We start from the raw sequence: 72089 nt of genomic DNA on the forward strand, positions 1-72089 counted from the left end.
TTGTTCTATGGATAGGAATCAACGGCTGTGCCTCTTGATGGGGAAAAAAGCGTTGATCCCAATGATCCAAGTGCAAGTTTCTTCCCTGATCTGACCGAGTACCTTTATAGGTGCAGTCGGATCAGTTTGATCAGTAATGGTCTTGACTACGTTAGAGTAAAAAGTTATCCTAGTGGAATCGCCCGTGCTTTCCGGATAAAGGAAGTTTTTTCGGGTTCGGTTTTGGAAAAACCGACGGATTAGTCTCTTGTCTAGATATCCATGGACGAGGCCCCGAGTGTGGGACCCTGCCCCGCGCAAGTAGTGCTACTTCCACTGCTAGCACCCCGAATCCGTTGCGCGGTGGGGATAGGGATCTTACAGTTGGTATCAGAGCAAAATTGGCTAATGAGGATCAACCGAGAAGCCAAATATGTCAAAAATTTATCAAGAATCACAAAAAGGTTGTAATTGTGTGATATAATTCATACAATTTGATATTCAAACTAAAAATTCGTAAATTAGTAATTGGGTCTTCAAATGGAAGTACCGCAATTATATAGAATCTCGGACTTGCTTGAGGCCTAGACATGATGGTATTTACCTTATAGTTCCAAGTATCGTGACTACCCATATATACCGAGAGTATAACTGCAGCTCTTTATCGGCAGTATATACGAGTAAATCTAAGACTTGAAATTATAAGCATTAATGCTATCCAGATGATGAATTCGAATGTGGTTGATATGAATTTTTAATTCTGTTTGAGAACTGATGAATTGGTTTGGATTCTGATTGAAAAATGATGATCCCTGAAAATTGGTTGAAATGTAATAAGCTGAGCGAAACCACAATGAGGATGAATGGGACGAGTCCCTGTGATGATATTCATAACTAGAATGATGATAATGATTTCAGCAAATCACTATGAGATTAGTGGATTGTGCTGTCAAATTACTACTGTTAACACTTGACACGGTAGATCAAGTTAAGGGATGACAAATTGAGAACTTGCTTGACTGAAATTCCCGTGGAGGAATGTTCAGAAGGAAATTTTTCGGTCTAATGGACCATTATCATGTTAAAGATATGAATGATATGATCTGAATGAATTGTTATTTAATGATGAGTTCTATATAAGGGATATTTATCCCAGTATTCTATTGGGTTGACCAGAATATAAGGAACCCCAGAATAAATTGGATCTTAAGAAAAAGAGTTGTCCTCTACTTTGCGAGATGAGGACATCTCACACTTTTTTAAGTGGGGTAGAATGTAAGATTCCTCCCCTAGCCTTCGAGGTATGCAGAAGTAAGAACCTCCCTTTCTGATCTTATAATTATTCCCTCTCTAAAATAAAAGAAAGATTCCTGTTTAAAAAAGGAAGACCCTTTCCCCAGAATACTTCTCAGGAGCCCCACCTGTTTCAAGGATTCAGAACGATGAGTTCAGAAGTGAGAACCGGTGTTTTGGATGCCAAGGTTTTGGTCATCAGTTAAAAGACTACCCGACTCCTGCCATGACAAGGGCATAGGGAAGTCAAGAACCCAAATTCAGAAACCAATTCCTTCATACCAATCTAATCAGGGTCCGTCTCTTGGACAAGATTGCTTAACTCCATTAATTAGGTCCGACCCATTGATTAGGGGTCGAGATGACCAGTCAAATGCTTGACGTCATGGAGCAACAGATGCAAGCAATTCATAAAGATATAAAAGCTGCCCAGGATCGACAGAAACAGTATGCAGATAAGAATAGGATAGTCAGAGAATTTAAAGAAGTAGATATGGTCTTCATTCGAGTACGGCCCAAAAGAAGTTCTTTATCTCTTGGGAAGTATAAGAAGTTATCCCCCAGATATTTGTGGGCCTTATCTGATTTCAAAGAAAGTAGGTGACTTAGCCTATGAGCTTCTTTTACCTCCTCATCTCAAAGTTCATAATGTAATTCATGTAAACCTTCTATAGAAATATGTGCCAAACCCAAATCATGGAAAGACGGTAAAACTTCAGTGGCAAGATACCCCGTTGGCTTCTAGGTTACGCTAGTTCCTTCTTTTATATAAGTCGAAACTCTTACTTGTCGCTCGCAGTAATCTTACTTCTATCGATCTCCTTTCTTTCTTAATCTCCTTCATGGCTTGGCAGCAAGACTTGGTTTTATCCATGATGATTTTTCACCTTCAAGATGCAAGCGAGTCTGTGAAGAAGGATTTTATAGAACTGTATGAGCGCTCACTTTTCCCTCACTTGGGAACTTCTGTAGCTCAGACCAAATGGCGGACCTGTCAAGACATAACTAGGGTAACACCGTGGGATCGGCAGCACTTTCGTAACAATGTTTGCTTGGCTATGTTTATTGAAGCTTTGGGTTTGGGTCCCCGATACTACTGCGTGATGAGATCAAGGCATCGTGGATTTGCTGAGTGGGTCTTCTTACTTGCGTGTTTTCTTCCTCACCAGAAGATATGCCTTTATCCCATTTTTGGCTTACCTCTTAGAGGTCCTTTTGTTAGATCACCTCATACCAATGAGATAGGTGCTGCAATAACCGGCCGAATTATTCCCATATACGAGTTACCTTACACGTGAGCAGCTTGTGAGTGCTGCTTTTGTGACCATATGATGGACGGGCTTATGGAATTGTAAACAGTTCTTCTATCTTTACTGTATATGTTCCAAGAGTGAATAAAGTTGAAATCTTTGTTCTTGTCTTGAGTCTTGCTCTCTTTGAGATTTTTCTTCGTGGTTAATCTTAATTAAATTTTCTCTCAGTCTCATATTCGTGCACCTTGCGAAATTACCCCCAGTTTGCGAGATGAGGACATCTCACGTTTTTCAAGTGGGAGAGAATGTAAGATTCCTCCCCAGCCTCTCAAGATATCCAGCATCTTCTCCTGTAATCAATTCTCTCTTCAGAAATATAAAAGATCTTATTTCTAACTGTTTTAACTTAGAGAGAGAAAATATTCTAGAGAGAGAATATTCAGATTTTGAATATTTTTAGATAGAAAAATTTCTCATATTATTAAAATGAATTCCCCTAAAACAGAAATTCAAAAAGAACTTTCCAATGTGCAATTGGAATAAATTGGAAATGGGTATAAAGGACCTTAGCCTAAGGGTCTAGATTTTCAGAAATTTTTGGATTATGGTCCAATTAAGGTTCCTTTGGGCCAATAAGATCAATCCATGTGTGGGGAGGAGATAAATCCAATTTTGTAAAAGAAAATATCCAAAAATGAGTAAATGCTCACATAAGATGAAGAGTTGACTATGTACAAAGTTTATTAGTAAGAAACTATGAGTGATATCAAAAACATGAGATATTTTGAGTATAATGATTCCATTTTGACACATATGTAAGGAAGGGGAGTCCCTTCAATGCTCACATAAGATGAAGAGTTGAATATGTACAAGGTTTATTAGTAAGAAACTATGAGCAATATTAAAAATAGGAGATATTTTGGGTATAATGATTCCATTTTGACACATATGTAAGGAAGGGGGAGAACCTTTAATGAGGCGCCTACTTCACATGCTTGATTGAGTTTTAAATCATCAAAAATTGAGATATTTTATCTCTCCTCTCTCCTAATTCAAGTCTAGTTCCAAAAAGTTAGCTTGAATGACCTAAAAATGGTCAAAAATTGACCAAACTGATTTGGAAAATTCTAGAATCAGTTTGTTTGGTTAGGAGCTCAATTTTTCCTATAAATAGAAGCCTCCCCTTTGTTGAAAAATAACAATGTTTAATGCATTGTTACTCTACTCCACCCAAGCTAAGAACTATGAATTTATTAATAATTCATTAGTTTTTGACATTTTCCTCTTCCAAAGATTGGTTGGCCACTCTTCTTCAAACAAGAGTTGAACCCTCAAACCATCAAGCTAAAGGAAAGCTTTCAAAGTCATTAGTAAGTTAGTGATTCTTCTTTTCACTTATTTTATGGTTTTTATGGCTTTAAATGGTTTTTATGCTTTATGTCTTTTCTAAAAATGTTATGCTTCATTACAAAAAAGCATTTCCCTCTCTTCTCTAACAAAACCAACCATTCTCTATTCTAGGTGAATGGTTAATTGATTAATGTCAAGTTTTTATAATGATTATTTTATTATAAACGTGTTACTTTTAGCATAATTGAATTTCATGTATAGAGGTATGCATAAAAGATGAATATTTTATTATAAAAGTGTTACTTTTAGCATAATTGAGTTTCATGCATAGAGGTATGCATAAAAGATGAATATTTTATTATAAAAGTGTTACTTTTAGCATAATTGAGTTTCATGCATAGAGGTATGCATAAAAGATGAATATTTTATTATTAAAGTGTTACTTTTAGCATAATTAAAATTCATGCATAGAGGTATGCATAAAAGATGATTATTTTATTATAAAAGTGATACTTTTATCATATTTGAAATTCATGCATAGAGGTATGCATAAAAGATGATTATTTTATTATAAAAGTGTTACTTTTATCATATTTGAAATTCATGCATAGAGGTATGCATAAAAGATGATTATTTTATTATAAACGTGTTACTTTTATCATATTTGAAATTCATGCATAGAGGTATGCATAAAAAATTTATTATTTTATTATAAAACTGTTACCAAAAAAATGATTATTTTATTATAAAAGTGTTACTTTTATCATATTTGAAATTCATGCATAGAGGTATGCATAAAAAAATTTATTATTTTATTGTAAAACTGTTACAAAAAAATGATTATAATATTGTAAAAATGTTACTTTTGTCATATTGAATTTCATGCATAGAGGTATGAAAAAAAATATTATTTTATTATAAAACTGTTACAAAAAAAATGATTATTTTATTATAAAAATGTTACTTTTGTCATATTGAATTTCATGCATAGAGGTATGAAAAAAAAATATTATTTTATTATAAAACTGTTACAAAAAAATGATTATTTTATTGTAAAAATATTACTTTTGTCATATTGAATTTCATGCATAGAGATATGAAAAAAAAAATATTATTTTATTATAAAAATGTTACAAAAAAATGATTATTTTATTAAAAAAGTATTACTTTTATCACATTTGAAATTCATGCTTAGAGGTATGCATAAAAGATGATTATTTTATTGTAAAAATGTTACTTTTATCATATTTGGATTTCACGCATAGAGGTATGCATAAAAGATAGTTTTATACTAAAAGTGTGATTTTTACCCTAAATGAATTTTATGCATATATTAGATGCATAAGAGAAATTCTTTTACTCTAAAAGTGTAATTCCTACTAAATTGAGTTTATGCATAGGAAGATGCATAAAAGATTGATTCAAAAGTGTCATTCTCATTTAAAATGAATTTATGCATAGGAAGATGCATAAAAGATTGATTTTTATTTCGAAAGTGTTATTCTCTTTAAAATGGAATTTATGCATAAATAGATGCGTAAAGAAATCTTATATCAAATATAAGAATTCTCTTGTATTCTATAAATAGATATTGAGATGTGATAAGATGCGTATGGGAAGTGATAAGATGTGATAAAGGTGTATGAGATGTGATAAGATGTGATAAGATGCATATGGGAAGTGATAGGATGTGATAAGAGGTATATGAGATGTGATAAGATGTGATAAGATGCGTATGAAAAGTGATAGGATGTGATAAGAGGTATATGAGATGTGACAAGATGTGATAAGATGCGTATGGAAAGTGATAGGATGTGATAAGAGGTGTATGAGACGTGATAAGATGTGATAAGATGCATATGGGAAGTGATAGGATGTGATAAGAGGTGTATGAGATGTGACAAGATGTGATAAGATACGTATGGGAAGTGACAGGATGTGATAAGAGGTGTATGAGATGTGATAGGATGTGATAAGATGTGTATGAGATGTGATAGGATATGATAAGAGGTGTATGAGATGTGATAGGATGTGCTAAGATGAGTTAGGATGTGATAAGATGTGTATGGGATGAAGTAAAGAGTGTATCTGATGGGATAAGATGTATATGGGTTGTGATAGGGCGAGAATGGATGTGATGTAAAAGAATAGATATGAAGGCATATGGGGTTATATGAATGGGAATGTGGAAATGGATGTATGTATGTAGATGTGGATATATAGATGTGAATGTGAATGTGGATATGGATGTGGATGTATGGATGTAGATACGGATGTGGATGTATGTATGTGAATGTGGATGTATGAATGAGGATGTGAAAATGGATGTATGCATGTAGATGTGGATGTATGGATGTGAATGTGGATATGGATGTGGATGTATGGATGTGGATATGGATGTGTATGTATGAATGTGGATATGGGATTGGATGTATGATGTGGATGTACGAACATGGATATGTATGTAGAATAATGAATGTGAATGTGTATGTGAAATAATGTGTCGTCGATATGATTGAATGGATGAGATTGAGTACACATTGAATGGAATGTGGAATAAGTAATGTGGACTGAGGAGGGATAATGTGGAAAGACGAGAGTTCGATATAGAAACTGTATTTTGTGACTGTTTGTAAATGACTGTATTATGTCAAGAATGCTGGGGAAGCATTTTGACCGTCTTATGGATTAAGGTCATGGAGACCTAACTGATAAAGTTGCAACGGCTAACGGAGAGTCAATGGAGGACGTCTCGCGTAGCAAAGGTCGACCGAGGTCTTGACCAGCCTCGGTTCGATTTAAATGGTGAGCTTCCTGTACGGTGGATGAGGGACCAAGGAAGCGGCCTATGAGTGAAGCGCTAGGTCACCTGCTGCTGCGAAGGATCCTAGAGGGTGCTGACCATACGGTGCTCGGGCTCTGGGTCGCCAAAGATACCCACACGTGCGTCGTGGAAGATATTGGATCAAGGAGTAAGAGTTGTTTTCTGAAACCAGGCATGGATCTGGTTGATTGACCTTGCTGGTCCTCAACGGATGAGTCCATGGCTCTCTTATATGGATCTGTTGATTAATCTTGCTGATCCTCAACGAGAATTCCATCTTGATTTTGTGAAAATATTGTCGAGTATTATGAGCTAGGAACTATTGAAAAGGCCCCTGAGTGAACAGGTGGTGAGCGTTCTGGTTGCCAATGATGCCATAAGTACGCCAATGAATGAATGATTGGTAATATGGATTCAACCAAAGATTTAGAGGATTGTCATCAGTGACATAATGGTTTCATTAAAGGATTGTTTTAAAGTTAGCTGACGCTGAGAAAAAGGCAATTTCATATTGGGTGTGTAAGTGGTGTGACTAGTTTATGTTTGCATAAACTTCTGGCTAGGGGGCCTGGGAACTCTTTTCCCTGGTACCCGGGACAAAACCTAACCAAAAATTTAAAATTGGATCCCATCACTATAGTGGTTGGGCGGTTGGCTAACCCATGGGACCGGATGGGGTTAGGCTGGACTGATGGATCCGTAAATCGAGACTCAATTTCTGTTATTACGATAGATGAAGTAAATCCCGGATAGTAATTGTTCTATGGATAGGAATCAACGGCTGTGCCTCTTGATGGGAAAAAAAGCGTTGATCCCAATGATCCAAGTGCAAGTTTCTTCCCTGATCTGACCGAGTACCTTTATAGGTGCAGTCGGATCAGTTTGATCAGTAATGGTCTTGACTACGTTAGAGTAAAAAGTTATCCTGGTGGAATCGCCCGTGCTTTCCGGATAAAGGAAGTTTTTCCGGGTTCGATTTTGGAAAAACCGACGGATTAGTCTCTTGTCTGGATATCCGTGGACGAGGCCCCGAGTGTGGGACCTTGCCCTGCGCAAGAAGTGCTACTTCCGCTGCTAGCACCCCGAATCCGTTGCGCGGTGGGGATAGGGATCTCACATAAGTTCTTTCTCCTCTTGTTGTCCTTCAATTTTCTCTAGGATATTCAATGTTCTATTTTGAATTACCTCATCATGGAGGTACACTATTTCAATAGCCTTACTGCTCCTTAATCTATGCTCAAACTTCCCCTTAGCTTCTCTGAGTAAAGCCTTTGCAGTTTTCAATTTCTCAGTCTGTTCTTCAGCATTAGGATACTCTCCAACACCCACTGGCCTTTTCATGGCCATATATTTAAGGGATTTCTATATCAAAATGCTATCCTAGCTGCATCTTTTTGACCCTGTCTCTAAACTCCCTATATCTAAACAATCTTGGATAAGGAGTAATGTTTAACCCTTTCCTACCCTCTTTGGTGGCCTTCTCTTGCCTTTTTTACAGATAGAGGTCGGTAAACTAAAGAACATCCACCTTGCCTTTGTTTTATTGATGGGCCTGAGCTCGAGTTAATACGTTTAGTGGGGCACTATTCATCCAAGTTGTATACTTATCAAGTTGAGGCTTGTTGCAAGTTTGGTTGAATTTGTTGCTTCCTTGCTTGACTTGTATGGACAGTCCTAATGAGATGGTCTACCGCACACTTCGTGCATGTGAATATTAGAGTCATTATTGCTTGTTGAGGAGCTTGTTGATGGGTAGGCGTAACCATTTTAAGTGGGCACTCACTACTTGATGGGTTCATGAACATTGATAACATTGCTTGTTGTTGGGTAGGAGTAACAATTCTAAGTGGGCACTCTGCTACTTAATGTGGTCCTTCACAATGATAACATTGCAAAAGGGCCCTCCAAGTTGTTGTATTCATTTCTCTCCCCTTTCATTGAATAGAGGTTTGAAATACGAGCACTGAAATATTTGCAAAACATGACCCTCCAAGCGATTGTATTCATTTCTCTCTCCTTCCATTGGACAGAGGTTTGAAATGCGGGCATTGGTATAGTGCCTTGCATAACATAAAAGTCGGGCACAATATCACGTGGCTCCTCATAATAGTCATGGTTTAGTTCCAACTCACGAGGATACTCACTTTCCTCCAATGATTCTTCAACCAAACCTAATTAATTGGTAATATCTTCGTTAGATGTGGTTGAGGTGGTAGGACCAGTGGTGGTAGGCTCACCCTACACACTTTGCGTGCATAACTTGTGCTTGCATTTGTGATGGTCCTAGATTTTCCAATATGCTAGACTAGTGGTGCTAGTAAAGCTAGAGTTGTGGCCTAGCTATTGGTACTTGTGCTAGCAATTGGGCACCATATCTACACATGGAAGAATCATGGTTTTCTAAGCAGCTACAATGTGCATAATAGAGTAATGGGGTTTGGGATGCAGATGAGGGCACTCTGTGCTCATGTGGATTTTCCTCCATATCAAACACCAGATTAGCTCTCTCCTTGATTAAAGGTGTGCATTATTTAGAGGTTCCCTTACCTCCTTTAACATGACCTTCTCGAGGATGACTAAGGTCAATTTATCGACTGTAATGGTTTTTAATTGGGGTTTCCCTAGTGCATGGGATAGTGCAGCCAAAGACAGAGTCTTACTTTCTTCAAGCTGGGATAATTCCTACATATTATGTTCGAACTCAATTGCCATCTTCCACGCAGCTAATGTAGCTAGTCTTGATAAGAAACAAATAGTCATGCATTCTCTATCTCGTATTCCCTTTCGAAGACATGACAAGAACTGGTCATGAGTCAGCCTCTCCCAAAGTGTACATCGAGAGTTCAAATTTTTAAATCAAGAGACATAATCTCTCATAGACTCATGCTCTTGTTACTTGATGTTGAAGAGTTGTGCCACTGGGCTCTACTTATCACCACTTATTGCCAAAGATTGAAACAAATACATTATTTAGCCGAGTAAAGTTAACCTCTTCCTTTTCGGCTCATGTACCATTAGTTTTCTTGGGGTTTTGCCTTAGGGCATGAATTAAGCAGTCCCCAACTCCCTTGCCACCTCGCTACCTATTTATGTGTCATTCTTAACAAATCAGCTACCTCACTACCTATTTATGTGTCATTCTCGAATCTCGTATTCCCTTTCGAAGACGTGACAAGAACTGGTCATGAGTCAGCCTCTCCCAAAGTGTACATCGAGAGTTCAAATTTTTAATCAAGACATAATCTCTCATAGACTCATGCTCTTGTTACTTGATGTTGAAGAGTTGTGCCACTGGGCTCTACTTATCACCGCTTATTGCCAAAGATTGAAACAAATACATTCTTTAGCCGAGTAAAGTTAACCTCTTCCTTTTCGGCTTATGTACCATTAGTTTTCTTGGGGTTTTGCCTTAGGGCGTGAATTAAGCAGTCCCCAACTCCCATGCCACCTCACTACCTATTTATGTGCCATTCTTAACAAATCAGCTAGGGTTGCTGTTGTTAAGACTCGAACTGGCTCATAAGTTGGTCTTGTGAAGTTTGTCATCCCTCTTCCTCTTCCTGTTTCTCTTCCCCTCCCCCTTCTTGGATTGGTTTCTTGGTGATACTCTTTTCTAGCCAAGGTTATACGAAAAGGTGAGACTTCCCTATTCAATGCATCTTCCCTCAGGGAAACTCTTTCTTATCCTTGTAATAGCACTGATTACATGTGCGAGGAATTTAAGATCAATCATAATCCTGTTGATGTTCTCCTTGGTATAGAGTTGTTCTTTAAATTTTCTCTCCTTTTCTAGATTGGGTCTTACCTGTTGAAACATGGTGCCTATCATGTCATGTACGGGACACGTATATATGAGAGTAAGGTAAAAGAAAATTAGGATGCTATGAAATTGAAAAGGATACAAGCTAAGATTATTAGAGAATGTGAATGAAGAAATGTAAAAGGTGATCAATGGTCAAAAAGTAAGCATATAGAAGATGTAAGTACACACGGCATGTGGGCATTTTAGAACACACGGATGGCATAAGTGCGCATAGAACATGTGAATAAGAGCTCTATGAGAGCTACAGACAAATGTAACAAGCTCATTCTCATTATGCAAAAAACATGATACTTTAATTAGTCTTGTCTCATACCTTAATTACCTATATTAGTGTTGATATCATCCTCTAATGATCTCTCTAGCTAAACATATGAGCAATGTGAATTAACAATTTAAAGTTTCTCTTGATTATCATGTATTCTTTAGGTAAACATGAATTAACAATTTATTTATTTGTTTTAACTCTAATTTAAAATTTAAAAAAACTCTTATGACCAACCTAATCACTCCATTGCATTTCAAATGCCATTGTTTATACTTTGATGGTCACATGGACCAGAGTATACTGCTTCTTTTAACTTGCTACAACCAAGAGTTTTCTCATAGAATGTAATGTTCTTTGAGATTTCTTTACTCATCCTAGTACTTTCAACCACCTTTATGTACTTGAAGTCATCTTTTTTTTTTTTGGGAGGGGGGGGGGGGGTGCATAGAGAAATACAAATGTTTGACCTGATTATTAGCATGAATATAAGCTTGAGTGATAATCAGAAGATGAAGAAATCCATCTTTAATAGCATGAACCAAAACTTTAAAGAATGAATCGGGAAATGCTTTATAGGTATATGGGACATGTAATATAAAAGTGATAACACGTTACAAGTGCAGTACGAGGGATGATCCATCTATGCCAAGTCTAATAAGTATTTGCCAGGATATAATTATGTACGTACATATGTATGTATATATAAATACATAATTATGTAGGCATGCATACATGAATGCTAGCGCCGTCACTGGTGCCAACCTCCAAAGCACCGATCAAAGGGATCTACAAGCTTGAATATAAAAGTAATGTGTGCAAAGTAATGGGCTACTGAAATGCTTTGCAATGCTATACTGTATCACAAGACATACATAATAAAGGTTTTTGCACAATGGTGGAGAGGCATCTGGAAAGTGGACTATCAACACTTTCTCAAACCATTAGTAAGTTCTGTTACATAGTATAAGTCATGTACGCATCATAGAGGAAGCCCAGGTGCATATTACATGAGCAGAACATATCCCCACAACACACTGGCACAACCCCAGCCTCGTCTGCTGTCAGGCCAAGGCTTGTCTACAGCTTTAACAGAAAGTAAACAATGGTGCAATGCTTCCACCTCTTTTCCCTTACAGGCCACCAAAGGAAGCTCTTTCTTTTGCATTACTGGCTAATGACAGTAGAGAATCCACAATTGAAAGAACTTAGATTGTGTCCACGTCAGGTTCAATTCCTGATCTCAGACCACACCGGGCCATCATCTGCGCATAAAATTCTGCATGCTCCTATTGCAGTAGAAATTCAAGACTTAAGAAAATCATGACAAAGCACCAAAAACAGTATGAAGGCTTCATCATTCTACTTAAAAAGTGTAGACATACCTTGACAGTGACTGTCACGATTCCCACACCCTTTTCTCGAGAAATCTGAAAACATTTTCTGGCGTCATCGGCTGTTAATGAGGGTACTACCTTCGGAAGAACAGACGCAACTATGCACCATTCAAAGCCAGGTTACACTCTCGAATAAAACTCAAATAAATAAAGTTGATGCTTGCAGGAGAGAAATTGAGCACCAACAGATTAAAGGGGGTTAAATTGGAGAGGGGAACGCTATTCAGACATAGTTGCAAGAAAACTTAGTTACTCGGGCATAATCATGAGACACTGTACCCACTCCAAACCAAATCACTTCACGCACCTTCCTTTGCACTTGTCACTTACACCTACTCTTCTCTTTTCTACAGTTCAGAGACCGAATTCTATAAATTATAGCATCTCTCTCTTTTTGTACACAAGCCTCTAAGCTATTATCTACTGGCCTCTATAGCATACTGAATTCTATAAATTATAGCATCTCTCTCTTTTTGTACACAAGCCTCTATAGCATATGATCAAGATAGTTCTCTCTCTCAAGAGCTGTAAGAAATGCTGTCCTTGTCATGTGCAAAATAAGATTAGTTGTTGAACTTTGTACGGAGGCTACAGCCATAGTTGCAAGACCACCTGGTTTACATAGCCCAAAACACATTTTTTAGTTTTTAAAACTTTTTTGTGTTCTCATGACGTTTGCAGTTCTGAATCACAACAGAATGAAAACATTTGACCTCAACTTTGCAAACCTCCTCATCAAGCTGTTTCCTTACTACCATCCAGGTAAGCCCAAAACACATTTTTTAGTTTTTAACACTTTTTTGTGTTCTCATGACGTTTGCAGTTCTAAATTACAACAGCATGAAAACATTTAGCCTCAACTTTGCAGACCTCCTCATCAAGCTGTTTCCTTACTACCATCCAGGTAAGCCCAAAACACATTTTTTAGTTTTTTAAACTTTTTTGTGTTCTCATGACGTTTGCAGTTCTAAATTACAACAGCATGAAAACATTTGGCCAACTTGCCTCAACTTTGCAAACCTCCTCGTCAAGCTCTTTCCTTACTCAGACACAAGCTAAAGATAACAAGACCAATTCAGGAGCAATTGGAACAGTTTCAAAAAAAACAAGCCAATCTGAGCTTTTCAACCTTGTCATGCTTGATCAACCTAGCTATGGTTTAGTGGCACTGCCATGTAAAACTAGCACATCCATGGGTTGAGTAACACTAACCTTGTGCCTGAGTGTGCCTCTCATGGTCTACAAGGAGAACACGATATCGATCTCCTCCGCCATATATGCGTCTCTGTGACAGCTTTCCCATCTCCCCTCCTTATGAAAACAAAAAACGATAATTCTCACCCATGTCAGCAGCTTATGCGAAAAGGCTTTGAACGTCAGCTGTAAGCAATAGCAATGTTACTCCAGGAAAAAAAGTGGCAATCGCATTCTTTTTCACTTCTTCTTTCGATGCCATAAGAAAATAAAACTTACATAAAAGCAATATAAGGGGCTATATTGATTGCTTTTTCACCTGAATATTCATAGATTCTTACACCATAACCTTTTGTTTATGGAAATGTTTAAAGGTCATTGAATGCTAAAATTTCATGAGAATGCTGGATATCGGGGTCCACTCTTGAAATACTGTCAACAAGCACAAAAATAGGAACAACAAAAGAGTGCTTATGGAAGAGTGCAGTCTTATACTGCATCAATATATGGTTTGTGCCGCCGCTCGCAATCCTTCTTCAATATCAAGTGCACTTCCACAGAACGAATAGCCGAGGATTGAACAGATTGGTTACAGTATATCGTTTCTAATCCATTAAAACTGAAATAAAAATGAAGATAACATAGCAAATATCAATAAGAGAGAAATGAAGTCATCCTCTGTAAGCCTCATAAAGTGGTTCCAGTAAGAATGCATCTTGGTAGGAAGCTGCAGTGAATCCAGCCGTGTGACATGGCTCTCTAGTCTGAAGAGGTCAGCTTGGATCATAGTCGCAGGAAACGCCGTTCCCTGTGGTCTGGAATGGTGGAACGTACTCGCATGGAACGCCAGAACGGCTCGGAACAGCCGATGATGTGGCGGTCGAGTGGGAACGCTTGAATCCATTTTGGGACCAGCGCTGCCGTTTCTAGAACGGCTGTTCGTTGTGACGGCCTAGTGTGCAACAGCCGCCGTCTATCGATCAACGGTACCTTTGAGGTACCTAAGGTACTAAAGTACCTTCAACCAGTACTTTCCCCAAGATAATTAAAAAAACGGACTGCTGTGTGTCTGTGCTCGCTGCTGGCCGCCCCTCCCTGGGATTGAATCCTTCAAACTTCAAAGTTCACAGGCTTTACACAACACTGACCAGTGTGCTCCTCCTCATCACTCTCATCTTCTTCTCCTTCAATCATCAATCATTCAATGGCACCTAGAGCTTCAGGCAGCATGACAAAGTGCCAAACAATGAAAAAGAACTGAAGTTACAAATACAGGATGCACAGGAACTGAAGGAAGATCATATACACCAAAAGGTGGTTAGAAAGTTGGACTAGGCAGCACGAGGCACACCGTAGGTGCAGCCAATATCCAAAATATGCGCAAAAATGAGATGATACAACCGAGGGCAAAGCCCATGCTTATATAGCACCTAGAGAGCCCAATCGGGCAGCATAAAGCAGGCCGACTGGGGCATAATGTGGAATATGCCAAAAAATGTGAAAAAAAAAATCTAGAAAAATATGGGAAAATTTCTCAGGCTGGGAGAGGTCCTCTAGAGGTGCAGGAAAAATGGGAAAGCACCTAGAACAGTGGAGATGATCCCTCCAACACCTCCTCTTCAGGTCCACTGAAGAGGACCGATAGTGGCGCAAAGTAAGTACGATACTCCACTTCTGTTGAAGAACCGGCAACTATAGGCTGCTTCTTTGTTTGCCAAGCAATAAGTCCGGTACCAAGTAAGTAACAATAGCCCCCATAGTAGACCTACAGGTATCTGGATCACCTGCCCAGTCAAAATCTGAATATCCAACCAAATCAAGACTAGAGCCATATGAAATCCCATGTGTCAAGGTGCCCTATATATATCTGACGAACAAGTTGCCAATGAGAAGTATGTGGTGCTGAAAGAAACTGACTTAGGACACTAACGCCTAGTAATGGTGAGATGAATGAGCGAGCCAACAAGCTCTCTATACTGAGTAGGATCATGATAGGGCGGAGAGTCATCGTTTTTACTCAGCTTCTAATTTGGGTCCATAGAGCAAGATAATGAGCGACAGTCCTTCATACCAAACCTCTCCAAAATCTAAGAAGCGTACTTTTGTTGAGAGAGAAATATCCCCTATGGGCACTACCAGACCTCCATTCCAAGAAAGTAGTGAAGTAGACCAAGATTGGTCATCTCAAAAGTATGACTCAGAAGATCCATAATCATGGCAGTGCGGTCGGGGTCGGATCCAGTGAGAATAAGATCATCGACATATAGAATCATAATCACAATGTGATCCTCCTCTATCAAAACGTAAAGGCTACTATCCACAGGAGTTCTCATAGAAATGAGAGAATGAAGGCATCAATCTTTTGGTACCACGCCTTGGGAGCTTGTTTTAAGGCCATAGAGAGCTTTCCACACAGCAGAAGATAAACATGGTCCTCGAAGCCATCACAGATGAAGCCAAGAGGTTTTTCAACATATATTTCCTCCTGAAGGTCCCCGTTGAGAAAGGCGGACTTGACATCCATCTGAAAGATGGAAAAAGAGAAGTGGGCAACAATGGCAAGAACACTACGAATGGTGGTATACCTAGCAATGGGAGCCGAAGTCTCCGAGAAGTCCTTGCCTTTCTTCTGGGCATAGCCCTTAGCCACGAAGTGGGCTTTATATTTGTCGAGTGAACCATCGGCAAGAAACTTCACTTTATAAGTCCATTCGACGCCAACAACCTTTCTATGAGAAGGGCGGGGAACAAGTCCCCATGTGTGATTTCTATTAATGGCATCCATTTCCGCCTTCATCGCAAGCCGCCACTCAAGAATTTGTAAGGCCTCCTCTAGTGTAGAAGGCTTCACATGATGCATCAAGGAGGTCATCAATGCAAAGTTAACTATAAGCATGCCAACACTCTGAGGTTGTAATCTGGCAGATCTCCTCAATCCAGAAGGAGCAATCCAAGACCGATAAATGGTCAGAGAAGGGACTTGAGAATCCCACAATGTAGAGTGAAACCACCGCGGAGGGAGGGAGGAACTCGGTGGAGGCAGAGGAGAGGTAAGAACGAATGGTGAGGGTGGAACCAAGGAAGGAGTTGGTGATTCCGAGGATCCGAAAGTCTCCGGTGTTTCATCAAAGCGCACGTCCCGAGATAATATAACTTTCTCTTTGTTGGGACCCCAAAGGCAAAAAGGCTTTGGAGTGTTCATTGTAGCCGACGAAGATCATTTTGGTGGATTCGGGGTCAAACTTCGTCCGATGAGAATCGAGAACATGAACATGAGCATCGCATCCAAAGACGTGAAAATGAGAAACTCATCGCTTTCGCCAAGAATATGCCTCCTCTAGAGTCTTCCCATCGACCGCCTTTGTGGGGGAACAGTTGATGATGTACACAGCAATGTTAACTGCTTCAGCCCAAAACTTTTGAGGAAGCTGAGAATGAGAAAGAAGAGATCGAGCCATCTCAACCACGGTCCTGTTCTTCCGTTCTACTACCCCGTCTTGTATGCCCCGAGCGATAATCTTGTGAGAATCTCTATGAATGATCTCCAAAAGTTGATCATCAAAGTATAAGCCGTAGCCTTTCTAGCCTATCTTGAAGACAGAGAGTAAGTTTTTGGATAACTTTGGAGCATAAAGGACATTCTCCACATACTGGGGCCTCCCTGAGGGAGTAACTAGAGGAATATTACCCATAATCGATGTATCAACAGGTTGATTGCTCGCAAGTCGGACCTGCATAGAGACAAACTGAGAGTCCTCCAAGATATCCTTGTTGTGAGTCATGTGAGAAGTAGCCCCGGAATCCACCATCCAATCCTCAAGAGAGGTAGTAGTCCGCGCCTCAGTGGATGAGGTGCACTCTTCGACTAGAACAAAGGTTGCATCTTTGTCTTTTGGTTTAGATTCTTTGTTGTTGGAGTCCTTCTGTTTTGACTTTTTTTCCTCGTCTCTCTTCTTCTTGAAGCAATCAGGCCGAAGATGACTAGCCTTGCCACAGTCGTGGCATTTCCTCTCCATAGATTCTCCCTTTTCTTTGCCTTGATCTTTATCCTTGGATCCTGAAGCAAACTCCTCCTTGGATTTGCCGAAGATGCAAACTCAGCCAAAAAACCAACCACTAGCATAAGCTGAGGTGAAAGTAGAGGGGTGAAGACAGGAGTCCCTCCCGATGCACGATGAAGGTTGGGTGGGTGTGGTGTGGCAACTAGAACCTGGCGTTCTAGTTAGTCCAGGGTAGGGACTTTCTACAGCTAGAGGGGGTGTCCAGAAGAAAATGCAGCCCTTTGAAGGTTGCCCAGGCTGAAAACACAGCAATCTGCAGCTCTCTGGAGAAAAACACAGCTTGTAGGCTGACCACACAAAAAACATAGCAAACTGTAGGCTGTCCACGCAGAAAACGCAGCCTTTGATGAATCCACATCCCACCTCCTCTGAGCAGTAAAAAAGTGAAGGTGGTCAAAAAAATCCTCAGTCCTGAACTACCTCTGATACAATGACAAAGTGCCAAACAGTGAAAGAGAACTGAAGTTCACAAATACAGGATGCACAGTAACTCCCAAAAGGTGGTTAGAAAGCTGGAGTATGCAGCACGAGGCACACCGTAGGTGCAGCCAATATCCCAAAATATGCGGGAAAATGAGATGATACAACTGAGAGCAAAGTCCATGCTTATATAGCACCTAGAGAGCCCAATCGGCCAGCATAAAGCAGGCCGACTGGGGCATAATGTGGAATATGCCAAAAAATGTGGAAAAAATCCAAAAACAACAGTCAGCAGCCCGACCAGCATCAATACATCATATATAAGCAAAGCACATCATTCATTCAGTTTATCTTCAGTTCTCTCAGGGTTTCCTTCTTAGGGAGCCAAGGGAGTCAGCAGTTCATCATCCACAAAGCATTCAGCATTCAGCATTCAGCATATTCAGAATTCAGTCATCTCCTACCTCCTACATAAAGGAAAGCCAGCATTCCAAGGGTGGACCTCAGCATTGGAGAAGAGAACAGTCATTCATCATCAGCATTCAGCTTCTCTCTCTCTTCCCAAGATAGATATTCATCTAGGAACAGCATAGATCTATTTACAGATCTTCATTGTAACTCATCCATTTAATATAGCTGCATTGCATTGCATTGACACCATTGTCTATCTCTTAAGTATCATTAAGTGAAGTTTGGTTAAGCCTAAGGTTGTTTACTATGATCAATCCCCCGCATGTCACAGTGTGTATGATCTTCCTTCAGTTCCTATGCATCTTGTATTTGTGAACTTCAGTTCTCTTTTATTGTTTGGCACTTTGTCATGGTATCAGAGCAAGTTCAAGACTGAGGATTTGCTAGACAGCACCTATATCTATATCTTCTCAGAGTCCTGAACCCGCTCTAAGAAAAAACAGATATAGGTGCTGTCCAACAAATCCTCAGTCCTGAACCCACAAATTCTAGTTGGTCCGGGATAGGGAGGCAGCTCTCCAGAAGCGAACGCAGCCTATAGATGAAAAATGCAGCCCACCTTCTCTGAGAAGAAATAGATATAGGTGCTGTCCAGCAAATCCTTAGTCCTGAACCCGGGCTGCGTTTTTCATCTACAGCCTGCCTTTGCTTCTGGAGAGCTGCCTCCCTATCCCGGACCAACTAGAATTTGCTGGTTCAAGACTCAGGATTTGTTGGACAGCACTTATATCTGTTTCTTCTCAAAGAGGGTTCAGGAGTGAGGATTTGCTGGACAGCAGCTATATCTATTTCTTCTCAGAGGAGGTGGGCTGCGTTTGCTTCTGGAGAGCCGCCTCCCTACCCCGGACCAACTAGAACCTCGGGTTCTAGTTGCCACACCCACCCAACCTTCATCGTGCATCAGGAGGGACTCCCGTCATCACCCCTCTACTTTTTACTTCAGCTTATGCTTTGGCTAGTGGTGGTTGGTTTTTGACTATGTTCTCATCTACAGGCATATTTTTGCTGAATTAACAACCTCCTCTACCTTTCTTTTTCCCACCCTTTCCCTCCCTCTTGCTTCTAAACCCTCTTTCTCTTTCCTGCCTTCTCAGATCTGCAGGGCCCAGGCTGCGTTCTTACGCTTTAGAGGAGTTTTCACGCAGAGGATGGCTTCAAATACTTTCACCAATCCCTAGTTGGAGAAAGACTCCAAATTTAATGGCTCCAATTATCCCTAGTGGAAGGATGCCATCTTTTAATCTTCTGGTGCGTCTTGATGTCTGGCCGTTCGTCGATGCTTCTACTCCAAAGCCCAACCACGCAACTAACTCACCACAGACTAGACTGTGAATTCCTGGACTAGCATGGATCTTCGGGCTCGCACAGTCATCTCCTACAACTTGAACCAACCATATCTCTCAGAATTTTCTGGTATGGATAAAGCTGCCCAAACTTCTAAGGAATTATGGGATGCACTTGCAGCCCGTTTTCAGAGGAACACTTACAACCGCAAGCTTCATTTAAAGCTCAACTCAATGAGCTGAAGATTACAGAGACGGATAATGTCATGGCCAAAGTGCAAGAACTCAAGAAGATCCGTCAACAAAAAGCCATCTTGGGAGTCCAAATTCCCAATGATGACTTTGTCATTGAGTTACTAGGCAAACTTCCTCCATCTTATCAATCCTTTAAGGATACCATTGCCTTTAGCCTTATTCCTCTCCCAGTGGATGCGGTGATTGGCATGCTTCACGACGAGCTAGATCTCATGAAGATCTCTGACACTTCTCCTACTGAGTCAGCTTTTTCAACCAAAGGGTAGCCCAAGTGGCAACCCAAAGGAGGTAATAAAAACGGCGGCAAATCCAAGGAGGAGTCCACTTCAAGCTCCAAGGATAAAGATAAAGGAAAAGAAAAGGGCAAATCTACAGAGAGGAAATGCCACTATTGTGGCAAGGTTGGTCATCTTTGGCCAGATTGCTTCAAGAAGAAGAGAGACGAGGAGAAAAAAAGGACTCCGACGACAAAGAATCCAAACCCAAAGACAAAGATGTGGCCTGTGTTCTAGTCGAAGAGTACACCTCATCAACTGAGGCATGGACTACTGTCACCAGCCTGGACATTTCCCAGTACGAAAGGAGTCTGGTGGACTCCAGGATGTCTAACTATTTGGAAAGTACAAGCTTTGGGAATGGGGGATTATCCTAGAATACAAAGGACCACACTCCTAAAATTTAGGAGAGTTGCTATTTTTGGCCCGACTCCGATGGAAATTCTGTTCGCGTCATTACATCTAGAAGTGAGCAGATACCAAGAGTTGGCAAAGTGCCTTTGACAGAATGTCTACCAATTGGGATATTTTTAGAGATAAAGTTTATGGAAGGACCCATCTCTTAGATTGGGACATGTGGCAAGAAAGTGGACCAAAGTGAGACAAGTGGCCTCAGACTTGTCACTTCAGCTATTGTGTGGCTCTCCGGAGGCTTGTCATTGTAGCCTTCTCTTGCCATTTTAGCTCATGGGAGGCCCAAATCTATAAATTGGATCCCTCTCTCTTCATTAATGGAGGCTCTCTTGCTGCACACTAGCCTCTACCACCGTTACAGGCTGCCCTAATGATGGCTACTCTCTTTCTCTCTCTCTTGAAGGCTGCCCATGAAGAATACCGGCTATTGGGGACTGTTTTGGAGGCTTCCATCGCGAAGAAATACTAAAGGCAAGGGTATTTAATCATTTATTATGATTTCTAGCCATTGTACTTGTTGTACCAGCCCTTGTACTGACTGTGCCAACTTCTGTACTTGATGTATCACCCATTGTACCGACTGTACCAGATTTTGTACTTGTTGTACCACCCATTGTACCGACTGTACCAGCTTCTGTACTTGTTGTACCATCCACTGTACCTGCTATACTAGTCATTGTACATGCTATACCAACATTTGTACTTGTTGTACCTGCTGTACCAACCACTGTATCGACTGTACCAGCCACTGTACCTGCTGTACCAACCATTGTACCTACTGTACCGACTGAATGGAGAGTTGTACTTGCTGTACCAGCTCTATTGCATGAAGACCCGTGGTTTTTGGAGAAGAATCATGTAATATGCGGAAGCTTCGGAGAAGGATCGGTACTTCAAAAAAATCAGCACTCTTTTCGCGACGGAAACTAACGCACAAACTGAAAGGAGATGTGCAGAAAATACAGAGAGAAGGGGGAGATGGAGAGGACACAGTATTGGGTCCCAATTACCCTCTGTAGGGCCCCCACCACAGATGGTGTATTTGCTTTATTAGAATGATGTAAATCTGAAAACAAATACAGAAAACTTGACCTTTTCTTGGCTGGGAATTCCCTGCCCTTGACCTTCAGAAGTCCACCCCTTTGCTTGGCAATCTCCTTGGCTTGATTGGCCCTTGATTGGCTTGGGCACTTGGTGAAAACTGAGATGAATGATGGGATTATGGCTCTCTTCTATTTATACTACCCTTCAGGGGCAGTCGGCCAGCATAAGGGCAGGCGGCCAGCATCAGATATGTCCCACGACTGGATATTCAGCATTTAATGCTGAAAAATCGCATTAAATGCTGGAAAAATTCCCATAAATCCTGCGCATCACTTCCTGGCTGGCTGGACATCAGGCGCCTGCTTCTTAAGGGCTGGGCACACCTTTTGCCCACAATCCCAAAGCTGGGCAGCCTGTATGGGCTGCCCCATACATGCCCTACAACCATTTAAAGGCTGTATGCTCCTGAAAATAGCCTTATCTTTGCCCAAGGGCTGTCCCACAGCCCTTCCATGGCTGGTGGGTCCAGCCTGGGCCTTCCTGGCCCTCATGGGGATGGTTTCACACCATTCCCATGCCCATACTAAGCTCCGGGGTAGCCCTATGGGCTGGCCCCTTGTCCTAAACATAATCTACTCAGTGATCTGGCATCCGGTACCATACCAGATACACAGAACCACTGACATCATTCTAGAGGGAGACTCACAGCGCGGACTGGCACTGTTTCATGTGCAGGACAGTGCACACCTGACCTCGGACCCATGTGCAGGACAATGCACACCTGACCTCGGACGACTGAGATGGATCCCTGGCTGACTCGTCCCGGACTGGGCTCACATGGGACCAGTTCACCATCCCAGGTCCTGCACCTTCTGTACAGAAATGTCTACGTGGCATCCAAGTGCGGGATGCACGTGACAAATCAGTACCCACACGGAGGTATATGGATTATGTTGTTGGCTCGGCATTTCTACAGCCTATGTTCCGGCTCAGTTGCCTTGTGTTGGGCTGTGTTATGGCATTTGTATATGGATAATCCGGCATCTCCCGTGGGGAGAGTAAGTGTCACGTGCATCCCGCACTTGGATGCCACGTAGACATTTCTGTACAAAAGGTGCAAGACCTGGGATGGTGAACTGGTCCCATGTGAGCCCAGTCCGGGACGAGTCAGCCAGGGATCCATCTCAGTCGTCCGAGGTCAGGTGTGCATTGTCCTGCACATGAGTCCAAGGTCAGGTGTGCACTGTCCTGCACATGAAACAGTGCCAGTCCGCGCTGTGAGTCTCCCTCTAGAATGATGTCAGTGGTTCTGTGTATCTGGTATGGTACCGGATGCCAGATCACTGAGTAGATTATGTTTAGGACAAGGGGCCAGCCCATAGGGCTACCCCGGATCTGAGTGGGCATGGGAATGGTGTAGAACCACCCCCATGAGGGCCAGGAAGGCCCAGGCTGAACCCACCAGCCATGGAGGGGCTGTAGGACAGCCCTAGGGCACAGATCAGGCAATCTCCAGGAGATTACAGCCTTTATATGGCTGTAGGGCATGTATGGGGCAGCCCATACAGGCTGCCCAGCCCTGGGATTGTGGACAAAAGATGTGTCCAGCCCTTCAGAAGCAGGCGCCTGATGTCCAGCCAGCCAGGAAGAGATGCGCAGACATTATGGGATTTTTCCAGCATTTTTGGGGATTTAATTCAGCATTTATTGCTGAATTTACTCAGTCGTGGGAATATGATGCTGGCTGCCTGTTTATCAGCTGGCCGACTGCTCATGATGGGAAGTATAAATAGAGGAAGCCACAATCCCATAATTCATCTCAGTTTTCACCAAGTGCTCAAGCCAATCAAGGGCCAGTCAAGCCAAGGAGATTGCCAAGCAAAGGGGTGGACTTCTGAAGGTCAAGGGCAGGATTTTCCAGCCAAGAAAAGGTCAAGTTTCTGTATTTGTTTTCAGATTTACATCATTCTAATAAAGCAAATACACCATCCGTGGTGGGGGCCCTACAGAGGGTAATTGGGACCCAATACTGTGTCCTCTCCATCTCTCCCTTCTCTCTCTATTTTCTGCACATCTCCTTTCAGTTTGTGCATTAATTCCGTCGCGAAAAGAGTGCTGATTTCTGAGTTTTGAAGTACCGATCCTTCTCCGAAGCTTCCGCATATTACAGTGGTATCAGAGCCTACTTCAAGGACAAAGATTCAGCAAAGAAAACCAGAAAATTTTTTCGCTCGTGTGGTTGGTTTTAGACGCCGGTGGACTACCCCTTTCGGAGCGACTCCTGTCCCTCGAAGGACAGTTGGTTTTTAGCCTCCGGAAGCCTCCGGAAGTCTCCCACACAGATAGTGGATGGTCAGATTGCGTTCCGGAAAGGAATTGCATTTTCCCGCTATGGCGAGTTTCGGCGACGAGAGAGAACCAGAACCATGGGACCAGAGTGCACCAGGCAGCCCAGCTAGGGCACCCGGCTTGAGTGTCACAGACATGTTCCAGCAGATGATGCAAGCAATCGCAGACCAGACAGCCAAGTTGGATGAGCAGAAGGCGCGGATTTTGGCTCTGGAGGAGCGTTCTCGCTCTCCAGCGTCGCGTTTTCCATCTCCTCCTCCCTCTCCTTCCGTATCCCAGATACCAGATCCTCGTCACAGGGACCCTCTCGCGGGGTCACAGCCGCAGCCAAGCTCCTTGCTTGAGATGCAGATGCGTGCATTGGAGATTCGACAACGAGAAGACGACGCCATGCGACGAGTGGAACACGAGCGTTACCTCAGAGCTTTGGACGCCAGATTGACACCGACGGCGCCCTCGAATCATTTTCCCCAGAAAATGAATTTCAGTAAGTATAATGGTAAACTCGATCCCACTACTCTTTATTCATGGTTGCATCAATTTGAAGCTTACTTTGCCGCAGTTAGGAAAACAGATACGGACAAAGTGATCTTAGCTAGTTGGTACTTGGAAGGTGAGGCCATTCCTTGGTGGACTCAGTGGGCTCATGCCCACACCAGAGCAGGTATGGCAGCTTATGTGTGGGACGAGTTCGTCCGCGACCTTAAGCAGCGGTTTCTACCGCCCCACTACCTTGAGCGACTCGAAGACGAGTTCAGGGGAGCGCGTCAGAACGCGCAACCAGTCCTTCAGTTTGCCAATAAAATTTCGACCTTATGTCTGCAATTAGGCTTATCTGATACGGACAAGAAAGGGCAGTTTTTGTATGGCCTGGACACGCAAATCCAATGGGAGGTGCGTATGTTTAGGCCAGCCACCTTTGAGGACGCACTCTCGCTTGCGCAGAGTGCAGAAATGAAACACAATGGTGGCAAGCCCAAGACTTCCCAGCCGGCTTCTCCCAAGGCTAACACCTCGGGGGGCAAAAGCCAGAACCAGACGGGGTCTTCCCTAGGACAGAGCCCGGGAGCCTCTGGCTCCAAGAACTCGAACAATGCGTCTAAGCTTACTCCAAACCAAAAAGCGGAGGCAGGCAAGACAGGTGGCAAGTTGAGTGCTGAGGAGCTTTCTCAGTACAAGAAGGAGGGTAGATGTTTCTTTTGTCACACAAAAGAACATACTTCTCGGGATTGTCCGAAGAAGCCTCCAAAGGCCGTCGCCTCCACAGCTTCCGTGGTGAGCACAGCTCCCACACAGACCCCAGCGGCTACCCCTAGTTCTTCAACCCCCGGTGCTTCAGTTGGAGCAATTATTAGCCGGGAGCTCGAAGATAAGCAAAAGGGCGCCCATGACCAGGAGTATGAGCGCAACGAATTGCTCAAGTCCTTTGGCTACATAGGTGGCCAGAGAGTCGTCTTGTTTGACAGCGGCAGCACGGAGGATGTGATCACGGAACAGGCCGCTAGGCGTGCCCGTTTCGAGCTGACTCCGGTGGACAAACAAGTTGAGGGTTTTAGCACAGGTATGACAACGAGCGTCAAGTATGAAGCTCTAGGTGCTAAGTTAGTGATTCAGGGCATAGAGTTTGTGCGTGACTTTATGGTTGCCCCTCTTGTAGGAGCAGACATAATTTTGGGTATCCAGTGGTTTCACAAGTTTCTTCCTGATGTCAAGTGGGACAAGCACACGTTCCAGATCGATCGGAATGTGTCAAACACCCCCGTGACCATTAAGTGTGAGCCAGGTATTCCAAACTTTCCGCTCATAAGCCACTTGCAGGCTAAGCGAGCAGTCAGGAAAGGCGCACAGTGTGCGATGATTTACATCCAGACAGCCCAGACGGTGGCCAGTGCTTCCGAGAAGTACTCGGTTCTCCATGAAAAGTTCCAGAAGATTTTTCTTCGGGACAGTCTCCCTCTCCAACTCCCCCCGTCCAGACCGGAGGATCACAAGATTGACCTCCTCCCAGGCTCGGAACCCCCGAGCAAGTTTCCGTATCGCCTTTCTAAGGCAATGGAATCGGAGTTGGACCGCCAACTCCAAGAATTGTTGCAAGCTGGCTTCATCCGCCCCAGCGTGTCGCCATTTGCAGCACTGATCTTGTTTGTCAAGAAGAAAGATGGGTCTTCCCGGTTGTGTGTCGATTATCGTGCACTCAACAAGCTGACTATCAAGAGCAGATTCCTGATGCCTCGAATTGACTATATTCTCGAGAGGCTGAATGGAGCAAAGGTGTTCTCAAAACTGGATTTAAAGAGTGGGTACCACCAGGTACGGATTGTAGAGGGGGACATCCCCAAGACAACCTTCCATACAGAACGGGCCCACTATGAATTTGTGGTTATGCCATTTGGATTGACGAACGCCCTAGCTACATTTAACCGCATGATGATGCGTATTTTCCGGGAGTTGATTGGAGAGTATGTGTTCATATTTCTGGACGACATACTCATATTTTCAGCTACAGTTGAGCAGCATGACATTGATGTGGAGAAAGTCCTTAAGTTGCTGGAAAGCAACGAGCTCTATGTCAATGAAAAGAAGTCAGAATTTTATCTGTTCCAGGTACATTACTTGGGATATATAATTAGTGCTGAAGGCATTCGACTTGATCCAGCTAAAGTGGCCGAGATTGTTAACTGGGAAGTACCTCAGACCGCTTATGACATTAGATCATTTGTGGGTATATGCCAGGCATATTCCACCCACATTGACAAGTTTTCTGATCTCTCGGCAGACCTCACCGATCTGCTAAAGGGAGTGAAAACAAGAAGGCAAAAGATTCGAATGACTCCACGAGCTTGGAGGCATTCCAGAACCTCAAGGTGGCTTTATCAGAAGCGCCTTGTTTAGCCCTTGCCTCGTGGGACGAACCATTTCAAGTGATCACCGATGCGAGTAACATCGCAATTGGAGGTGTATTGCAACAAAATGGTCATCCGGTAGCTTACATGTCTCGTAAGTTACTACCCGCCGAAAAGAACTACTCGGTCTATGATCGTGAACTCCTAGCAGTTATACAGGCCTTGAAACATTGGAAACATTTCCTGTATGGCCGTGACTTCGAGGTTCGCACTGACCATCAGGCATTGCACTGGATTCAGACGATGCCAAGTGCACAGTGGAGTGATCGACAACACCGCTGGAGTCGGATATTCCAGCAGTTCGGTGGTATGATTGAGTACCTTCCAGGAAAGGCCAATCCAGTGGCCGATGCTTTGAGCAGGAAGGGACAAGTATCTGCGATTCAGACCACTAGACTTGACCTTGTTGGTACAGGACTAGAAGACATCAAGCACACGTACGCGGATTCCGAGGAATTCGGTACACAGTGGGAACAGGCATTGGATGCCACAGGACCATGCCATTTTCTGATACGTGATGGTTGGCTTTTCTACAAAGGCCGACTATGTGTCATGAAATCATTCCGGGCAGCTCTTCTCCATGATGCCCATGACACCATTACAGGTGGTCATAGGGGCATGAATTCGACTCTGGAGAAATTAGAACGGCAATACTATTGGCCAAAGATGAGGCGTGATGTGTTTACATATGTACAACGCTGTGACATTTGTCAAAAGGTGAAAGCTCCTCGTGGAAAGAAGATAGGGTTGTTATAGCCTTTGCCAATTCCTGAGGGTCCTTTCCAGGACATTTCGATGGACTTTGTCACAAATCTCCCTCCCAGTCCGAGTAAGCGTAATACGCAGTGTTTAACTATTGTTGACAGGTTCAGCAAATTTGTTATGCTTATTCCTTGCAGGGCCAATGTGACCGCCGAGGATGTTGCCCAGCTATTCATTCGGCATTGGTACCCGATTGGCGGGATTCCTAGGACCATAGTGTCAGACCGAGATGCCAAGTTTACCAGTCATTTTTGGAGGGCATTGTTTGATAATTTTGGTACTAAGTTGAATTTTTCCAGTGCATTCCACCCACAGACAGATGGCCAGACAGAGATATACAACCAGTTGGCCTTTGATGTGCTGAAGTGTTATGTCCACGATCAGCAAGGTAAGTGGGAATCGTTTTTGCCTTTAGTTCAAGCTGTTTTGAATGACTCTTTTTCTTCAGCTATTGGCAGGACTCCATATGAGGCAGCGTTTGGAAGGCCTTTCCAGTCGTTGTTAACCAGGACTTCGTCTTCAGTACCTGAGGCGAACAGAGTGACGGAGTCTTACCAGGAGATCCTAGAGTCCGTTAAAGACAGATTGGCTAAAGCGCAAGAGGCCTACACACTCGACAGGCCAATAAAGACCGAAGGGACATGAAGTTTTCGGAAGGGGATTGGGTGTATCTTCGGATCATGAAGCAAAGATTGAAGCAGGTGAGCAAGCGATGCCCAAAGTTGTCTTTCAGAAGCTTCGGACCATTTCCCATCCGGAAAAAGATTAATGAGGTGTCTATGCAGTTAAAGCTACCTCCGAGTTAGACTATGCACGATGTATTTCATGTCAGTTGGTTAAAGCCATATGCAGGTCCACCCCCTTCAGAGGTCAAAGACGAAGCGGAACCAGACATTATTGATGAAGCAGAAGTAATGGTTCCAGAACAGATCCTTCTGCACCGTTTCAAGCATGGCTCAGGCCGACGACTACGACAGTTTCTCACGAAGTTTCAGGACCGAGGAACTCATGAAGCGGTATGGCTCGACAAAGAATTTTTGGAAGACTATCCGGCATTATTGACGGATTATTTGGAGGCTATGCAGCTTCCGTCAAGTTAAGCAGAAGGGGATGTCACGTGCATCCCGCACTTGGATGCCACGTAGACATTTCTGTACAGAAGGTGCAAGACCTGGGATGGTGAACTGGTCCCATGTGAGCCCAGTCCGGGACGAGTCAGCCAGGGATCCATCTCAGTCGTCCGAGGTCAGGTGTGCATTGTCCTGCACATGAGTCCAAGGTCAGGTGTGCACTGTCCTGCACATGAAACAGTGCCAGTCCGCGCTGTGAGTCTCCCTCTAGAATGATGTCAGTGGTTCTGTGTATCTGGTATGGTACCGGATGCCAGATCACTGAGTAGATTATGTTTAGGACAAGGGGCCAGCCCATAGGGCTACCCTGGATCTGAGTGTGGGCATGGGAATGGTGTAGAACCACCCCCATGAGGGCCAGGAAGGCCCAGGCTGAACCCACCAGCCATGGAGGGGCTGTAGGACAACCCTAGGGCACAGATCAGGCAATCTCCAGGAGATTACAGCCTTTATATGGCTGTAGGGCATGTATGGGGCAGCCCATACAGGCTGCCCAGCCCTGGGATTGTGGACAAAAGATGTGTCCAGCCCTTCAGAAGCAGGCGCCTGATGTCCAGCCAGCCAGGAAGAGATGCGCAGACATTATGGGATTTTTCCAGCATTTTTGGGGATTTAATTCAGCATTTATTGCTGAATTTACTCAGTCGTGGGAATATGATGCTGGCTGCCTGTTTATCAGCTGGCCGACTGCTCATGATGGGAAGTATAAATAGAGGAAGCCACAATCCCATAATTCATCTCAGTTTTCACCAAGTGCTCAAGCCAATCAAGGGCCAGTCAAGCCAAGGAGATTGCCAAGCAAAGGGGTGGGACTTCTGAAGGTCAAGGGCAGGATTTTCCAGCCAAGAAAAGGTCAAGTTTCTGTATTTGTTTTCAGATTTACATCATTCTAATAAAGCAAATACACCATCCGTGGTGGGGGCCCTACAGAGGGTAATTGGGACCCAATACTGTGTCCTCTCCATCTCTCCCTTCTCTCTCTATTTTCTGCACATCTCCTTTCAGTTTGTGCGTTAATTCCGTCGCGAAAAGAGTGCTGATTTCTAAGTTTTGAAGTACCGATCCTTCTCCGAAGCTTCCGCATATTACAATAAGGCCCTCAAAGCTTGTATATGATATTAATCTCCTTGGGTAATAAAATACTCCAAGGGGGGGATCGGCCCATTCCGGCCTCTATGTGGTGTCACATGTGCAAGATCCATTTTCAACATTTGTGGATGTTTTATCACTTTTATGTTTTATGCAAAGTGATGATGGATATGTGTTAAGGCTGTGGCTATGTTTAAATGTTTTAATATGCATTGATGGTATCAACAAGTGTGTCAAAGGCCCTAGTCCCCCGGGCACCCGCCGCGAGTTTCATTGGTATCAGAGCATAGGCTTTCTTGGAAGCGGAGGCTTCCTTCTATCAATAAGGAAGAGAAAAGATCTCAAGTGGGGACCACACTTACCATCATTGCTGTTAAGCATGGCCAGCCGCTTCATAGCTTATGAAGCAAGAGCATGAGCAGTAGACAGCTTGTTGATCTAAGGATTTATGAATTCACAAAATTTATCCTAGAAGTATGGAGTTGGCTTTATGTGCATACATTTAGCACTCTTTCCATATGGATATTGTGGATTATATTATCAAGCTTACAGGCAAGCTATATGGAGATATATCTCAGGATATCTTAAGGATATGGTGACGAGATATTTCTTTTGGCTTCATGACCAACCTGGCAAAGAAAAGCTAAGTATACTTTGCAAAGTTGGTGCTTTGGCTATTTACTATGAAGTATTTTTGATGTTCACTAACCCTTGTACGGCCATGCAAGGAGAAAGGTTTTATTGTTTGCCTTGAGATGGTTTCAGGGAAACATTGTTTATGGCTCCCGTTATTGGGATGGATTATATCTATGGAGATTTCTTTCTTGGACGAGATTTATATAGATATTGGGCTTCACAAGCAATTTCTATGGACGAATCTGTTATGGTATAGAAGGATTATGGTATACAGGTCTTATGGATTCCTGGACTTCTTTGCTAGGGATTTGGATCTATCCTCAGGTTTATGGATTATTCTTTATGGCTCCCTTTATTTGGGATGCATTGGACTTATGAAACTCATGGTTCACATGCCCTGTGTAGTGTTCTCTTGTCCTACGTGCTCTCTTGAAGATTGTTTCTACCATGTGTGGGTGGAACAATAGAGAGCAGATGGAAGGGAACATGGACACTTCAGAGGGTAGTGTCGAGCACAACATATGCCTTGTGTAGTGTTCTCTTGTCCTACGTGCTCTCTTGAAGATTGTTTCTACCATATCTGGATAGAACAATAGAGAGCAGATGGAAGGGAACATGGGCACTTGAGAGGGTAGTGTGAGTTGGTGGCCGAAATGCCTACAAACTATTGGTGGTCGAAATGCCTATAAACTATGTATACAAGAAATGCTTATGGAACACCAGGCTATCTATGCCTGCGAGTGATTGTTTTATCTTGTTACTTGAGCCCACCTCTCATCCAAGGTGTGTGGTCAGAGTACCAACACGGAGTGCAAGTGGTAAAGTGGACATGATACCTAGTTAGCAAGGGACTTATGTGTACGCCAAGGGTCATGTGGATTGGCACATGTTTGTGTGCTTTGAGCTTGGATTATGATATCTGGACTTAACGGACTGATTTGTCTCGCCCATTTACTTGGGACATGATTATGATATCTGGACTTATTGGAATCACTATCTCCCCATACAGAGGCCAAGAGGTTCATTGTTCATCTCACCATGCATGTGGATTCATGTTGGGATTGTGAGAGGACAATTCAATGAACACTCCACCATACACGTGGATTCGTGTTGCGATTGTGGAGTGAGTGTTTCATTGTTTCCACACCATGCTTGTTAATCAGAGTTGGGATTGTATGGGAGAACATGGGAACTGTTGGGATTGGGAGAAAGGATTGCCAGAACTATGAAGAACCAGCTTTTCTGTCACCATGGTTTGTGCTCTTGAATGGCACTAGTTTGTGTGCATAGCACATGTTTCTGTGCGAGGCACTAGTTTCTTGTGCATGGCACTTATTTAAGTGTCTTAGCACCTGGTTGGTGATTTTCATTGGCATATGATTATCTCATTGATATTGGTGATTGAGACACAATTGGCTCTTGTGCCTGTGTCTAACATATCTTCCATGGAATTCTCGCCCATTTATTTTGGGACATGATATTGTTATTATGGAGACTTATTTAGTCTCACCCATTTCTTGGGACATGGATTCTTCAGATATATTGGATTTTTTTAGACTGTCTCGTCTCGCCCACTTGATGGGACATGATTATATCTTGAATATATGGCTTGAAGCTTAAAGTTGCGGACAACTTTTAAGAAGTTGGGGAGGATGTCACCAGCCTGGACATTTCCCAATATGAAAGGAGTCTGGTGGACTCCAGGATGTCTAAATATTTGGAAAGTACAAGCTTTGGGAATGGAGGATTGTCCTAGAATACAAAGGACCACACTCCTAAAATTTAGGAGTTTTGCTATTTTTGGCCCGACTCCGATGGAAATTCTGTTCGCGTCATTACATCTAGAAGTGAGCAGATACCAAGAGTTAGCAAAGTGCCTTAGACAGAATGTCTACCAGTTGGGATATTTTTAGAGATAAAGTTTATGGAAGGACCCATCTCTTAGATTGGGACATGTGGCAAGAAAGTGGACCAAAGTGAGACAAGTGGCCTCACACTTGTCACTTCAGCTATTGTGTGGCTCTCCACTTGTCATTGTAGCCTTCTCTTGCCATTTTGGCTCATGGGAGGCCCAAATCTATAAATTGGAGCCCTCTCTCTTCATTAATGGAGACTCTCTTGCTGCACACTAGCCTCTACCACTGTTTACAGGCTGCCCTAATGATGACTACTCTCTTTCTCTCTCTCTTGAAGGCTGCCCATGAAGAATACCGGCTGTTGGGGACTGTTTTGGAGGCTCCCATCGCGAAAAAATACTGAAGGCAAGGGTATTTAATCATTTATTATGATTTCTAGCCATTGTACTTGTGCTGGCAAATCCCCACCGGATCTCCTCGTTGAACGCTCCTGGTACGAAACTCGAAACCTGCAAACAAACAAACAACAAGGGGGTGCAGGCCTGACTCACCTCCCAACCATGACAGCCGTGGGCAAGCCGACAATCTTGGCTGTCCCCACCGAGCCACGAGCTGAGCTAACTAGGTTGACGTACCGACCAATCTCCTCCTCACGACGTCCCATACCGCCACGAAGCTGCTCTCGCGGGCCTCGAGATCGCTGCCGGCCTCAAAGCAGGTGCACATCTGCACTAGATCCAGGCTCCAAGACCATAGAGCTCTCACAAATCACGCGAGACTCTATATAACTAATGACTAACCTTGGCCACCCTTTTATAGGCTCTTGGCCGATCATCAGGCGTCCACACTTGGGCGCCCGCCCGCCCATACTTGGGTGCCCGCCCGTTAGTCTATCCCTAACTCAGCTCACCAATCAGCCTGCCTAGCTCCAAGCTTCCCCAAACCTCGAAGCTAGTCTTGTGTGCGTGTAGCACACGGTAGATACACACTGTGCACATGACATACTCCCCTTCCTCTAAGAGCTCACTCCTGAGCTCACTAAAAAGCCAGGGTAATCTCTCTGAAGAGTAGTCAATGTCTACCATGTAGCGTCCTCCTCAACTTCCACTTGATCTTGTATTCCGTGATAAGCGTATTACGCAATCTTCTTTCACGAAATCCAAGAATCTTTTTAGGTTCATGCAGAACAAATGTCATGTCCTCGACATCTATAATTTCTTGAGGACTAACTGATCTGTTCCACCCAGTACTTCCTTAAGTCTACTGACATGAAACACAAAATGAACTTTCACATGAGAAGGCAAATCCAATTCATATGCAACTGAACCAATCCTTCGTGTAATACGAAATGGTCCACAGTATCTAGGGGATAATTTCGGAGATCGACCTGTCCGTAAAGTCTCGGAATCTTTCGGAACTCGCAAATACACTATCATTCCTTCAGAGAACTCTCTGGGTGAACGATGTCTATTAGAATAAAATTTGTCTCGGTCTTGAGCACTTCTAATAGATTCCTTCACAACTTGTAACATTTCCTGCATATCTTGCAAAAAATTACGTACTGCATCATGCTGAAGTCCTAAGAATCCTACTGTAACAGGTGATCTAGGTTGAAAACCATACATAAACATGAAAGGACTAAAACCTGTACTCGTATGCTTAGTACTGTTACATGCAAATTCTAACATAGGAAGATAATCCTCCCATGAACTCTGTCTTTTGGATACATATACTCGAAGCATATCCTCCAAAATCTCATTCACTCTTTCAGTCTGGCCATCAGATTGAGGATGATCTGAGGAACTCAAATTCAAAGTTGTTTCCAACTTCTCAAAAACAAGTTTCCAAAAATCACTCGTAAACTTAGAGTCCCTATCACTGACTATGTCTTGTGGTAGCCCGTACAGTCTAAACAATTGCTCGATAAACTACCGTGCTAATTGCGTAGCTGTAATAGTCTTCCGGGTCAGTAAAAGTCTAGCCATTTTTGTCAAGCGATCTACCACAACCCAAATAGAATCGTGGCCTTGATGTGTTCTTGGCAATCCGGTAATAAAATCCATGGAAATACTTTCCCATTTATTACCTGGGATTTGCAAAGGATGCAACAACCCAGCCTATCTAAAGCGTTCAGCTTTATTTGCCTGACAAATTTGACACTTGAGAACATAATCTTCTACATACCCTTTGATCTTTGACCAATAAAAAGTGTGTTTCACTAACGATAGTGTCCTGTGTACCCCAAGGTGTCCAGCAGAAAGGGCGTCGTGATACTCCTTAAGAATCTTGGACCTAATGTCCGGGATCTATGGTACACAAATTTTGTCATTACGGAATAGTAAACCATTCCGAATCATCCAACTGGCCTCGTGCAACCTAAATGGTAGACTGCTCAGTCATTGAGTCTTGGTCAATCAATGAGCTCCCATCCTGGATCTTCTGCCAAAATGGACCAAAATAACTATCAGGCCTGCAAAGCCCTCTCAATGATTGAAATAAGTCAGTAGAAATCTCGGTGAACGACAAAGTATTCACCTCTCTAATTCGACTAAGCGCATCTGCAACACTATTCATGGACCCTTTCCGATAACGGATCTCAAAATCAAAATCTTGCATTAACTCAGCCCAACGAGCTTTCCTTCCTCTCAAGTCATCCGCATCACACACATACTTGATTGACTGATGATTAGTCAATACCACAAACTTGGAGCCATATAAATAATGTCTCCAAACCTTGAGAGCATGAATCACAGCATAAAGCTCTTTCTCAAGGGTTGGCCAACGAGATTGAGTGTCGTCTAGCTTTTTACTTTCAAAAGCAACCGGTCTACCATCTTGAAATAGAGCAGCCCCGATGGCATAGTCACTGGCATCAGTTTCAAGAACATAAGGCCGCCTAGGATCGGATAATGCTAAGATAGGTGCTTCCTTGACTTTATCTTTCAAAAGTCTGAAGGCCATATCCAAATCGTTATTCCAAGTGATAGGCTGATTTGACTTACGTCCACGACCTTTCAATAAGTCGGTCATCGGTAGTGTGAGCTGAGAGTACTCCCGCACAGATTTCCGAAGAAAAACAACAAAACCGAGAAAAGAACGAAGTTGTTTCACTGTTCGCGGTATAGGCCAGTCCAGAACCTTCTGAACTTGGTCATAGTCAATGCTCAATCCATCTCTAGTGATCTTGTGTCCCAAGTAAATGATGTCTGTCATAAAAAACTCACATTTACTTAACTTAGCATATAGTCGATTCTGTCTTAAAATAGATAAGACAATCGTGAGGTGTCTAGCATGATCCTCAAGAGTACGACTATATATCAAAATATCATCCAGGAACACCACCACAAATTTCCCCAAATGTTCACGAAAAAGATCGTTCATCATTTGCTGGAAAGTGGCTGGAGCATTAGTTAACCCAAAAGGGAATACGAGAAACTCGTAATGGCCATATACCTAGTCTGAAAGGCGGTTCTTTCGACATGTCTTTCATGAATACGTATCTGGTGATAGCCAGTACGTAAATCTATCTTCGTGAAATATTTCGCTCCTACTAACCGGTCAATCAGGTCATCTGATCTACGGAGAGGATAATGGTTCTTAATTGTCAACTTGTTCAATCTCTTGTAATCTATACACATTCTCCAGGTGTTGTCCTTCTTCCTCCTAAGCAACACAGGTGCACCCCAAGGTGATTTACTTGGACAGATTTGGCCCATCCTCAAATAATCTTGGAGTTGTTTAGCCAACTCATCTTCTTCAGCTTGGCTCATCCTGTAAGGTGGAATACTGACAAGATGGGCACCAGGGATCAAGTCAATACGATGATCTACTGCCCTTTCAGGTGGTAAACCCGATGGCAGTTCCTTAGGAAATACATCTTGAAACGAATCAAGTATCTTCTGTAATTCTTTGCTTTCAAACACACTTAATTCATTAACATCCATGGAAGAGATGAGAAAGGAAGAAAGTGGAATCAAAACACAATGGAAACAGGTATACAAAGAAGAATCCATTATATTTCCAAAATCAACTGTATTTACAAGAGGTCCCTGAGAGGGATGTACACAATCACCTAAAATACTATACTGGATGTCCTTATGCTGAAAAGAAAAAATATGACTTGACCAATCTATCTGGACTTGAAGAGTCTTAAACCACTCAATCCCTAATAACAAGTCTACATTTTCTAGGTGCATAACATAGCATTCCAGAGTATCTTTGTAGTCCTGAATCTGGATTGGAAGCATCTCCACCTTTCGATCCCATACTTGTCTTCCCGCAGGTAGGCGTACCTCATAGGTATGATCGCTGGGTGTCGTATCAAGACTCAATTTCTGCACAAGTTTGTAGTTAACAAAGTTGTGTGAGCTGCCAGGGTCTAGAAGAATATGAATTTTATGGCCATTCACTTTTCCATAAACTCGGAGAAGATCATCCAAGCCAAATACTTTAGAGTTGAACAAACAATCAAAACATGTACTAGGGCGAGAAAGTACAGTAACGACGTACCTGTCAAAGACGACTGGCTTGGGTCCTGCGTTGGTCTTTGCACCCTTTTGCTTCGGGCACTCGTTACGCATGTGTCCTTTTTCTTCGCAGATAAAACAACGTCCTTCCTTCTTGAGCTTTAAAGCCCTAAGGAGTCGTTTCTTCTTCGCTGGTGTCGAACTTGAATTCTTCGAAGGTTAGTCCGAAGACTTGGTCCGAAGACTTTCCTTCAGTCGTGTTAGCCATAGGTGCAGAGAACTTTCTTTTATGCTTGTTCCCCTGCTCGGTAACGGGTTTCGACTTGGAAGAGACCATTGTATCATCATAGATACGAGCTGAATGAATGGCTTCGTCCAATGTTTTGCATTTGTTATTTTTAACCTGTAAACAGTATGAGTCTGGTAAACCGGCTACGAAGAACCCCAAAAGAGTAGTGGGATCCATCTTTGTAGCTTTCATCTGCAAGTCCCTAAACTTTTGGAGGTAGACCTCATAAGTGAGGTGCTGCGAGGTCATGGTCAAAGCTGTAAACCGGGCAACAACATCATAATCATCCTCTTTCTTGAGGAATTCCTTCTTGAAGACGTCTTCGAATTGTGTCCAAGTTGTTGGCTTAGGGTTGAGTTCCTTCCACCAAAGCAAAGCTTTGCCGGAGAGGAAACCTGCTGCTAACTGGATCTTTTTTCCATCATCATATGGATGGACCTGCCACTTATGTAGCCAAGTGTCCACGATCTCCTTGGTACGTTGCTTTTGCTCGCCCCGAACAGTTCCGGAGTAATATTGGGGCCTAAAGCAGAGGCCAAGGTATCCATACCCAAAAGAGTAGAGAGGATAGTGGTCAATAGAGAGATGGAGTTTTGCAAGGCTTGCATCTAGGCGGCAATTTGTGCCTGACGTTCCGAAGAAGAAGCTTCGAGAGCAACTTTGAACTCTTGGAAATCTGATTTTGACACATAATCGTCAAAAAAGATCGGCATCGGTATCTTCCGTAGCCCGCAAGCCTTCGCATTCGACAAAGGGCTCCAAGTTCCAACTCCGATTCTTGGGTCGACATCGTGAAGAGGACAAGTGGAGAGAAAATTCGATCTTTGCACAATAAAAGTGCAAGGGAACTTGAGAGCTTGAAAGCTTAAAAACTTGAGAGATGTGTGGCAAGAAGCCCACTTAAGGGGTTTATATAACTGTCCCCAAAAGCTACTTGAGCTTTTGCTTTTGTGTTTTATATATATATATATATATATATATATATATATATATATATATATATATATATATATATATATATATATATATGTATTCTACTTTCTTTTTAAAAAAAACACCTTTAAACCTTGGAGGGGCCTTTAAACCTTTTTTTTTTTAATTAAACTAAAAAAAACGAAAGCAAGCCCAAATCGGCGAATGCTTTCACTGTTTTTTTTTTCCTCTTCCCTCCTGGATTAACGCCGCCGGCTGCCAGCGTTGCTGACGTCATCCACCTGGCTGCCTTCGCCAGCTTTCTTGTCGGCGCCGCCTACATTCAGGCATCCAGGGCGGCCTGCGCCTAGGCTTGGCCGCCTGGCTGCATAGGCCCAGGTGCCCGCCAGTCTGGTCGCCTGGCTGTGTAGGCCTAGGCGCCTGGCCGCCTAGCTACGTAGGCCAAGGCGCTCGTCTTTCTGACCGCCTGTAACTGCCGGTAGCCCACGTCCAGCATGCCAACGTCCGCCAGCTTGCACACCTCTTGCACGCTCTCTCTCTCTCTCACGTTCAACAAAAAAAATGAACATGCTTTTTTTTATGTTTTCTCCCACGACTTGTTCATGCGACTTACAAGCATCTTCAGCCTTCTTCTTGCAAAGCAAACAACCCTACCATCTACCTACACCCTCATCACGGGTTTCCTATGATGAAAAAACAACATACTGAATCAGAAAAATAGCAGTATGCACAGAAAAACAGCAAGCTTTTTAAACACATACCTTTCTTCGACCTCATCTTCTCTACCTACCGACTTGCTCGTTCACGAGGCACGCTCTAATACCACTGTCAAATCCCCTCCTCGTTGAACGCTCCTGGTACGAAACTCGAAACTTGCAAACAAACAAACAACAAGGAGGTGCAGGCCTGACTCACCTCCCAACCATGACAGCCGTGGGCAAGCCCACAGTCTTGGCTGTCCCCACCGAGCCACAAGCTGAGCTAACTACTTTGACGTACCGACCAATCTCCTCCTCACGACGTCCCACACCGCCACGAAGCTGCCCTCGCGGGCCTCGAGATTGCTGCCGGGCTCGGCTGCGTAAAGTAGGTGCACGTCTGCACTAGATCTAGGCTCCAAGACCATAGAGCTCTCACAAAATCACGCGAGACTCTATATGACTAATGACTAACCTTGGCCACCCTTTTATAGGCTCTTAGCCGGTCATTGGGCGTCCACACATGGACACCTGCCCGTCCATACTTGGGTGCCCGCCCGTTAGTCTATCCCTAACTCAGCTCGCCAATCAACCTGCCTAGCTCCAAGCTTCCCCAAACCTCGAAGCTAGTCTTGTGTGCGTGTAGCACACGGTAGATACACTGTGCACATGACATGTACCAGCCCTTGTACCGACTGTACCAGCTTCTGTACTTGCTGTACCACCCATTGTACCGGCTGTACCAGCTTCTGTACTTGCTGTCCTAGCCACTGTACCTGCTGTACTAGTCACTGTACATGCTGTACCAGCATTTGTACTTGCTGTACCTGCTGTACCAGCCACTGTACCGGCTGTACCAGCCACTGTACCTGCTGTACCAACCACTATACCGACTGTACCAGCCATTGTACCTACTATACCGGCTGAATGGAGAGTTGTACTTGCTGTACCAGCTCTATTGCATGAAGACCCGTGGTTTTTGGAGAAGAATCAGTACCCACACGGAGGTATATGGATTATGTTGTTGGCTCGGCATTTCTACAGCCTATGTTCCGGCTCAGTTGCCTTGTGTTGGGCTGTGTTATGGCATTTGTATATGGATAATCCGGCATCTCCCGTGGGGAGAGTAAGGCCCTCAAAGCTTGTGCATGATATTAATCTCCTTGGGTAATAAAATACTCCAAGGGGGGGATCGGCCCATTCCGGCCTCTGTGTGGTGTCACATGTGCAAGATCCATTTTCAGCATTTATGGATGTTTTATCGCTTTTATGTTTTATGCAAAGTGATGATGGACATGTGTTAAGGCTGTGGCTATGTTTAAATGTTTTAATATGCATTGATGGTATCAACAAGTGTGTCAACGGCCCTAGTCCCCCGGGCGCCGCGAGTTACAACTACTACCTCTCTTGAGGACTAGATTGTGGATTCCAGGGCTACTTCTCACATGACTCACAACAAGGATATCTTGGAGGACTTTCACTCTGTCTCTATGCAGGTCCGACTTGCAAACAATCAACCTGTTGATACACCGATTATGGGTAATATTCCTCTAGTCACTCCCTCAGGGAGGCCCCAGTACTTGGAGAATGTTCTTTATGTTCGAAAGTTATCCAAAAACTTACTTTTTGTCTCCAAGATAGCCCAAAAAGGCAAGGGTTATACTTCGATCATCGGGTTTTGGAGATCATTCACAGAGATTCTCACGGGATTGTCACTTGGGGCATACAAGAGGGTGGTCTCTACAAAATCGCCACTTTTCAGGAGGAACCCAATCTTGATCACTCTCATCTGTTCCAACTTCTAGCCTCTCATCGGGCTCTTCTTACAGAGGAGGATACTACTTTTTGGCATGCTATGGCCATCTTCCCTTCTCTTCACTGGAGCTTCTTGTCTCCCGCCACATGGTGAAAGGCTTACCTCGACTACCTTGGATGTCTAGCATCCGCTCAGCTTGTCTACAAGGCAAGCAACATCGGGATTTATTTCCACAAGAGGCCTCTTTTAGGGCTTCCACCACTCTTCAGCTTGTGCATATGGATTTGAGCGCACGTATGACTACGGTCACACCTGGAGGAGCCAAATATTTTTTCTTATTGGCGGATGATTTTTCCAAGAAGGTCTAGGTCTTTTTCCTGTCCCAGAAAGCTCAGACATTTACAAAGTTCAAAGACTATGTTGCTATGGTGGAGTCCGACACTAGCATCAAAGTCGTCAAAGTACGCTCCAACAATGGTGGTGAGTTTACTTCTCGAGCATTCACTGACTTTTGTACTTCCCACGACATACAGAGACAATTTTCTACTCCCCACACTCCTCAACAAAACAGACTAGTAGAACAGAAGATCAAGACCGTGGTTGAGATGGCTCAATCTCTTCTTTCTCATTCTCAGCTTCCTCAAAAGTTTTGAGCTAAAGTAGTTAACACTGTTGTGTACATCATTAACCGTTCCCCCACAAAGACGATCTGTCACATGCACTCTGCACTCAGTGCATGGTGACAAACTAGCTCATCATCAGCAGTGCAACAGCTGTACAGTATTAGAACCCAGTAGGATGATATTTGTCGTATGCCGTGACCCCATTGTACATCCTCAATCTAGGATAAGTCAGGCACGAGCTACGTAGGTCATTCCTCAGCCTTAGCGGGTCACTCAATCAGTCAAGTCCCTTAACCCACTTGGAGAGAATCATTCATGCATGTAGAGTCCGTAGAAGCCTTAGGATTTGCATCAGAAAGCACTCTGCATCCTGCATAATATGCATTCATATGCCTGTGCATCATTTAGAACATCCCAAAAGCCTTAGGAAATTTATTAGGATTTATCTAGTATTTTTTTCATATTTTTTGGTATTTATTTAGCATTTATTGTCATTTATAAATATAAACTTTATTAAATAATGACCAACCTCTAGTTAGTATAAATAGGCTTGCATAGGACTTAGTTTCTCATTCAGTCTTCAGTGAGCTAGGCACTTTCATCCTCAGCCTTAGGAGCATCCCCGCCTCGGCCCTAGACTAATCCAGCCCTATTGGAGCATCTGCGTTTGCTTCTCCAACCAAGAGGTCTTGCGTTTTGCTTCCAATCAGCATCTACAGCGGTCCAAGCATACTACAGTCCTTGCAGAGCTAGGCGCAGCCATTCAGGACATAGGCACCTGTTTTCAGCACCTTTTCAAGCCCCAATTCAGCAGGCATCTCTGCGTTTCTGCATAGTACACAGCCGCCTGCAGTCCTCCACAGTCCCCCAAAACAGCAAACAGTCCTGCGTTTTTTCTGTCCAGCATCAGCACAGCCCTGCGTTTATAGTTCCACAGCAGTCCTACCTTGCGTTTTCAATCCGACAACAGTTCTACAGCAGCTCCTCCGCCTATATGCATCATCCATACATGCTACAGCCCTCTGGTGAAGGTAACACAGCATTTACAGCATTCTAACATAGCTTAGAACAATCCACCGCCTTCTTTTCTCAGCCTCAGGTGTGCAGCCCTTCCTCATGCCCTTGGGAAGAGGGCATAGGCTCGAGATCAGTTCATCGAGGTGTTTCTACAACCGTGTACAGTTCAGCCAGGCTTTCGATCCTCCGAGATCTTGTGTTTGGCTTATCTACAGTCCACAGTCATTCTCTCTAAAGTAATAAAGCAAATACTATCTCGTTATCGGGATAGGGGGCCCTTCAGTGGGTAATTTGGGACCCAATCTGGTGTACAGTTCTCATATGTCTCTCTCTCATCTCTTTAAAGTTTGAAGTATTAAAGTGGATTGCTAAACCCACGAAACTCAGGATACAGAAGACGGTGTGAGCATTTGTGTGACATGATCTTCCAATATAAAGACTTCCGCTACATATCACACAATCAATGGGAAGACTCCAGAGGAGGCATATTTTGGGAGAAAACCGTCAGTTTCTCATTTCCATGTCTTTGGATGTGATGCTCGTGTTCATGTTCCCGATTCTCATCAGACAAAGTTTGACCCCAAATCCACCAAATTTCAAAATGATATTCGTCGGCTACAGCGAACACTCCAAAGCCTTCCAGCTTTGGGATCCCAACAAAGAGAAAGTTATATTATCTCGAGACGTGCGCTTTGATGAAAGCCCAGAGATTTTCAAATCCCCGAAATCACCAGCAGCTTCATCAACACCTTCCTTAGTTCCACCCTCACCATTGGTTCTTACCTCTCCTCCGCCTCCACCGAGTACCTCTCTCTCCGCGGTGGCTTCACTCTACATTGTAGAATTCTCAAGTCCCTTTTCCGACCATTTATCAATCTGTGATTGCTCCATCCAGATTGAGGAGATCTGCCCAATTACAAACTTAAAGTGCTTCATGCTTAAAGTTAATTTTGCATTGGTGACTTCCTTGATGCATCATGCGGAGCCTTCTACACAAGAGGAGGCCTTACAAATTCCTAAGTAGCGACTTGCGATGGAGGCGGAAATGGATGCCATTAACAGAAATCACACATGGGAACTTGTTCCCCACCCTTCTCATTAGGAAGGTTATTGACATCAAATGGACTTGTAAAGTGAAGTTTCTTGCCGAAGGTTCACTTGAGAAATATAAAGCCCACTTGGTGGCTAAGGGCTATGCCCAGAGGAAGGCCAGGACTTCTCAAAGACTTTGGCTCCCACCGCCACGTTTACCACCATTCGCACTATTCTTGCCATTGCTACTCACTTCTCTTGGCCCATCTTTCAAATGGATGTCAAGTCCGCCTTTCTCAATGGGGACCTTCAGGAGGAAATATATGTTGAACAACCCCTTGGATTCATCCGCGATGGTTTCGAGGACCATGTTTATCTTTTGCGGAAAGCTCTTTCTAGCCTTAAACAAGCTCCCAGGGCATGGTACCAAAAGATCGATGCTTTCTTTCTCTCTCATTCCTTTGAGAGAACTCTTGGAGACAGTAACAACCTTTACGTTTTGATAGAGGAGGATCACATTGTGATTATCATTCTATATGTCGATGATCTTATTCTCATTGGATCCGACCCCAACTGCACCGCTATGATTATGGATCTTCTGAGTCATACCTTTGAGATGGCAAACTGCAAGGATAAATACTGTTGGCTGCAGTAAAGGTTAATCAAAACAACTCTACTAGGGCTCAGGGCTATAATATTGATTGTTGGAGTTTGAAAGCTAACAGGCCTTCACAAATCTGTGCAACCCGTCTTGCTAGCACTTGGGACATACAAGCAGATACTTATGTGTGTCATCACCATGCTGACAAGGGCCTAAAAGTAAGGTTTTTCCTGGGATAAGCTCCATTCAGCCACCCAAACCACACCGGCATATACTACTTTTCACTACCACTTTCTCTTCCACCAATATCACTTTGGCTGCTAATGACACAGATGTGAGGAATATGAACACATACAGGCTAGGTACATGTTGCGGGAGGTTACATCACCATACATCACTATTCACATCATCTGAAGAGCAAACTTTCACCTACTAATCTTAGCTAAACTTTAAACTACTAATCTTAACTCGCCATGTTAGAGGTCTTTGTTGCATCCATGTAGCTATGTACACTTATCCGTATGCATTCCATCTAGCATATGCAGAGTCATGCATTACAATGAAAGATGCCCTTTGCAGAATCAATATGCGGCACTAAGCATTCCATTGAGCTTATGCAGAGTTTTGCGTCAGCGTTCTGCTGAGCTTTTGAGCTGCGATGGCTAGAAAGAGCGGTACCTTCTTCAACGCGTGGTTCTTGCGATGGCTGAGATTGATCAAGCCCGGGCCGTTCCAAGACTCCAGCTCCGCCTGTCCTTCCCAATCTGGCCTCCATGAGGCACTGTGCGCTGGCTCTGTATGAAGCTCCTTTGTGCCGGACATGGCAATACAGCCCCTGCTGCTGTTGATGTCTACAGACCCGCAAAGGAGGAGGAGGAAAAGCCTTAACAGTTTGGCGGGTGCTGCTGGTTTTGTTATCGTGGGAGAGTGGTAATGATGGTAATATCGTAGGCAGCGCTGCGCAGTACGTGGCACTGCTGGTTCTCAAAGCCATTGATTGTAACTCGCTCGCTCGCTCTTGCTTTGCAGAAACAGAAACTTCCTTACCGCCATTGTCACTTTATATAAGGTTGCACGAGCGAATTCACCATTTTGTTTTGTTTTTTTTTTCCCCCAAGGTACAGGAAATTTTAGAAACACACACCCAGCCTCCTTGAGGTGAAGGCGGCCCCGCCGGGAGGATGAGGGCTGGTGAACCCATCGTACATGCTTATAATCAACCCATCAAGGGTAGGTACTTAACGAGGCCCCCAAGACTTGAACACAAGACCTTGGGAGTAGAGACCAACGCTCTACCAGATGAGCTAGCACTCGTTGGTAATTCACCATTTTGTTGGTGCTGTATATTCACAAAATTGTGTTATCACCATTAATTAATGCCCTACCCGGCATTAATTAACGGGCGCAACTAAGGTTCTTCCTCTTCGCTGTCAGCCTCCCTGTACGTGCTTGCCTCTTTCTCTCTCTGACAGCCTCCTCATGCGTGCGTCCCTCTCTTTCTCTCTTTCTCTCCATCTATCTCTCCCCCCTCCTCCCTGACTCTCCCTCTACGCGCTGTTAGGTATTTTTTGGTAATATTTTCTTGGCATATGTACACACTCATGCATGGCATTTACAAATAAAGGATGTCCATCTCCACCCAGGGGCCAAAGGGGGTATAAGGCCACATGTGAACGGATCTAACAAAAATATGCAATGTGTACAGTTAGTTATTGGTTTACCTGGATAAATAATAAATGGAAGAAGTGAGAGATAAGAATCAGTTTCACAAGACAGGTTTTAGCACTATCATGTATGGACAAGGTTGTTGACAAATAAGGTGAGCATGCAAAGCATTATTTTAAAAAAACTGGATAGGGACCTATTAGAGGAGGTCAGCTACAGTACCAGTCCTTGGCATTTCATGGGAAACAAGGGTATGTGTGGTGCAAAGTCTTCCTTGAATGAAAGAGTCACCTTGGGATTTAATACAAGGCTTGCTAAGAATAGAAGGTGGCCTTGGATTGCCTTAAAAAATTCTTCAATTTGCCTCAATTTCAAAGGGGCGCCGTGTGAAGGTGGGGGAGCTCTCTGACATGCCTTGGAATTTTATGAAAAATAAAAGGTTCTTTGGTTGAATGGGCAGTGCACGTTGGTGTATAAAGAGGAGGGGAGCGCAGCTGAAAGGGATGGGAGATGGTATTCGCAGCTTAAAAGCTCTAGTGCAGATTATGGGCTTGGAGGAGCGAAGCTGTAGTGTAGGAGGTGTTAGGGAGAGCTGCGTAGCTGTAGTCGCAGAGAGCTGCGCAGAGTATGAATGCAGAGAAGGTGTGTAGGGAAGCTGCGCAGCCCATGTATGAGAGATAGCTTGCGTTCTGTAGCTCTCAGAGAGAGGCGTAGCTGATGTGTGTTGAGGGAGTACTCGCAGCTCTAATGAAAAAAGAGTGCAGCCCATGAGCGTGGAAGCTACGGGTTCTGTAGCGCTTGTGTTTGTAGAGTGTGGGAGAGCTCAGCTCTAAAGGAGCTGCGCTGCTCTCTCCATCCGTGTGTAGGAGGGCTCTCGGAATTTCCAGTGGAGGGGAGTATCCCATGTGCGGGAGAGCGGTGTGTTCAGTATCTCTCATAAAGAGGAGTTGCTGCAATTTTTATGGGTGTGTGGGAGTGTCTCCAGCTCTGAGATTTTCAGAGAGCTGCAGAGATGCGTAGAATGTTCTCAGAGTTCCAGTGTGTGAGTGGGAGAGCTGCAGCCCACGAGTGTAAATGAGAGCTGCGCAATCCAGGATTATAAGGGTGTGGAAGAGCTTGTAGGTTTCAGTATGTGAAGGGGAATTGTAATTCTAATAATCATTGAGAGTGCAGCCCATGTGAGTAAGGGAAGAAGCGTAGCCTTTGTGTGAGTAGGCACCGTCTTCAAGGTGTGAAAGCCGTGTGTTTTTTTTTCCTTATGAGTAAGAAGCTGCCTTCTGTGTTTGAGAGAGAAAGGGGATGAGCTCGTTTTCTTTGAAGAGAAGTACCTTCAGAACAGCCCACGGCACTCCAGTTTGGGAGAGGAGGAGAAGCTGCAACGCTACTTGTATGAATAAAGAGAAGGTGCCACGCCTTGAGAGTGCGGATCTCTGTCATGATGACAGCCCATGCAATGTAAGTGACGGCTGGCCAGCTTTTGTGTTCTCTTTTCTTTTGTGAAATAACTCCTATATATATGAGGAATCACCAGTTTGTGGCATTGGAAAACCCATGTACATGATAACCAAGTCTCTGATTTTGTGGGAAGCTCATGTGTATGAGAAAGACAGCCTTCTGGTTTTGTTTGAGAGAACATGTATGAATGGTGGTGTGCTTCTTCAACAAACAGACTGAAGACCATAAAGTGATTGCGTCTCCAGCCACACACTGTTTGCCAGGTTGGGAGAATTGAAGTTACTTACTGATATTGTCTTTTCTTGGGAAACTGAAGTTTTGCATAAAGCTCATATTTGATGGAATGTAACCTTGTCTATGGCAAGTGGTTCTCTCACCATTTCTCTGTGGTGATCATTTTGCTTACGGCCGTGAGCCTATTTCATAATAAGGGTGCACCCCTATATGCATATGTATCAATTGAGTAAAGGGTGGCAGATGTTGATGTGCCCATCTCCCCTTGCATGTCTTGATCAAATGTATGTAGGTTTCCCCAGTTGCTTGGAAAATTGAATGAGGGTAGAGACAAGTCTCATGCTTGAGATGTTAAATATTGTGTCAGCTCACTGAGTAGTTGACTGGTGCCCCTTTTTCTTGATGTTGGTGTGTACTCCAAACTGTGGAAAGGCATTGCTATAGAGGTGTTCCGTGTTTCTCCGCCTCCCTTCACAGTTTTTGGTGCCCCCACTGAGGAGCATTCCAAGAGCCTTCAGTTTACAAGACTGAAAACATGTGCATGTGATTAATCTCAGTGAATGACTGCTATACCAGGACAGTTGTGTGACAGATGCCTTCTAAAATTATGCTATATTAGTTTGATTTGACAGCCAGCTGAAGAATGGTTTGCATGCTGAAATTCTTGGGATTGGTGCCGTTTCACAGTTGATGTGTTGCCTAAAAATTCTGGTAGAATTGGGAAATTAGCCAATCGTGCCTCTTGGGAGTTGGATGGCCACTCTCAATGGATAATCACAATGGACCTCAATTTACTCCTTTCCATTTTACCCAAAGAATTCAGATAAATGTTCATGTGGACAGAAAAATTTTCTTTCAACAGCGTATGGCATATATGTTTGGGCCAGAAAGACTGAGGGAAATATTGGAGTCTCCTTTGCCGGTGGTAATTCCAATGATTAACTATGCAAATTCGTTTGATGTGCATGTGTTCATCCTCTTCTAAACCGGAAGTGTTTTGAAGTTTTTTTTCTGAGAATTGATTTAGTAAAGGGTTTTGTTTCTGCATCTGTGTCAAAAGGGTTTTTTTGGGTAGCAATGGCTTTCCCGTATCCAGAGTTTCATGGAAAAAATGATGAGAATGTGGAAGAGTTCTTAGAAAACATGGAAGTTGCATGTATAAGCAACCATATCCAGATACCCGCTCAAATGTTACGCCTTTTGCAAATCTGTTTGAAGGGTGATGCACGGAGCTGGTGTAAGGGTTATGAGGAGGAGTTGCAGAGGGCTGATCCACCTATGCCATTGACATGGGATAATGTCCGACAGGCTTTAACAGCACAGTTTGTGAAGGTGAAAGATCCAGACAAAGTTTGGCATGAAATACAGGAATTGAGACAAAGAAAAGCGGAGCCCATTGATGATTACATCAAGAAGTTTTCCATATTATGGGAGAACTTGTGTCAAGCCTTGCAGCCACAGGTGCCCCCACCAGATATGATGAAGAAGGATCGGTTCTTGGTTGGCCTCAAGGAAAACCTGCGTTGGAGGGTAGAATTGAAGAAGCCAAGAACATATGAGAATGCATTGGAGGTGGCAAGGAACAAAGAGTGGAAATTGAATAGACTAACTCAATTGGGAGTAAGCTCACTGCCTATGGTGTCAGAGATGAAGCAAATGGATTCCATGCAAAGTCGGGTTCCAGAGGAGGTGCATCCGGCAGATGCGGTTTCAGTAACTACTCAAGTTGTGCCAGCAATGGTCACTACTGCAGCACAAGATGATGAGCTGAGGCAGGACTTGAGGCAAGTGGTTGATTTGATGAAGAATCTTAGCCTAAATATGTTAAGCAATGTGGGAAATAATCGAGGTCGTATGAGGCTTGCAAATCAGCCAGGAGGTGAAGGACAACCAAAGAATGGTTTGGGTGGACAGAATAACGGCAGGGGTTGGAGGCAGTTGCCCACATGCTATAACTGTGGAGAACTTGGCCACATCAGCCCACAATGTGATAAACCACCGAGAATGGGTGGAGATATGTATCCATTGCCTGCACAGTTGCCAAACCGGTCAAATGATTATGGCATAGAGATTAAGGGTGAGGCAGGACCTAGTGGATTGACCAAGGAGGACAAGGGAAAGACAAAAGTGTTAAGTGTGGTCACCTTGGAGAAGGCAGCAATGTTGGGAGATACATTAGTAATGCCTATTGGGAAGAGAACCACAGAGGATAAAGAAGGAAGAAATGAAGCAGGTCCCAGTAGGAAGAAAGGGAAGAGTCATGAGGGTGAAGATGTGAAAGCTAAAAGGAAAAGGAGAGCCCGCCGAAAATTTCACGTCTCAGATTTTCCACTAGGGGAAGGGCAGGATAGCTATGACTTGAAACAGGACCTGAGCAATAGGAAGGCAGACGTGACCTTTGGACAACTAGTGGAAATGATACCGAAGTTGAAGCGCCAATGGAAGAAACTAGTTAGCCCGCTGGGGAAGGAACCCAACAGAGGGTCAGTAAGAGTGTTGGCCATTGATGAGTCTTCAGACATCTGTCCCATAGTGGATGTTTGGCACAAGAGGAAGAATCTTGGGCAGGGATACGTGGATGGTGGTGCACAAATTTGTGTAATCACTCAAACATGTGTAGAAAATATGGGCCTGACAATAGAAGGAGTCTCAGGATTCCGCATACGACTGGCAAACCATCAAAAGATCAAGTGTTTAGGGGTAGTGAAGAGCTTGGAAATCGAAGCCTATGCAGTCAAAACGGTAGTGGATTTTCATGTAATGCCAGCAGGATTAGGGGCTTATCCTATCATCCTTGGAAGACCATGGCTACGCGCAGTGCGGGCCGTTCAAGATTGGAGACACGGTACAATCAGCTTATATGGGGAGACAGGGGGCAAAAGATTATTTGACATGAGTAGCAGGAAGCCACTAGATGAAGATTATGAAGAAGGGGAGAGTCTAAGTAGTGAGGAGTCTTCCACTGTGTCAGATGAAGACAGTAGCACCACCACTAGTAGTGAGGGAGAGGTAAATGTGGCATTTCTGATGGTGGACAGGATCTTTGAACAGACCAGCATGGTCGCATCCATGAAGGGAATTGAAGATGAGTCTAAGGGCCCATATGAGGTGATTTAAGAGCTAATGCAACCCCAGGTGAAGCCACACGAGAAACACGAATTGATGGCCAGGATGATTAGCACAGATCTCTCAGTCGTGGAGAAGGAGAAGTATTTAAAGATGTTGTCAACATATCCAGATTTATTCATCACATCGTATGAAGAAGTTCGGGGCTTCAAAGGGGAAGATCTGCACATAGAGCTAAAGGAAGGAGCCAAGCCAGTACGTCAAAGATTAAGGAGAATGGGTCCAGAACAGATGAAGGCTTTGCGAGAAGAGGTGGACAAACTACTAAAGGCTGGTTTCATATGCCCTGTGGAGACAACAGAGTGGGTAAGCCCAGTCGTGGTCACCCCAAAAAAAGACGGAAAATGGAGGGTTTGTGTGGATTTCAAACCTTTGAATGCAGCTACAAAGAAGGATCCATACCCACTACCTTTCATTGATCAAATCCTGGATTCAGTGGCGGGTCATGAAAGATACAGTGTGTGTGATGGGTTTTCAGGCTATTTCCAGTTGAAAATTGCTCCAGAGGATCAGAAGAAAACTACTTTCATTACGCCATGGGGCTGCTTTTGCTATACAGTACTACCATTTGGGCTAACAAATGGTTCGGCTCACTACCAAAAGAGAGCAAATTGGGCGCTTCTGCCATTCATTGGAAAATGTGTACAGGATTTCATTGATGATTTTTGTGTCTACAGCACACGCATGGATCACTGTAAGAAGCTGGAGATGGTGTTGGAACGATATAATGATTGTGGTGGCCAACTCAATCCCAAGAAGTGTTTCTTTGCAAAACCAAGGGTAAAATTGTTGGGTCATATGGTGTCAGAAAATGGCATTGAGGCTGATCCAGACAAGGTCAAGGCAATCATGCTTCTTCCTTCTCCAGAGTCTACAAAACAGTTGGCAACATTCATTCAGAAGGTAAAGTACATGTCAAGATTCATTTCATTGTCCTCATAGCTTTTATATCCATTACAACAGGTGGCAAAGCACGATCCTTTGCAATGGGATGACAAGTGTGAAGAGGAGTTTCGGAGAGTCAAAGAAGTCTTGGGGGAGATGACAGCGGTACAGGCTCCAAATTGGGAACATGTTTTTTATGTGAATCCTTCAATAGGAGAGGATGCTATTGGTGCTATGTTGCTGCAAAAAGGGAAGGGGAGCCAATATATGCACCCTGTCTATTGTGAATCCTTCAATAGGAGAGGATGCTATTGGTGCTATGTTGCTGCAAAAAGGGAAGGGGAGCCAATATATGCACCCTGTCTATTGTGCTAGTAGGGTAAAGTCAGTAGCAGAGAGGGGATTGTCAGAAATAGAGTTGGTAATGGTAAGTGTGGTGTTTGCTTGCCGACGGTTTCGCCAATATCTTTTGACAAAGCCATTTGTATTCCTAACTAGTTACACATTCTTGCCTCAGCTCATCAATGGTGTAAACATGTCTAAGGCAGTGAAAAAGTGGGTGATTGAATTGCAGGAGTTTGAGTTCTCTTTCTTGGTGGAAGAAAGCAATAGAGCTACTTTGGCAGACTTGTTAACTTATAAGGAAAACCCTCTACTTGTCAAAGAGGAAAGTGTTAGAAAGGTAGAAAGTGTGGCAGAAGTAAGCAATGCTCATGTTTTGTTCTTTGATGGTTCATACAGGAAGAGCCATGATGCAGCTTCTGGTGGTATAGCTCTTTATGACCAGCAAGGTAAGCTGATTTGTAAAAAGGGATTCAAAGTTGATGCTCATACTAACAATGAAGCAGAGTATTCTACATTGGAAGCAGGGCTAAACATTTGCATTAAGCATGGTGTAAAGAGACTATGCATAAGAGGTGATTCTCTACTGGTGGTAAAGCAAATACTAGGAGCATGGAAGAGCAAAAACCCTGCATTGAGGAACAAATGTTTCAAGATCAAGAGCTTGTTGAAGGAGTTTGAAGCATGGGGCATTCGGCATGTGGAGCGTTCTCTTAATACAGAAGCACATGAAGCAGCACAAGGAATGATTGGCGAGCTATATATATTAAAAGCAGATCTGCCACTTTATCTGGGTCGTGAAAGTCTGACACTGGAAGAAGAGTTTTTGTTGAGAGGAGTCATTCCCCAGGACATTGAGAAGGCAAAGAAATATGGGTTTGTACGCAGAGCTTGTAAATACAAGCTCATTGGTGACACCTTATACATGCAAGGGGCTGACTTGGTGTTAAGGCGTGTACCATGGAAGGAAGAGCTGTACAAAGTGCTTGAGGAGAATCATGAAGGAGCATGCGGTGGCCACTTTGCATTTAAAATCACATTGCACAAAATCTTACAGGAAGGTTACATATGGCCAAGTATACAAAAAGATGTGCATCACTGGTGTAGCTCATGCAAGAGGTGCCAGGCATTTGGGAAACGAGTTTTAAAACCAGAGTTGCGCAAGACAATCTTGGCCTTTGACATTTTTGAGAAGTGGGGAATTGATGCAGTAGGACCCTTACCCATTACCAGCAGGGGGAAGAGTTATATTTTGACAGCTGTGGATTATCTTTCCAGGTGGGCAGAAGCTAGAGCAGTGAAGCAAATTACTGCAAGAGATGTTGCAAAGTTTGTTTATGAAGACATCTGCTGTAAATTTGGGGTACCCTTGGAGCTTCTTTCTGATCAAGGGCCTGGTTTTAGAGCTGACTTGCTAGAATACTTGTGTGCCAAAATGCGGATTAAGCATAATTTTACTACTCCTTATTACCCGCAGTGCAACGGTTTGAATGAAAGATTCAATGGTGAACTTGTACACATTCTTGCAAAGGTGACAGAACATCAGGGCAAGAATTGGGATCTGGAGCTGTTCAGTGCCTTATGGGCTTATCGTACATCGGTGAAGACAAGCACAGGTTTTACACCTTTTCACTTAGTGTATGGCAAAGAAGCTTTATTACCGGTGGAAATTGAGTTGCCTGCAGTTAAAATGTTAGAAAAGCTGCTAGGGCCATCTAGCAACACATTTAAAGAGAGACTCTTACAGTTACAAGAGGTTCAGCTGGACAAGATGAGTGCCTTGGAACATTTATGAGAAGATGCAAAATAGGGCATTGACAAAGATAAATGAGAAGATTAAGAAGAAGGGTATTGAGGAAGGTGATTTGGTGCTACGCTATAACAGTAAGCTGGATAAAACCTTTCAAAAGAAGTTCCAAGTGAAATGGGAGGGGCCCTTCAGAGTAATGAAATGCTTTGCTAATGGCACATATCAATTGGCTGACCTTGATGGGACCCCACATGTATCAAGGGTGAATGGTTTACGTCTCAAGTTATATCATGCACGACTGATGATGGTAGACAAGGATGAAAGAATTGAAGAAGTGAAAAACAGTGTCTTTGAGAACATGGCAATATCAGATACATTGAGTCTCACGATACTGTTTTATGCTGACCATGAATGATCTAGCAGGCTAGGGGATGGGCAAACTATGTTAGGTATTTTTTGGTAATATTTTCTTGGCATATGTACACACTCATGCATGGCATTTACAAATCAAGGATGTCCATCTCCAGGGGCCAAAGGGGGTATAAGGCCACATGTGAACGGATCTAACAAAAATATGCAATGTGTACAGTTAGTTATTGGTTTACCTGGATAAATAATAAATGGAAGAAGTGAGAGATAAGAATCAGTTTCACAAGACAGGTTTTAGCACTATCATGTATGGACAAGGTTGTTGACAAATAAGGTGAGCATGCAAAGCATTATTTTAAAAAAACTGGATAGGGACCCGTTAGAGGAGGTCAGCTACAGTACCGGTCCTTGGCATTTCATGGGAAACAAGGGTATGTGTGGTGCAAAGTCTTCCTTGAATGAAAGAGTCACCTTGGGATTTAATACAAGGCTTGCTAAGAATAGAAGGTGGCCTTGGATTGCCTTAAAAAATTCTTCAATTTGCCTCAATTTCAAAGGGGCGCCGTGTGGAGGTGGGGGAGCTCTCTGACATGCCTTGGAATTTTATGAAAAATAAAAGGTTCTTTGGTTGAACGGGCAGCGCACGTTGGTGTATAAAGAGGAGGGGAGCGCAGCTGAAAGGGATGGGAGATGGTATTCGCAGCTTAAAAGCTCTAGTGCAGATTATGGGCTTGGAGGAGCGAAGCTGTAGTGTAGGAGGTGTTAGGGAGAGCTGCGTAGCTGTAGTCGCAGAGAGCTGCGCAGAGTATGAATGCAGAGAAGGTGTGTAGGGAAGCTGCGCAGCCCATGTATGAGAGATAGCTTGCGTTCTGTAGCTCTCAGAGAGAGGCGTAGCTGATGTGTGTTGAGGGAGTACTCGCAGCTCTAATGAAAAAAGAGTGCAGCCCATGAGCGTGGAAGCTACGGGTTCTGTAGCGCTTGTGTTTGTAGAGTGTGGGAGAGCTCAGCTCTAAAGGAGCTGCGCTGCTCTCTCCATCCGTGTGTAGGAGGGCTCTCGGAATTTCCAGTGGAGGGGAGTATCCCATGTGCGGGAGAGCGGTGTGTTCAGTATCTCTCATAAAGAGGAGTTGCTGCAATTTTTATGGGTGTGTGGGAGTGTCTCCAGCTCTGAGATTTTCAGAGAGCTGCAGAGATGCGTAGAATGTTCTCAGAGTTCCAATGTGTGAGTGGGAGAGCTGCAGCCCACGAGTGTAAATGAGAGCTGCGCAATCCAGGATTATAAGGGTGTGGAAGAGCTTGTAGGTTTCAGTATGTGAAGGGGAATTGTAATTCTAATAATCATTGAGAGTGCAGCCCATGTGAGTAAGGGAAGAAGCGTAGCCTGTGTGTGAGTAGGCACCGTCTTCAAGGTGTGAAAGCCATGTGTTTTTTTTTCCTTATGAGTAAGAAGCTGCCTTCTGTGTTTGAGAGAGAAAGGGGATGAGCTCGTTTTCTTTGAAGAGAAGTACCTTCAGAACAGCCCACGGCACTCCAGTTTGGGAGAGGAGGAGAAGCTGCAACGCTACTTGTATGAATAAAGAGAAGGTGCCACGCCTTGAGAGTGCGGATCTCTGTCATGATGACAGCCCATGCAATGTAAGTGACGGCTGGCCAGCTTTTGTGTTCTCTTTTCTTTTGTGAAATAACTCCTATATATATGAGGAATCACCAGTTTGTGGCATTGGAAAACCCATGTACATGATAACCAAGTCTCTGATTTTGTGGGAAGCTCATGTGTATGAGAAAGACAGCCTTCTGGTTTTGTTTGAGAGAACATGTATGAATGGTGGTGTGCTTCTTCAACAAACAGACTGAAGACCATAAAGTGATTGCGTCTCCAGCCACACACTGTTTGCCAGGTTGGGAGAATTGAAGTTACTTACTGATATTGTCTTTTCTTGGGAAACTGAAGTTTTGCATAAAGCTCATATTTGATGGAATGTAACCTTGTCTATGGCAAGTGGTTCTCTCACCATTTCTCTGTGGTGATCATTTTGCTTACGGCCGTGAGCCTATTTCATAATAAGGGTGCACCCCTATATGCATATGTATCAATTGAGTAAAGGGTGGCAGATGTTGATGTGCCCATCTCCCCTTGCATGTCTTGATCAAATGTATGTAGGTTTCCCCAGTTGCTTGGAAAATTGAATGAGGGTAGAGACAAGTCTCATGCTTGAGATGTTAAATATTGTGTCAGCTCACTGAGTAGTTGACTGGTGCCCCTTTTTCTTGATGTTGGTGTGTACTCCAAACTATGGAAAGGCATTGCTATAGAGGTGTTCCGTGTTTCTCCGCCTCCCTTCACAGCGCGTATGTGCGTATCTCTCTCTCTCTCTCTCTCTCTCTCTCTCTCTCTCTCTCTCTCTCTCTCTCTCTCTCTCTCTCTCGTGCGTGGATCGCTCTGTCTTTCTCCTTGTGCGCGTCCTCTCTCTCTCTCTCTCTCTCTCTCTCTCTCTCTCTCTCTCTCTCTCTCTCTCCCCCTCCCCCTTGTGCGCTCGCTGTGTCTTTCTCCTTATGCGCGTCTCTCTCTCTCTCTCTCTCTCTCTCTCTCTCTCTCTCTCTCTCTCTCTCTCTCTCTCTCTCTCTCTCTCTCTCTCTCTCTCTCTCTCTCTCTCTCTCTCTCTCTCTCTCTCTGCATGCAACAAGGAAGAATCTCTGTGGTTATCCACCTCTCGAACTTCCCAAAATTAGAAGGGCATGGGCATGTGCTTATCCTCTCTCAAACTTGCTGAAAATTACTTTTAAAAACCTTAGAATTGGTAACATATTGTGATGTGTTTTTATTTAATCAAATGTAGAAAAAGATTTTGGTCGCTTATTCACCATAAATAAGCGTTTTTTCATTAATTAATTTGTTTCGGTAAATTCATCGAACGTCTTAACCTTAGCACTTTCAAGGTTTGAACCTTAGCATTGTATTTTCTATTTTGTGATTTTTAGATTTTTCTCAACACTTATCTTAAGTGCATGCTAGAATAAGCAACTCTCTCTCTCACACACCATCATCAAACTGCTTGCAGTTGTGCTTTTGTCTGATTCTCGCTACCTTTTTCTCTTTCTTTTATGGAAGAGGCATCAACTCAAGCCCTCTCTCTCTCTCTCTCTCTTACTCAAGCCTCTCGCTACCTCTCTCTCTAATTTTATACACCATAGATAATAGAGTTGTAGGTCCCCAATGAGAAAAAGTGTCGAAGGTAGTCTGCTTAGGAATAAGCTTAATGACCCCCTGCTTCAAATCCTTATCCATAAGCTCTGAAAGAAAGGCCCTCCTATTAAAGGTTTGCATCAAAATATCCTTGAGGGGGGTCTAGAAGGCTAGGAAAAACTCCACAAAAAACCCATCCCATCCTAGGGTTTTTTCTTTGCCTAACAGGCTTAAGGCTTGCCAACATTCATCTTGAGCCAAAGGTCTCTCCATCCAAGCTACCCTATTAGGAGAGAGAACTTTAGGTAACACTCAGCTTGAGCCAAAGGTCTCTCCATCTAGGCCGTCTTATCGGGAGAGATAATGTGTTTTGGGAGAAGTCTTCTTTCATGTTCAAGATTGCCCCCAGATATGACACCCATTTGGTAGCAATCTCACTAGCTACTATAGGCATCCAGTTACCCTTTTCATCTTTTATATAACCAACCAACTCTTTTTTTTTTGTGCTCCCTATAAGCTATGAATGCATGCTTGGAAACCCCTTTTGTATTTCTAAAGGCATAATACATGGTAGCTGTTAAAACTCCCATGCCCGGATTCTTGTCTGTGATATAGACGATTGAGCATGGCAAGTAGCATATTCCTCTTTCTCTTGTTCTTTCTCCTATGCTGACAAAGTTTTAGCTTGCCTTTTCTTTTGAAGACATCCCCATCTCTCCTCTAGCCTCTCCCTTTCTTCTCTCTTCTCCCCCCTCCCCACCATTGTGCTTGCACCCATTCCCATCTCAAGGGCATGTGATCAAAGAGAGAAGAATAAGTATATCCAATCAGCTTGTTAACTAAAAAAGACCCTATCCAATCTGGAAGAAGGGTTAGGGTATTGCAAACTAAACTATGTGTGCCCTAGTTTGGAAGCCCACTCTGCCATGTACCCAGCTCGGAGACTCCTTAAGTTCCTCCCACTTGTTCTTCTCTTTTCCCATTAGAATTGTGCTCTCTCCTCTCCTATCCACATGCTTCTATACCATATTTAAATCCCCAATGTTGATATAATGACATTGGCAGTTTAACCCCCCGATCCAGTCCCACATGTCCACTCTTATTTTATAGTTGTGCTCCATAAACATATGTTTTCCAAATTTTCTCCTTATCCAACCAAATCTCCACCACAAGCACCATTTGATTGGGATTAGTAGCTACAATTGAGGGCTTGAACTTATTGTTGGAGTGGAGATCAATGTAGTAACACACACATAGATGCAGCAAGCAAGGAGAGATAGATAGAAGCACAACACTCAAAGTAGATTGATGAGAATGAGTGAAGTACAAGTGAAGTGACATGATACGATCACTTACACACATAAGAGTGTGAACATACGTCTAGGGGAAAAAGCCTCGTAAGTGCCCCAACCCATTATTAGTCTATATCCACACATCACTACTATATAAATGGCTACAAATCCCTCCTCTAGTGATGATGTGAACATGCATGGATCCTGTGAGATTGATCCCAAAATGGTAATACTTTGCAAAAAGCTTCAAACTTCTCTCATGAGGCATTCATGAACATATATGCCAATTATCATGCATAGACACATTAACCAGTCTAATCTCTCCTACAATAAGCCTCTCTCTGACATAATGATAATGCACCTCAATGTGCTTTGTGCGGGGGATTGCTGGCCAACACCAAGATCTGCTAGAGTGCATTAGAGGAACCCAGTTCCTAAAACACTAGGTTCTTCGCAACATCTAATGTACTCTGGCTGTTTGTGAAGATGGAGGTGGGGCATTGCTGGGCCAACACCAAGATCTACCGAAAGGAGTCCGCCATACACACTCCATAACCGCTTTAAAATCTACCTTGTACTCAGCTTCACAGCTCAAAGTGGCCATTGTCGATTGCTTCTTGCTAAGCCATGATATACATGAATCATCGAGGTGAAAGCAAAAGCCACTAGTGGGGCAGACACTCGCATGTCATAACATCTAGCTCAATTCAAAATCATTGAAAGCATGCACTGAACATCGCCCCCCTTAGCATAGAATAAGCTAAGGAACTAGGTACCTTGTAAGTATCTAAATACTACCTTGGTAGCCTGCTGATGCTTACTTTCGGGACTACCTTGTAAGTATCTAAATACTACCTTGGTAGCCTGCTGATGCTTACTTTCGGGACTGTGCATAAATTTGCTCAAATGGGAGACCCCAAACTGAATGTCTGGCCTCATATTACATAGATAGATGAGGCATCCAATAACTTGTTGATCAAGTAGTGCATTAAATGGTTCACCTGCATCATGAGACTAAGCCTAGCATTTGTTTGGTGTAGCAACAAGCTTACATTCTTCAAGACCAAACCATGTAAACATCCTCTATATATACTTTAACTGTAACATCACAATACCATCATCATGCTGCATAAACTGTATGCCCAAGTAACAAAGAAACGAGTCCAAATCTATCATCTCAAATGACACATGTAATTTAATCTTAAAGGTTGAAATCTTCTTCTCCTTAGGGCTTGTGAGGAGCATGCCATCAACGTATAAAACAATGACCAAAAAATAATATTTACTCCTCTTGACATAGAGGGTACTCTCAGTTGGACTCTTGCAAAAACCATTTACAACCAAGTATGTGTTTTTCTCATACCATAGTCTGGGAGCTTGCTTAAGGCCATATAAAGCTTTTCTTAATTTGCATACTTTAGATTTTTGCCCCTTTTCAATAAAACCATGAGGCCGAGATACATAAACCTCCTCATGCAAGTCACCATTTTAGAAGGCAATCTTGATATCTGATTGATGCACATTCCAATGCAATAATACACCTCCTCATGCAAGTAAGCATTTAAGAAGGCAGTCTTGATATCTAATCAATATACATTCTAATGCAATAATACACCTGATTATAGTCATACAAGACTTATTATTGCATTACCAATGTAATAATATACCTGAGCGTAGTCATATGAGACATGGGTGTAAATGTCTTATTATAATCTATGCCCTTGTCTTGAGCATAACCCTTTGCATTACCAATGTAATAATATACCTGAGCGTAGTCATATGAGACATGGGTGTAAATGTCTTATTATAATCTATGCCCTTGTCTTGAGCATAACCCTTTGCATATAATAAGCCTTGCCTTGTAGATCACACCCTCCCTTTATAAACAAGCCTTGCCTTATAGTACTTAATGTTACCATAAGCTTTACGCTTAAGCTTATAAACCCACTTTGTACCAATGGCCTTTTTACTATAAGGCATATCTGCTGCTAAATACCAAGTGTCATTTTTAAAGGATTAAGTCATACTCATCCTGCATAGCTTGCATCCACTAATGATCATTTTCCTATGCTTCCTCAAAGGAAATAGGTTCTTCTTCATTGCATATATTTGCAACGAGTGCATGATCCATAAAAGAATAAGATGCATGATGAGAACCTACACGTCCTGCTAAGTAAAGGAGTAGTTAATTTGCTGTTGTGCAATGTCTACACCAGCCATTTTGGCATACTCTTGGACACATGTATGGCTATCCTTTTGTCATCCACAATTGCCTCATCTATAGGCTGATATGTGAGCTAAAATTCAAGCTAATTTTCAACCGGTACATGGGCTAATTTACATCACCTTTTTGAGCATTCATTTGCTCCACATATGGCTGCTTGGCATTGTACAAAGAGAGGAATATATCAAAGATGTATTGTGAGCATACATTTTGCTGTTTTTTGCATAAAAGCATGGGCTAAATTGAGTTTTCAAGAAAGATAACATCTCTACTCACATCAAAATCCGCTTTGTGGCCAGATGGTAGAGTCTATACCCTTTGCTTTCTAAGAAAAAACCTCTGACTTTGCCTTCAACGGATACACCCAAGTGTGCCTAGAGTAGTCATCAATAAAAACCACAAAGTAGAGATATCCCCCAATGGATGGTGTTCTCATGGGACCATATGCATCACTATGTATAAGCTATAATTTTTCGATAGCCCTAACTAATCCATGTTTTAGAAATGATACACATTGCATCTTGCCTAAAATGCACCTCTCACATACATGTTTGATAGGAGCCTTAAGCTTTGGTAACTCTGACACTATCTCTTGCCTTTTAAGGCGTAACAAATTACCAAAATTTAAGTGACCAAAGTGAGCATGCCATAGCTCTGCGTCACTCATAGCACATGAAGTAGCAACTAAATAAGCATTATGTGCCAATCTTAAAAAGCCCATGGCTTACAATATTGGATACCATAGTGATGTCTCTTAATTGTTGTTAATTAATTCAATCCTCTGTAGTTAATATAGAGTCTTAACGTTCCATCTTTCTTCTTTTGAAAGAGAACGGGCGCACCCCAAGGTGAGACACTCGGTTTGACGAATCCTCGTTCTAACAGCTGTCTTAACTATTCCTTAAGTTCTATGGCTTCAGGGACTGGCATTTTGTATGCACGTTGGGCTACTGGCTCAGCTCCAGGGGTTAATTCGATCTCATGATGGATCTGGCCATGAGTTGCTCTTCATCTAGAGGTGGTGAATATTTAAGTAGAAGAGCGAAGGCCTGGTGATATTCCTCGATGGTTTTGCTCCCTTGCTTCAGCTCTAAGAATTCGTTCATTTTGGTTTCCAAAAATCCAGGGGGACAAAATCTCTTCCTTAAATAGGTTTCAAGGCCGTTCCAGGATTGAGTATTTCTGTCCAGACGGTTGGTGTCACAATGGTTCCTCCATGCCACCCTGGTTGTTTCCACTATCTTTAGCTTGGAAAGAGCCATTTTGCTTTGCTCATTGTAGCCGGTGACATCAAAATATTCTTCCATGGCTTCCACCCATTTCTCCACAGCCTCGCCTAGGTTCTCCCCTTCTCCTTTGAAGGGTCTTGGCTGAGTTCTATGAAGAGCCTTGCGAACATGAGGGTCAAGCTCATCATCTTCAGAGAGAGGATCTAGCTGACGGCCACGGTTTCCTTATCTCATGATTCTGCCGAAAATGATATATTATTAAATTTTTATTTTTGATATCGTCCACCCACGAGATCCTGACTTAAGAGGTTTGAAAAACAATTTCTTAAACAAGACAATTGATCTTATTGGAGATCTATGACATATGTCCGATAGCAGATTTTTCTTTATCAGTTCGTCCATAAACAATCACTTATATAGCAGCAGGGAATTTGTCTCCAGAAAACATTTCTTTATTTATATGAAAGTTTCAATATGTACATAGAGCAGCTTGGCTCTAGAAATCAAAATCTCCTCGGGAGACACATAAGACGGCGATGCCTTGATACAAACGTTCACTTACTGCCAAGGGAGCTATTATCTTCTTCTTATTAGGAATAAAGTGACTAAGGAGTCTGTAGATTTGGCATGAGAGTCTGAAATTCTGAGGCGTTGAATGATATAGAATGACACCATGTACCACTTTCAACTTTATCAGAATCATGGCCAATGAGAGGTTTTGCCTCAGTGTTGCACATGCCAGTCGCAACAAGAGGCGTGGACATACTACCCTGCAAACCACTTATGCTGTTGTCTCTTTGCTGGGTCAGGAAAATATAAATCCTCGAAATGGTGTGCGAGTCTGACTCGGCTTGTTCGAGTTGCAGTGGAAGAGATGAGATACTCAAAGGCAAACGCAGTCATGTCTTGCAACTGGGTGAGGTCGGGAATACCATATAAGTACGGAACTTCCATCGATAAAAACAATTTCTTTGATTAAAAATTCTTCATAAAAGAAGCTTACGGAATGAAAATAGATTATGAAAATTGCCATTTCTGAGTTTTTGTTATCAATTTTTGATAAGAATTCGTTTATCCTTATTAGCTTTCAACAAAGCTCTAATACCAGCTGTGAGGCCGCTCCGAGGCTCCTGCTGGGGCGGCGGAAACGGCGTTGGACTCCCGCGCAGGGCAGGGTCCACACACTCGGGGCCTCACCCGCGCGGATGTCCGGGACGAGAGGCTAGCCTGGGCGGCCCCTTCGAGACCGGGCCCGGAAGACTCCCCTCGCCCGGAAGGCACAGGCGATTCCGCCAATTGGGAAAAATCTTCTAACGGGGAAATTACTCTAACGAGTCAAGTCCTAACTAGATAAACTGATCTGACCAAACTTGAAGTCACATGGTCAGATCAATAAGAGACTTCAACTTGGTCCATGGAATCAATGCTTTTTTCCTCATTTATGAGGCACAGTTGATGATCCCCTCCCACAGAACAAGGTCTTCTCAGGATTTAAAACTAAATACTGTAACTAATCGTATCTAGTTGTTTCTCAAGAATCCTCCGATTCAGCCTAACCCCATCCAGCCCCCATGGGTTAGCCAACCACCCGATCACTGAATTGGTGGGATTCCTTTATAAAGATTTGGTTCGGTTTTTGCCCGAGTTTCGAGGAAAAGAGTTCGCAGCAGGCCCCCTAGCATTCATGGAAAAATCAAGGTAGGCATACCACCCAATATGAACTTGCCATTTATAACAGATTTAACTGGCTTTCAAAACAATCCTTCAATAGAAATCATAATATTTTTTATCATCATTTTTCAAAATTCCGAATCCATTGTATTACAAAAATGTATCCTTTGAACTCTCCGTTGAAGACCAGTTGGCCAACCAACGAGATCCAGTATCAAAATTTGGTTCCCAAAAATCTTTCCTTTTTGTCCATCTGAAATCTTCCTCGATGTATGCATGGGTGTCCTAGAAGCAACCGCGAGCCCGTGCATTGCCTGGTCAGAACCCTCTAGGATCCTCATTAGGTGTCCTAGCACTTCACTCAGGGACCGCTTCATTTTAACCGTACCAAAAGCGCACCATTTTAACCGTACCAAGGCTGGTCAAGACCTCAGTAGGCTTTGCTGTGAGCAACGTCCCTTGATGACTCCCCGCCAGCTGTTCAAAAACAAACCTCCTCTTAGAAAAACATAAGCCAAATGCTTCCTCTAGCATTCTGGCATAAAACAGTCCTTTGAATGAAAAAACAGAGGTTCCAATGCAAGTAAAATTACAGTTTGAGATCTGTTCTAAAAACCCTTTTTCCATAATTCCGAGTTTCATAATGAGGATCCTTGATCTCTCATGAGGGTAATCTACCCATCATTTTGTCCATTTGTCCAACTAGATTCTTGGTGAGTTTGGTCAAGGAAAAACTAGATTAGTTTCGGTAGTCTATTCTTTGGATTTAGTAACTGGAATTGGTCTCACGAAGTTTTTGTTTGATTCAGATCGAGAGAAGGATAATTAGGTTTACTGTCCATCCCTCACATAGTCTAACCAAATTCAATCGGTTTAGTTCTATAAGGATTCCCTTCAACTAAACATCTAGATTTTGGGTAAATATCAATTTAGTGATTTCACTAATTAAAACATCCAAAGATATTCCTTCTTCCACATAATTTCTCAACCTTAATTCATTAGGTAGAATTATGATGGAAATTCATCTTTTAACTAAAATATCAATACCTTTTTTTTAAAATAAACTTGAAATCCTTCTTTTTCTCATTTCAATGAGTGTAATCCAATTGTCATGGAAATTTCTCTTTTACCATAAATTAAATTTCGCTAAAATTCTTCTTAAAAAAATTACATAAAAATATCCATTAATTCCATTAAGCTAAAAATCCCACTTTTCTCATTTAAAATTTTGAATTCCAATATGGTGGGAATTCCTCTTTCATCCTTTAAATTTATCTATACAAAACTTGATAAATTGAACTAAATTTTCTCTTAAAATTTAAATAAAAATCTTCATTAATTATTTTATACTAGGAATTATACTTTTCTTATTTAAATATTTGGATTCCAATATGGTGGGAATTCCTCTTTCATCCTTTAAAATTTACCTATGCAAAAAGATAAATTTAACAAAATTTTCTCTTAAAAATTAAATAAAAATTTTCATTAATTCTTTTACACTAGGAATTACACTTTCCTCATTTAAATATTTGGATTCCACTATAGTGGGAATTCCTCTTTCAGCATTTAAATTTATCTATACAAAAAGAAAAATTTAACTAAAATCCTTCCTTAATTTTTTAAATAAAATATACATTATTTTAGCATTCTAATTTTTTTCTCTTAATTCATTGGAATACATGGATTTCCATTATCATGAGGATTACTCTTTTAACATAAAAATGAATTACTAAAAATTTCTCTTTTTTCTAATTTATTATTTATGCATAAACATAAAAATCAATTTTTTTTCATGATTACAATGAGAATCATTCAATTAATCTAGGATGATTAATCCTAGAATATGGTTGGAGGTCCTCTTTTCATAAATTATATAAATGAAAATGATTTATGTGTTTATTTTTTAAAAAATTTACCATAGCTCCGCTGCTATTGCTGATAATTCTTAATAAATTTGAAAGAATAAAGTTTAGTATTATTCATGTGATTAGAATAACCACTAATTAGATCATTATCCAATTATGGATTGATTCTTAATTTTATCATAAATTAAATAGCATAAAAGTATTAAAAAGCTATTATTTTGACCTCCAATTAGACAAGCATAGAAATTACTTTTAGATTAGAGAAATGCTTCGTGAGAAGCTTCATTCCAATTGAGAATAGGTCATAGGAATGACCATTCTTTGGGGGGGAGAGAGAAATGCTTAAAAACCATTATAAATTAAGCATAAATGAAAATTTATGTGTTTCTTCATTACAATACATTAAAGAACTTCAATAGTATTCAAAAGCCATTCAAATTAATGCTTCTCAAGCTTGAGAGGGGTTGAGAAGAGAAACATTTGGAGATTTAAGAAAAAGAAGACAATAATCCACACTTTACCTCCTAAATTACTTGATTCTTTGATCACAGTATAGGCCCCCAACCAATCGGTTGGTTTGGTATGTTGTTGGAGTCTCCAAGGAAGATTGAAGAGAGAGAGAAGCTCCAATCTCTTCAATTTGTAGAGGGTTTTTAGAGGATAATAGAAAATAAGCTTAACTTAGAGTAATACCGGCATAGTTTAGTTCACATATGAGAATACAAAGGAATGAGGGTCTATTTACAGGTGAGGGAGGCCACTAACTGAGTCCAACTCAGTTCTAGAATTTTCCAGTTTCGATTTGGCTGAATTTGGATAAGTTTTGGACCAGTTTAGCTCCCTTTTTGATTTGGTTTGATCTAGGAGAGAGGAGAGATAAAAATATCCTGTTATTTTTTACTTTAAAACTCATCCACACGTGAAATAGGTGCCTCCATGAAGGGTCCCCTTTTCCTTACCCATGTGTCAAAAATGAATGATTACTCCAAAATATCTTTTTTTAAAAATACTTCATAATTTTCTAATAAACCTAGTACTTAGTCAACTCTTCATCTTATGTGGGCATTTACTCATTTTTGGGTATTTTCTTTTAGTCTTTCGATTTATCTTGTCCCAACACTTGGATTAATCTTATTGGTCCATAGGAACCTTAATTGGACCATAATTAATGTTTTTTAAAAATCTTGACCCTTAGGCTAAGGTCTTCTAAATCAAATTTTATTAATTCCAATTGCACCTTGGAAAATCTATTTTGATTTTCTGTTTCAGGGAAACATTTTTTTGATATCTGTAGAATTTATTTATCCAAAAATATCACAATATTTATTTACCACTCTCTAGAAATTTTTATCTCACTAGGCAAAACAAGGAAAAATAATACTTTCTTGTATTCAGAAACATAGAATGATTACAAGGGATTGAAGTAGAGGCTTAATCAATATTCAGCCCGAGGAGGAATCTTACATCCGCTCCCACATGAAAAATGCGAGATGTCCTCATCTCGCAAAGTGGGGGTAATCCTTCGCCAACTCTTCTTCTTTCTTCCAAGTGGCGTCTTCTAGAGGGAAGAACTTCCACTTTACTAAGAATTCTCTGAGGACTCTGCTTCTGAGAATCTTCTCCCGAATGTCAAGGATTTCCTCAGGTTGGAGTACCATCTTGCCTTGAGTCGCAGAGATCAATTGCTCATCACATTTCCTCAGGTTGGAGTACCATCTTGCCTTGAGTCGCAGAGATCAATTGCTCATCACATCAAGCACGTGACTCGGGCTAGGTACATATTTCTTAAGCAAGCTGACATGGAATACATCATGTACCTTGAGATGGGGAGGCAGAAGAAGTTTGTAGGCTAGATCGCCCACTTTCTTTATGACAGTATACGGCCCACAGTATCTAGGAGAGAGCTTCTTGTACTTCCCTAAGGATAAGGAACTTCTTTTTGGTCGTACTCGAATGAAGACCATATCTGATTCTTCGAACTCTCTCTTAGATCTCTTTTTATCTACATACTGCTTTTGCCTGTCTTGGGCTGCCTTTATATCTTTACGGATTGATTGCATCTGCTGGTCCATGTCGTCAAGCATTTGTCTGGACATTTCGACTCTGATCAATGGGTCAGACTAAGTCAACTGTGTAAGGCAATCTTGTCCATACAAAGCTTTGAAAGGACTCATCCTAATGCTCCGATGATAAGAAGCATTGTAAGCGAATTCGACCAAATGCAGATGACTTAACCACTTCTTGGGTTCCCTGCTGCATCATGACCGAAGGATATCTTCAATTACTTAATTCACCCTTTCCGTCTGGCCATCTGTTTCGGGGTGATAGGCTGTGCTGAGATCCAATAAAGTTCCTATTGCTTCAAAGAACACAGTCCATAATTTCGATGTGAATTTGGGATCTTGGTCACTTACTATCCTCCTGGGTAAACCATGCAATCTGAAGATCTCCTTAAGGAAAACTCTGGCAACATCCACTGCAGAGTATGTTTCTTTCACTTGAATTAGATGGGCAACTTTGGTCAGCTTGTATTCCCACTTCATCTGTGGAATGTTTAGAGGCTGCACTTTCCTTGGCATCTTGACTCTCTCTGCCTTGACTCTCTGGTGCATCAAGCATTTTCACACATGATCAAGTACATCCTTTTTGAGTCCTAGCCAGAAGAAGCTTTCTTCACAGACATATAGGTTTTTATAAACCTTGGATGTCCAGCTATCAGGCTATCATGGGCTTCTCTCAGAATTCTTTCCTTTATTTCCACATCATTGGGGTACATAGTCGATTATTATAATACATGCATCCTTCATCCAATTTGTACCCAAGAACTCGACTCATTTCTTGAGGAGTCTTACTTTCCTGCATCATAAGGGTAGCAATAGGGGCAAAGAATTTGTCCTGCATGATTTTCTCCTTTGCTTCATTGATCAATGGATTTGACACCACTGTAATTGTAAGCAAGGAGGCTTTTTTGTTGAGCGCATCTGCAACCACATTTTCTTTTCCCGACCAATACTTTATTTTAAAATCAAATTCTTGCAGGGTCTGCATCTATCTCCTTTGATGCAGGGTCTGCATCCATCTCCTTTGACGCATGTTGAGATCCCTTTGGGTGAAGATCCACTTCAAACTTTGATGATCTGTCACATCAAGGTGAACATTTGTCCCAAAAGATAATGTCTCCACAACTTTAGAGCATACACTACTGAGAGTAACTCCAAGTCATGGACGGCATAATTCCTCTCATATGTTCTGAGTTTTCTGGATTCATAGGCCACTCCATTACCTTCCTGCATTAGAGCACCGTCTAAGGTAAATCCACTCGCATCAGTAAACTACCTCAAAGGTTTTGGTAAAATCTGGCAATTTAAGAACAGGGTTGGTTACTAAGGCTCTCTTTAGCTTGTCAAAGGCACTCTGACACATTGCAGTCCACTGAAAAAGTGTACATTTCTTGAGAAGGTTAGTCAAAGGGGATGCTATCTAAGCATACCTAGGTATAAAGATCCCATACCATCCGATTAACCCTAGGAATCCTTTGACTTCTTTTGCTAACTTGGGTTCTGGCCATTCAACTATACTGCTTGGATCTTTACGGGGTCAGGAGAAATCCCATCCTTTGACACTATGAATCCCAAGTATTCAACCTGATCAATATAGAGAAGGAACACTTGCTCTTCTTTGCAAAGAGTTAGTGTTTCCTTAGGATTTCTAGGACTTTGCACACATTGAATGCTATCTTTGGGATGTCTTGCTCCTTAATTCTGATCTGGTAGTAACCGGATTTGAGATCTATCTTTGTGAACATTTGAATTGCACTTAACCGATCCAGAAGTTCATCAATCCTAGGAATAGGATACTTATTCTTAATTGTTAATTGATTCAATCCTCTGTAGTCGTCAATATAGAGTCTTAACGTTCCATCTTTCTTCTTTTGAAAGAGAACGGGCGCACCCCAAGGTGAGACACTGGGTCTGACGAATCCTTGCCCTAACAGTTGTCTTAACTGTTCCTTAAGTTCTATGGCTTCAGGGATTGACATTTTGTATGCACGCTGGTTGCTGCAGTCTGAGGTGGAACTCTCTCTCTCTTTGGTTATTCCAATTCTGGGAGGGAGTTCAGAAATTGCTTTGCATGGAGGCTGCAGGCTGAGCTAGCACTCTTCTTGGGTTACCCTGATTTTGGCACGAGGAGGGACCCTGATTGGACTGAAATCAAGGAGTCGGTCTCTGAACTCTGGGACCCTGGCTTCCTTGGCCCACAGAAGGAGATGGGCAATCCTTAAGCTGGTGTCCAAGTCCCTGACATCCGAAGCATCTGCTCTCGCTTCGAAGCTCTTCCCTTTTGCATTCTGGAGAGAGCCGGAGTTCTTGAGAATGTACTTTGGGAGAAAGGTCTTCCTTCATTTCTGAAGCTTCCCGTCTCCACATTCTGGTTAGGACCTTGGTGTCTCTTTGGAGGCGGGAAGTTGGAAGAACTTCTCGGAGTCTAAAATCTCTTGAAGGATGAGGGAGCTGGCTTCGGCCGGACTTTTACGATGAAGGCTTTGGCAAAGTCCTTCACCATTCTGACAGCTTCAGCCATGGACACTGGCTTGGCATTTTTGAACAGTGTGTCCAAGGGTTCGTTCATTCCTCGAATGAATATGGCCAACCATCACTTGCTCCTTATCTAGAGGTGGTAAATATTTAAGTAGAAGAGTGAAGGCCTGGTGATATTCCTCGGTGGTTTTGCTCCCCTGCTTCAGCTCTAAGAATTCATTCATTTTGGTTTTCAAAAATCTAGGGGGACAAAATCTCTTCCTTAAATAGGTTTTAAGGTCGTTCCAGGACTGAGTATTTCTGTCCAGATGGTTGGTATCACAATGGTTCCTCCATGCCACCCTGGTTGTTTCCATTATCTTCAGCCTAGCAAGAGCCATTTTGCTTCGCTCATTGTAGCCGGTGACATCAAAATATTCTTCCATGGCTTCCACCCATTTCTCCACAACCTCGCCCAGGTTCTCTCCTTCTCCTTTGAAGGGTCCTAGTGGCTGAGTTCTATGAAGAGCCTTGCGAACATGAGGGTCAAGCTCATCATCTTCAGAGAGAGGATCTGGCTGACACCTAGTATGAACTTGCCATTTATAAAACAGATTCGACTGGCTTTCAACACAATACTTCAATAGAAATCATAGTATTTTTTATCATCATCGTTTTCCAAAATTTCGAGTCCATTGTATTACAAAAATGTATCCTCTGAACTCTCCGTTGAAGACCAGTTGGCCAACCAACGAGATCCAGTATCAAAATTTGGTTCCCAAAAATCTTTCCTTTTTGTCCATTCGTGTGCGCTTTTGCCGCACAGGTCGTAGCTGGGGACTTGCCGAGCACCGTATGCGAGCCACGAATGGCTGCAAGCATACAACCAGGAAAGCAAGCTCAAACAAAATGCAAAAGGCGTGTCACTCATCGCTCAACCGTCGCCTTGAAGGATTCCCGCGTCGCAGTGAAGAAGGAGCCGCCGTCACCGCTCTACCGCCTCTCCGCCGCCGTGCCGCTACACAGTGCTCGATCGCTCTCTCACTCTCTCTCTCTCTCTCTCTCACACGCAGGAGAAGGAAACCAAAGAGATAAGGCAAGAGCACTCTTGTATTCACAACACATGAGAATGAGGATTTTAGGGTTACATTTGACTCTTATAGGTGACTTGGCCGTTCACACTTGGGCGCCCATACATGGCCGGCCGATCCTAACCCTTATCCTACTTATATTCAAGGTGCGCCTCTCATCGGCGATCACCCAATCCCTTCATCCTTAACATATGGTACCGACAAGCCCGGCCCATGACTCAGAATATTTAAATTAATGACGTAAAACATAGTACGTCTCAATGTCCATCATAGGTTAACATGCCCCCCTTCCTGATGTAGATTCCGTCCTCGGAAGCTATGGTATGGTAAGCTCGAGAGGGTTGTTGTGGTAGACCGTCTGCAAAACAGGGAAGTAGAGTGAAAGTATGCTGGAATTCAAAAGATATAAAGTTTATAAATTCAAGCATGTTAGACCACAATGGAAGCTGCAATGAGAACTTAGTTTAAGGGTCACATGAATGAGCTAGTGTAGCAAATTAACAGGAGTTTAAAATTATTGAAAGTAAATCAAGAGTTAGCAAGGTGTCAAAGGTTAATCAAGGTTTATAACTGGCCTAAGTCAAGGAAAATAACCAAGCTTTATAAATAAACAGATGACCACACTGTGTCTACTCTAAGAACAAGTTAATACCACGAGCCTAGGGACACAAGAAACATCAGTGTTACAGGAGCCTTTTGTCTTTATTTATTTTTTTATGCACGTGATAATTTTTACACACAATGGCGACCTTCCTAAAGCAAAACTAACATCGATCCTGGTACCATGTTTAACACAAGGCATTATCCAGGAATCTATTAGCTCACTTTAGGCAAGGCTACCCCCTACCAACCAAGGCATCGGTCTGGAGTAGAATACTCCTTGCCTACCAAGTATTAATAAGGTGATAGGCCAACATTAAAGCACATCATAGACTTGTATTGCCATTTATTGTAGGCTTTTTAAAAAAAAATCTATTTCTTTTGATCTTCGCTCCTGAACTATAATTTGTCTTGCATCCTTTCGACAAAGGGGTAAAAGCTATGTCCTAGAGGTCAACACACACATGGCCAGGTGTCAAACATTAAGATGGTTTGACCCTAGACCTAAGACAATCGTATTCCAAGGTTAACTAAAGACGTCATGCATTCTCAGGAATATATCCAATAAGGTTAAGCTTATTAATGATTTACACTAGCACTTCAAGCAACTTCAAAAACTAAGTAGTACATTGACAATTTCCATGTGGTCATGCATTATAGTTCATGCAATTAATTGAACAGAAAAAACGAAAGAGAGTGAGTATGGAAGAATTACACCTGTATTTTGGAGATCTCCTTGATTCGATGAGAGAAATGCCCGCAATTTGAGGAGATATTTATGTATGAGCGTTGCGGCTATCTCAGGACTTGAAAGCGAACCCACCTCAAACTTTTTAACCTGTACAATCAACT

General features: G+C 42.7%; 1 protein-coding gene across 2 annotated transcripts; it reads right to left on the reverse strand.

Annotated features, from left to right (window-relative positions):
* Positions 1 to 11613: 11613 nt before the first annotated feature.
* LOC147634338 (ATP-dependent Clp protease adapter protein CLPS2, chloroplastic-like) lies at positions 11614 to 44825 on the reverse strand. Of its 2 annotated transcripts, none has more exons than XM_086805485.1 (4): positions 44417 to 44825; positions 13394 to 13492; positions 12170 to 12214; positions 11614 to 12073 (listed from the first exon to the last, which is right to left on the reverse strand). In XM_086805485.1, exons 1-4 carry the CDS (start codon positions 44730 to 44732, stop codon positions 12015 to 12017), a joined length of 519 nt encoding a protein of 172 aa, XP_086661611.1. In that variant the 5' UTR covers positions 44733 to 44825; the 3' UTR covers positions 11614 to 12014. The 2 variants fall into 2 exon arrangements, with proteins under 2 accessions (XP_086661611.1, XP_086661610.1); XM_086805484.1 differs by having other exon boundaries at positions 12170 to 12279; positions 44417 to 44821.
* Positions 44826 to 72089: the final 27264 nt, after the last annotated feature.

The sequence above is a fragment of the Cibotium barometz genome, chromosome 11 (genome assembly GCF_041138505.1).
Source record: "Cibotium barometz isolate CiBa-2024 chromosome 11, ASM4113850v1, whole genome shotgun sequence".
Classification (NCBI taxonomy): domain Eukaryota; kingdom Viridiplantae; phylum Streptophyta; class Polypodiopsida; order Cyatheales; family Cibotiaceae; genus Cibotium; species Cibotium barometz.

Excerpts from the sequence above, each read along its gene's own strand:
- LOC147634338 (XM_086805484.1), bottom strand. The coding sequence starts at position 44,732 with ATGGCTTTGAGAACCAGCAGTGCCACGTACTGCGCAGCGCTGCCTACG. Across the intron at positions 13,493-44,416 it reads AGAACCACGCGTTGAAGAAG|GAGGGGAGATGGGAAAGCTG; the intron begins GTACCGCTCTTT and ends TGTTTTCATAAG. Across the intron at positions 12,280-13,393 it reads GAGGCACACTCAGGCACAAG|TTGCGTCTGTTCTTCCGAAG; the intron begins GTTAGTGTTACT and ends AATGGTGCATAG.